The 72,089-nt window shown below is 34.7% G+C and overlaps 5 protein-coding genes and 1 long non-coding RNA gene across 7 annotated transcripts; 2 read left to right on the forward strand and 4 right to left on the reverse strand.

Annotated features, from left to right (window-relative positions):
* Positions 1-8,825: 8,825 nt before the first annotated feature.
* On the reverse strand, positions 8,826-14,018 carry LOC132154106 (protein-lysine 6-oxidase-like). The gene is made up of 7 exons (XM_059562731.1): positions 13,003-14,018; positions 12,799-12,907; positions 11,317-11,454; positions 10,489-10,645; positions 9,520-9,615; positions 9,326-9,441; positions 8,826-9,227 (listed from the first exon to the last, which is right to left on the reverse strand). Exons 1-7 carry the CDS (start codon positions 13,691-13,693, stop codon positions 9,221-9,223), a joined length of 1,314 nt encoding a protein of 437 aa, XP_059418714.1. The 5' UTR covers positions 13,694-14,018; the 3' UTR covers positions 8,826-9,220.
* Positions 14,019-21,281: 7,263 nt separating this feature from the next.
* LOC132154439 (nicotinamide riboside kinase 2-like) lies at positions 21,282-24,010 on the reverse strand. 2 transcript variants are annotated; one of them, XM_059562989.1, is made up of 8 exons: positions 23,856-24,010; positions 23,678-23,768; positions 22,857-22,905; positions 21,974-22,148; positions 21,818-21,889; positions 21,631-21,737; positions 21,473-21,558; positions 21,282-21,383 (listed from the first exon to the last, which is right to left on the reverse strand). In XM_059562989.1, exons 1-7 carry the CDS (start codon positions 23,879-23,881, stop codon positions 21,473-21,475), a joined length of 606 nt encoding a protein of 201 aa, XP_059418972.1. In that variant the 5' UTR covers positions 23,882-24,010; the 3' UTR covers positions 21,282-21,383. The 2 variants fall into 2 exon arrangements, with proteins under 2 accessions (XP_059418972.1, XP_059418973.1); XM_059562990.1 differs by lacking the exon at positions 22,857-22,905 and having other exon boundaries at positions 23,856-23,915.
* Positions 24,011-26,402: 2,392 nt separating this feature from the next.
* LOC132154107 (uncharacterized) lies at positions 26,403-27,766 on the reverse strand. Its single transcript, XR_009437065.1, has 2 exons — positions 27,705-27,766; positions 26,403-27,651 (listed from the first exon to the last, which is right to left on the reverse strand). It is a non-coding gene; the product is annotated as an uncharacterized LOC132154107 (long non-coding RNA).
* Positions 27,767-29,814: 2,048 nt separating this feature from the next.
* Positions 29,815-43,871, reverse strand: LOC132154108 (caytaxin-like). The gene is made up of 11 exons (XM_059562732.1): positions 43,779-43,871; positions 41,299-41,345; positions 39,668-39,895; positions 38,159-38,308; positions 36,829-36,931; positions 35,676-35,807; positions 35,022-35,108; positions 34,844-34,942; positions 33,747-33,773; positions 31,722-31,751; positions 29,815-29,864 (listed from the first exon to the last, which is right to left on the reverse strand). The coding sequence occupies exons 1-11, from the start codon at positions 43,853-43,855 to the stop codon at positions 29,831-29,833; spliced, it is 1,014 nt and encodes a 337-aa protein (XP_059418715.1). The 5' UTR covers positions 43,856-43,871; the 3' UTR covers positions 29,815-29,830.
* Positions 43,872-48,260: 4,389 nt separating this feature from the next.
* cplx4c (complexin 4c) lies at positions 48,261-55,527 on the forward strand. The gene is made up of 3 exons (XM_059562733.1): positions 48,261-48,620; positions 54,078-54,165; positions 55,075-55,527. Exons 1-3 carry the CDS (start codon positions 48,457-48,459, stop codon positions 55,297-55,299), a joined length of 477 nt encoding a protein of 158 aa, XP_059418716.1. The 5' UTR covers positions 48,261-48,456; the 3' UTR covers positions 55,300-55,527.
* Positions 55,528-63,556: 8,029 nt separating this feature from the next.
* Positions 63,557-67,393, forward strand: LOC132154440 (retinal homeobox protein Rx2-like). The gene is made up of 3 exons (XM_059562991.1): positions 63,557-63,968; positions 66,328-66,581; positions 66,909-67,393. The coding sequence occupies exons 1-3, from the start codon at positions 63,692-63,694 to the stop codon at positions 67,350-67,352; spliced, it is 975 nt and encodes a 324-aa protein (XP_059418974.1). The 5' UTR covers positions 63,557-63,691; the 3' UTR covers positions 67,353-67,393.
* The last annotated feature ends 4,696 nt before the right edge of the window (positions 67,394-72,089 follow it).

Consider the following 72,089-nt stretch of genomic DNA (forward strand, 5'->3'; position numbering starts at 1 on the left):
CGGTTCTGAGGGAAACCACCACTGCATTTCTGGGTTTCCTTCACACACACAAGCTTCTGACCAACTCTGCTCACACACTTCCACCTGTAGTAAAACGTATAAGAAGCTGACACAGAAAGTCACGCACGTCGTGCATGTTTTCTCTCACGTACACCATCCCTGACATATATTTGCTCATAATGAGCACCTTATGTCATTCTCACTCACCCTTCATCTTTTGGGGCCATACCTGTGTGAAGAGGAAGAGGTAAACATCCTGAAGAGCAGACAGCACAACTACTTCCTGTTTGGTCTCACTCTGGACCTGCAGCAACTGTATAGTTTGAAAGCTCTTAAACATATTAAATTCTGATAAATAAAAAATAAAAAAAAAATATATATATATAAAGAGAGAGAGAGAGAGAGAGAGTGTCACGGTTGGTAAACCGTGATCTCTGGGTTTTGCACTTTGTGGGTGAAGTCTGTGTGTTACGCGTCAGCACTGATTAGTTTGTGGGCGTCTCTGTTAATTGTCATCAGCAACAGCTGTCACTCTTTACTCATCCCTATATATTGGCTTGTCTACCGTCTTGTGTTCGTGAGAGCATTGTTTCATGTTTGTAACCTATGCCTTGCTTTCTTGTGTGTTTCTGCGTTGGATGTCCGTGTCTCCCCGGAACCCCGTCCACTCTACGGAACCCACCACCAAGCAACACCACTTACCTTCGGCTCGCTTCCCCGCAGTTCCTGTGTCACCCTCTCCTGCTGCCAACTCACCTCCTCCTTCCGGATTCGTCATTCCTCACCACCATCTTGGACTGTGCATTCCTCCCAGCATTATTTGTGTCTCAGTTTTGTATTGTCTCATTATCTTCATTAAATCTCATTAATCTCGCACTTGCTTCCTGCCACTACTTCACCCAGTCGTTACAGAACACTCTCACCAACCATGGAATCAGCGAGCACCACTTCACTGTCTGAATTCATTCACCACAGCGTCAACCTCATGGATCAGCAGCAGGAGAGCATCGTGAACACAGGACGCGTGATCCAAGCGCTGGTGACACAGGTGTCCGAGCTCACCCAGCAGATCCATCAACTCACCTCTCCCACTGCGCCCATCGCACCACCTGCACCGCCCATTCCCCGGGAGACCTCCCAGGACCACTTCCGGCCAGAGCCGCAACTTCCGGCGCCAGAGAGCTACTCCGGTGAGCCTAACTTTTGCAAGACTTTCTTTAACAAATATTCCATGCATTTTGCATTGCAGCCCCGCACCTTCGCGACAGTGGAGTCCAAGGTTGCGTTTGCTCTTACCCTACTCTCTGGCAGGGCTGTCTTATGGGGGACGGTGGTGTGGGAGAATCAACATCCGTGTTGCGCCTCGTTCCACTCCCTCTCCGAAGAGATGAAACGGGTCTTTGATCAAGCCGCGGCCGGCAGGGAGGCCGCTCACCAGCTCTCAGACCTGAAACAAGGAAAATCATCAGTGGCGGTCTATTCCATTCAGTTCCGCACCCTGGCGGCCCCGTGCCAGTGGAACGAGGCGGCGCAGTGGGATCGATTCCTGCATGGGCTGGCCGACCGTGTTCAGAAGGAGATCTACCTCCTCGAGCTGCCCCTAACGCTCAACAGCCTAATCGACCTGGCCCTTCATTCATACACGCCATTACGTCTCTCCGGAAAGGGGCCGCTAGAGTCGAGAGAACATGGTTGGTCCCGTCTACGATCACGAACCCATGCAGGTGGGTAGAGCTAGGCTTTCCCGGAGGGAGAGAGAGCGGCGGAGGTCCCAAGGACTGTGTTTATATTGCGGTGGCTCGGAGCATTCCATCCATTCATGCCCGGTAAAAGAGCCAGCCCTGTAGTAAGTTTGAGACTACTATCGGGTGGGATCTCTGCCGGGAAGTCCTCAACCACATCTTCGACTCTCCTTCCGGTGAAACTGTGGTGGGAGAACCACACTCACAACTGTCACGCCTTTCTGGACTCTGGGGCCGAAGGTAATTTCATTGACTCTCTCCTTGCACGTCACTTGAACCTTCCTGTCCTTCCTGTGTCTCATCCCATCCATGTCACCGCACTCAATGGCCAGGAACTGCCACACGTAACCCACTACACTGAACCCATCACTTTGCTCACCTCAGGCAACCACAGTGAAACCATATCCTTTTACCTCATGGACTCCACTGTAGCCCCCATTGTTTTAGGTCACCCCTGGTTAATCAAACATAATCCATGAGTGGATTGGGGTTCCAACACAGTCACCTTGTGGAGTGAAAGTTGTCATGAGTCTTGTCTGGTTTCTGTTTGTCCTGTTGTGCCTGTTTCTGTCTTTCAGAAAGAGACCATGGTGTTATCAAACGTGCCCGCAGAGTACTTGGACCTGAAGGAGGTGTTCAGTAAGTCCCGTGCTGCTTCTCTTCCTCCGCATCGTCCATATGACTGTGCTATAGATTTAGTGCCAGGTAAGTCTCCGCCTAAAGGCAAACTTTACTCTCTTTCTATTCCGGAGAGGGAGGCCATAGAGAAATACATTTCTGATTCCTTGGCATCGAGGTTCATCCGCCCTTCCTCTTCTCCAGCGGGGGCGGGATTCTTTTTTGTGGGTAAGAAGGATGGTTCTCTGCGACCTTGTATTGACTACCGAGAGCTGAACAACATCACAATAAAGAACACCTATCCGTTACCGTTAATGTCTTCGGCTTTCGAGAGGTTACAGGGAGCATCCGTATTCACAAAATTGGATTTACGTAACGCTTATCATTTGGTCCTCATCAGGAAGGGGGATGAATGGAAAACCGTCTTTAACACCCCTAGAGGGCACTTTAAATATTTGGTGATGCCGTTCGGGCTCGTCACTCACCAGGGGTTTTCCAAGCACTCGTTAATGACGTGTTGAGAGACATGGTAGATCAGTTTATATATGTTTACCTGGATGACATACTGATTTTTTTCTTCATCTCTCCAGGAACATGTTCAACACGTCAGACGAGTGCTCCAGAGATTACTCGAGAATGGGCTTTTTGTCAAGGCGGAGAAATGCGTATTCCATGCACAGTCTGTTCCCTTCCTAGGGTCTCGTCCGAGGGAATACGTATGGATCCTGACAAAGTTAAGGCTGTGATAGATTGACCATCTCCAGATTCCCGTAAGGCCCTACAGCGGTTTCTGGGGTTCGCCAATTTCTATCGACGTTTTATTCGTAATTTCAGCCAACTAGTCTCACCTCTGATGGCCTTGACCTCCCCCAGTACTCCGTTCAGGTGGTCGGATGCAACCGAAACTGCATTTACCAACCTCAAGAGCCGCTTCGTTTCGGCTCCCATCCTTGTAGCTCCTGATCCCACACGGCAGTTCGTGGTGGAGGTTGATGCATCAGAGGTGGGGGTAGGAGCAGTTCTTTCCCAACTGCTGCCTCGGACGATAAGATGCACCCCTGCGCGTTTTTCTCTCATCGGTTATCTCCTGCTAAACGCAATTATGACATTGGTAACAGAGAATAGTTGGCCGTCAATTTAGCTTTAGAGGAGTAACGTCACTGGCTGGAAGGTTCAGGGGTACCTTTCATTGTTTGGACCGATCACAAGAATTTAGAGTACATTAGAACTGCCAAAAGACTCAATTCCAGGCAGGCTCGGTGGGCACTCACCAGGGCAGGGAGCGACATTTTGATTTTACTCTGTCGTACCGCCCAGGTTCCAAAAATATTAAACCCGATTCTTTGTCACGTCTTTTTGATCCCTGCACCCGCCCGGTGACTCCCGAGTGTATTTTACCTGAGAAAATAGTCGTCTCAGCACTCGTATGGGAGGTCAAATTGAAGGTCAAGACGGCCTTAAAAGGGGTAACGCCTCCACCCGGTTGCCCACCGAATCGTTTATTTGTGCCGGAAGAGTTAAGGTCCAAAGTTATTCAGTGGGGTCACTGCTCTAACGTTGCTTGTCTTCCAGGGATAAGCCGAACCAAGGGGTTAGTTAAACAACGATTCCGGTGGCCACTTATGGCTCGTGACGTCCACAATTTAGTTTTGGCTTGCTCAGTTTGCGCCAGTGGTAAGTCGTCTAACCGGCCTCCTGATGGGCTTCTTCAACCGCTGTCTGTCCCTTCGAGACCCTGGTCACATATCGCGCTAGATTTACTACTAAGATGTTACCGCCCTCCCGCCCTCTAGTAGAATCACCTGTCAAATCCAGGGAAAATCTGCAGGTCTGGAGTGTAACAGGCAGACAGCATGTTCTCTGAGTTGTGCCGTGTCTGCATGTTTCACAGCCGAACATGTTTATGTTATGCATGTCTAGCAGATGTATATATAAACCCACACAGAATCTCTTTCTGTCTCTAGCTCATGATATTACATTTAGTCTAGGACTTTTTTCCCTGGTGTTTCAGGCTGACATTAGCTGAGGAATTTCTCCACTCAGTGTGGAAGAGACTGTGCCAATACAGGCGTGTCACAGACACACACACACACACAGACACACACAACACACACACATACACACACACACATTCTCTCTCTCTCACACACACACACACACACACACACACACACGTTTGTTTTTGTGAAAAGTGGGTTCATCCCTTAGGCGTAATGGTTTTTATACTGTACAAACTGTATATTCTATGGCCCTACACCAACCCTAACCCTCACAGGAAACTTTGTGCATTTTTACTTTCTCAAAAAAACTCATTCTGTATTATTTGTAAGCGTTTTGAAAAATGGGGACATGGGTTATGTCCTCATAATTCACCCTCTCCTTGTAATACCTGTGTCATACCCATGTCATTATACAGAGTTGTGTCCTGATATGACACAAAAACAAGAGCGCACACACACACACACACACACACACACACACACTGCTTTCAGACATCATAGGTCATCCTTTCATTCTTATGTTTTAGAGTCCTGACAAACAAAGGTGCTCAAGATGAAGAAATTTATAAATATTTTAAAAAGCAAGATTAAAACACAAATTCTTAGAAAGGAACTTTTTGTATTCATACCAGATATTTTAGAAAAAGTGCATACTTATGTGTAGACAATCATATACATGGAGACTATTTGAAATTTCATAAACTGAATTGCATTTCATAAAAAGGACAAATTATGATATTTTTAAAGGAATTGCTTTTTCTTTCTTTTCTTTTTTTCTTTATTAAACCTCCTCAAATTAGAAACAAAAAACAAAATCATTATTAAACATAAACACAATCAATCCAAGCAGCATACACAAATAAATAAATAAATAAATGAGGAAACAAACAAACAAGCAAATGATTAATTAAATAAAATTACCAAATAAACACTGAAATACATAAAAACATAAATTAAATTCAAATTAAGGAGTATTAATCAATACAGTTTAAGTAATTTAGAGAGTTTTAAGGCATTTCCTTTATCCAGCTGCTGTAAGGATCGAAATAAAATTTCCAAATCATTTTCAAATACCATATAACTTGGAGGAATGTTAGCTTGTGGACAAAACATGAAATAAATTAGAAATTTCCTAAATTTACCTTCATGATATCATCATAATATGTTTTGCATGTTGCTGTGTGGTTGATGAGATGTTCTGAGTGTAGTTTTTGTTGGTTGCTAGTGTGCATGTGTAAGACCTTTATTTATTATTTAATATAAAAATGTCTGGACATTGGTTGATTGAGGCTATAGTTCCATTAGCACTGTGGCATGCAGTGACTGGCAATGTTTTCATTAGGCTGTGTGTGTTTGTGATCCTCTGAACGCAGCTGTTCAAACGCTCTCCTCTGCACAAACATGACATGTTTGAGAGGAGCAAACTGCTCACGAAACAACAGCTTTTCCTTCATCAAGTGAACATGCGTGCTCCATATGCTCTTGAGCACACTTCCAATTAGCACCTAACAGGGGTTTACATCCTTACTGAGTTTCACCAATGTTTTAAAGAACCCATAATACGTCATTCAGAACCACATAACTTTTTATGTTATAATAAGACCAATAAAATAGAATGCAGATCCAAATTCAGCACTGAGTAATTTGTCTATGTGACATCAAGGACTTTATACATTTTATGATTAGTGATAATAGCCAAGACAAGGGTTCTTGTTATTCAGGTAACATTTTGCATCAAAAACAAAAGAAATACATATAAAATTACATTTTGAGCAAAGAAAATATTTTATATCATATATATTATTTCACAAAATAAATAAGAAATTATATTCTATAATTATATACAAACAAACGAATGAAGCAAAAGCAAAATGTTTGCATAAATTATGTTAACTTAGGGGGAACTAGCTTAATTTTCACAAACATATTTTAAAAAAATCATAATGGTACAAAAAAATTTGTTGATTTATTTATTAGCCAAAAATCTTTTCTGATTTGTTTTCATGAGATTCACCCACACCATGAAAAATGACTCTTGGTCGAAATAGTTTTATTTGCTAAAAGAACCACAGAGCAACTTTTTTGAAGTTATAAATAAAATATTATTATGTTTTACGAGAAAATACTACTTCAGTCTTTCAAAATTTCAGATTTAATTTAATGTGTTAACTTGCCATTTCTTATTAATTATTTGTGCAATTAATAGCAAATTCTGAGTGAAAAATCTTCCAACACCAAACTTGTAATCTTTTGCATTTCTCAGTAATTGGCAATAAAAAATAGCTTGCTGTAAATGAGCATCTTCAACAGCTCTCTGTTCAACAACAAACGCTCGTCTATTGACCTGAGCGAGACAGTAAATAACATGTTTAGCATGTTCACATTTAATGTCCTATAAACAGCATTGAAACACGTCAAATTCTGAATGTAACCATGAGTCAATATTAGAGCGGAGCACAACGAGAGCAGCAGAGGAAAAGGACTTCTTCCAGACACATTCAAAAACATATATATATATATATATATATATATATATATACTGTATATACGTGTGTATGTATTTCTTTATGTTAAGCCTCTCTATGAGTGTGCTGCTGTTTAAATGTTTGCTGTCATGAAAAGGCTATACAGTGACATCAAAGAAGGGTGCGGAATATAAATTATAACATGTCCATGTTTCTAATCTAAATCTGTGAGAGGGTGGGTGCTGGACAGAAGAGAGATTCATTCATTGGTTCATTCATTCAGTGCTGGTGGACACATGGCTGGAGCGTTTAATAACATCTCGGCCTTCACAGCTCTGTGTCAGTAAACAGACCAAGATCCTCCTGCAAACCGTCTGCAGAACGACAAAATCACACCGTCTTCAACAGCACACTACATGTATACAGAAGACCATTTAACGGAATGGTTCACCTAAAAATAAATTTTTTTCTGAAAATCTACAAATCTACTCATCCTCAGTCCATCCAAGATTAGGATGAGTTTGTTTCTTCATCAGGTTTGTAGAAGTGGAGCATTGCATCAGTGTCTCATCAATGGATGCTCTGCAGTGTATGGGTGCCGTCAGAATGAGAGCTGATAAAAACATCACAATACTCCACAGCACTCCAGTCCATCAGTTAATGTCTTGAGCATTAACAAAAGACAAAAGCTGTGTGTTTTAAAATTTTTAACTGTAAACCGTTGCTTCCAGATTAAATGGTCAATAATCCATAATTCCTCCAGTAAAAAAAAAAAAAACTCCTCTTGTCTCACACATCAAAATCCACTCACATATTTGTTTAGAGGTGTGCAGATTTCTCTCCTGATTCAGACAAGACCACTTTTTCACTCTAGGAAGATTATTATGGACTCATATTTTAGCTGGAAGCAATGGTTTGAAGTTAAAAATATCTTAATAATGGTTTTGTTTTGCTTTTGTCTTCTCCAGATGTTAACTGATGGACTGGAATGTTTTGGATCACTTGTGATGTTTTCATCAGCTGTTTGGACTCTCATTCTGACGGCACCCATTCACTGCAGAGCATACATTGATGAAACACTGATGCAATGCTACATTTCTCCAAATCTGATGAAGAAACAAACTCATACATCTCGGATGCCCTGAGAGTAAGGGCATTTTCAGATTATGTCAAATCACTAAAATAACTAAAAATTACTAAAAATTGTACTTAAATTGAAAGTAAAATAAATCAAGCTAATGTCAAAATGTTAATTAAAACTATAAATAATGCTAAAATAACACTGGATCCCAAAGCATTGTGGGATTTCTTTCTCCATGCACCGACTGTTTGTCTTTAGTGGAAGTTAAATATTAGGTGAACTGCATATAAATACTCAGAAAAGGGAAAGTTTATCCTATTTACGTCTGCAGTTTTCTCAGTTTCAATCTCAGAGTTTGTAAAGCTTGAAAAATGAAATAGTAGAAGTTTCGATTTCAAAGTTTTTGCTCATTATAAAATATTAAATACAAACTAGAAGTCAGAAGTCATAATCAGACAGATATCTAGTGTGAAGATTTTCATCCAGACGGTTCGACCCAGTTAAACTTTTCCTCTCCTGTGCAGTAAATACCGAAGGAGGCAGTAAAACGTCTCAGACTCTGATATCTTTGGCTCGATTTGATCTCAACTCTCATTCCTTTGGTGCTTGGGAATGTTTCGTCCCACATCTACATGTCTTTCTTGTTTAAACATCTCAACGGAGAGCTAATTTGAACGTATTCTGTATTTAATGAACTCGTGATTTAATGAAGAAAGAGTTTACAAAAAACAACCACAATCCATTTTCTCTATTACATTCTCTGCATTTACACTAACGACCTCATCCATCCCAGTCCAGCATTCATGGAAGGAGTCTTATAATCATGGCAAAGACATAGGAAGCTCGCAGCAAACATTTCAAGATGTTAAAGACAGAAACATCAGCCGAAACCATGAAAACCAACCTCTTTAATATCTGCACTGGAGTAAACCACTCCACCACTATCTAATAAAAAGCCAAAATAATCCCTCAATATTATCTCAGTTTAAAACATGTTTGTATTTTTCATAACCTATGCAATAAATACAAACACTAAAATACTGATCTATTCATTAATAGTTCTTCATTTAAAATAAATGTAAAATTACATTCTGTTATAATGCAAACATCACAAACACATGTTGATTTGACTTAAAATTGCTTGCACTAGGGCAAGAAATCAAACTCATCTAAAATAGATACAGTACATTAGTCATAAATATTACTCCAACAGCTATACAGAGTGTTTCAAGTTACTAAAAAAAGCTTTGAATTAAATTTCTATAATTAAACCTATTATATAGGCCTTTAAAAATCACCTCCGACCCAAGAGCTTTACATTCTGTGGAAACAGGAAGAAAGAAATATAGAAGGGGGTTATTGCTCTGGTCTCATGTGAAATATTAATGAGATGAAGTAAATAAAAATGCATTTCCTCACCCAGTTAAGATGCAGTTTCTGGTTTGGATGTAAATGCCGGTGTAAATGACCTCACATCGCACAACGTTGTTGGAGAAGTCAGACTCGGGCACCAGGAAGTCTGGATTGACTGTGACCTGGACAGGAAGTGACATGCACATCAACAACGGGATCCCGTTTGGAAATTGTCTCTACATCAGCTTTATATCTCATACCTTGAGAATGTAGTTTCCAGGAGGGATGTCTGTGATGTCGATCCACTGGCAGTCGATGTTGGCAGCGTATGTGTCGTGGCAGCCTGGACTCAAACCCTGAAAACACAGAAATAATATCTCTATGAAACCAAAACACTGAATATGATCAGCACAAATCTGTCTTCTTTAGATTTATTGCTGTTAAAAATAAAATTATTATTTTTTTGTTAATTGAAATTGAGCTAAAATAAAATAAAACATGAGTAGAAAAACTTAAATGGAAATTTGAAATCAGAAATGTATTACAGTTAGTTGCCTTAGCTATAATAGTCCTATTAATAAAAAATACATCAAGCACAAATTCATCTCAACCATGGTTATTACTGTCTAAACTGAAATGATTTTTTTGCTAATTGAAATAAAGCTGAAATAAAATAAAATATAAATATGAAATGAAAATGGTGCAACTAAATGTAATAATTGATGTATGCAAGAATACATCAATAATAATTCAATGATCAGCAATAATGTTTAATCCAGGGTTATTATCAATAAAACTAAAAGTGTTACTATTTATTTAATGTTAATTGACGGAATGGAAATAAAATTAAATTAATTATAAAATAAGATGTAAATATGAGATTTAAAAAAAAAACTTTAATTAACTGGAAATAAATAAAAACTAAAACTGATATAAAAATAAATCAAACCTAAATAGTAATATAAAAAACTAATGAATAAAAATGACCAAAAAATATCATAACATTAACTTAAAATTATAAAATTTAAAATATAACAACAAAAACTAATCCAAAATATAAATAAAAACTTTAATAGCATATACATACTAATAAAAAATAACACTGGTATTGTAGTGTTATTGAGATTCGATTATAATTTTCATTAATATTTTGAGTGGAAATGTTTTTAAGTGAACTATAATAATGCTGCTGTGCATTGTGGGAAACTGTGATGTGTGTGTGTTTGTACCTGTGTGTGTGCGGTGCAGGCATATCGGCGGTGAAATCCAGGATCACAGCCCGTATCTTCCAGACAGAAACTGGCCTTGTGACCCTCAGCGACCTTCAGTCCGGTGTTGATGTCCAGCAGATCATAGTGACTGAACGCATCCATGCTGTGATAATGCCTGTTAGAAATCACAAAGATCATGCACTGCCCATGTGTTATGATTAACTCCTCTATTAATACATACACATAATGATTTGAACAAATACAGTAATCCATTGAAATGCATCACATACATAAGATTTATAAAACTCATAATACTAAAAAATTTAACTTTGTAATGTATTTTATAATATTGTGCTGATTTTATAAGAAGCATGAATTGCAGTGAATGCATTGCAGTAGGGTTTTTATTATTTATAATTTTATCATAATTTATAATCACATCACCTATTTGCTGAATGAAATCCAATACTTGTTTCTTACTAATTTTGGGCTGCTGATTTTAAAAATACTTCTTGTTTTGCAGCAGCAAGTAGCACTTTCAGACAAAATATGTGCATTTCATAGCATTATTGCTTTCGACAAGTATTTGTGCAGTGAAGAAGTCTCATATCATCCCATAATCAGCAGAAAAACACCCCCCACACACAATTCCTGTCTGAATCTGAGCCAGATCACAACTATCTGTTCAATTCTAAGCCCGTTTTCACATATATTACATTATTTGGCAAAGAAATGAGCCTCATGTTTTCTGTGTTGATTTAGTAAGTTTTTTTTTGCAAATCATCTGATTTTATTTAAAGATGCATGGCTGTGTAATCACTAGAATGATAATAATCAGACTCTCACTGATGACAGCTGTGCCACTCCCACTGATGTCTGGGTTTGACGGGCAGAAAGTCAGTCGTTCCCATGTTTCTGACCTTCTGTGGGAAGCGCAGCAGAACCCTGTAGTCGATGTCTCTGACTGTGGGTCTGTATGCAGATCTGAAAGATGAAAGACAGCAGAAGATGAGCTCATGGATTATTGGGTCACGAGAGTTCATGCATCACAAAAAAAATACATTTGCATATATTTTTAGCAAAATAGACCAACATTCAAACCATGCAACATTTATTTTGTAGGGTACACTACGCCTGCTTCAACTGTCCAGTATGGCAAGAAACTGCAAACTCAACATATTGTGACCAAAAAATGTATTTGTACAATGTCTGAACATCATTGCATAAGACAAAAAACTCAAAGCAAGATCTTTTTTCTTCACTAACGTTCACTTTTTATGATTTTTGAATTCTATGTGTGTTTGAATCCGCTGGTGTTTTAGTGATTTTAGTTAATGTATAAATTTAAGTTCACACCAGGGTCATAGTAGAAGAAACCACAGGTGGTTACAATTATGAATGAAATCATATGATGCATTATAAGGTTCTTAATTAATGTGTTAAAATACTTTTATAATGCATGAAGGCTTCAAGTAAAGTGTTACACTTTTAGAGTCAAATGTTTAGCTTTGTTTGTGAAAAAAATGAAATTTCTTTGATATTTTGTATCTAGTGCAATGGTTTTCAGACATTTTTAACCCACGTTGTGTTCTGGTCTCATGTCTTAAAATTGTCTCATTATGCTATATTATGTTTTTATCAGCTTGTTTTCTTTGAATTAGCACGTTTTCTGTTTCTTTTTGCAACTGACTGGCTATCTGAGCTTATGTACCTCATTGCCCAAATTATTCACAAATAATGCCTTTTTTCACTTAGAAACTGATGCACATAAATTCAGATGATATAGTATAATATTATAATAAATCAATTCAGGGATATCTGCTCTTAACTCTCTTCAACACTGAACAAACTGATGTCTCATTATTTTTATTAAAGCAAAACGGGCAAAAGTCCATGTTCTTTGGAGAGAGTTAGACTATGTTTGATAGTTTGATCAAATGCATTTACATGAAGTGTACAACGAGTCTAGTTTCAAATACATCCAACATCCCTACAATGGGGTTCTGGGTTGAAAATCTGGAAATGTTTGAAAAAATAAAAAGTTGATTTAGGAAAAAATGCTGTCATTAAAGCAAAAGAGAGACACAAAACATACTATTAAACGTTCTTTAATTTTAAATACATGTTAAATAAAAATGCTGTCATAAATGCAAAAGACAGACTATACTATAAAATATTTACAGTTATAGGATCATACGTAAAAATAAAATAAAAAAACTCTTTATGTGATTTATGATCGGAACTAAATTAAATAGGTAATTTAGCGTGACTTAAGTGTCTAAAATGCTTGTTATGGTCGCTATAAATCCACATGTACTCATAACGCACCGCGCCAGGCAGTTCTCCTCCGCCGCGCACCGGAGCGCGTACATCTGGACGCGCTGGATGTATGAACCTGCCTGGATGGAATATGGATCTGGCACGAGATCAGGAAGACCTATAGAAGAGCACAACACAAACATAATGTTTTAAAGAAAGCACACACATCTCCCGAGATGCTGAGGCTAAAACCGTCTATTGCGCGCAGCTCACCGTTTTGGAAGTATCCGGTGCCGTAACCGGTGCCAGGCGGCGGGCGGCGCGGGATGACCGTCCTGCCTCCAGGCGGGTAGATGTTATAATAAACTGTATTCCTGTTTCGCGGATCATCTCCTGCCATACTTTCAGACGTGGTTCCCTGCTCCACATTTGGAGTTTGCGCTCTGGAAATCCCCGCTTCATTATAGCTTCCGTTAGTTAAAGTGTTTGAATTCTCTCTGGGTGCTTCCAGGTGTTGGAGATTGGCAACCGCTGGAGACCTCCGTGCGCTATTATCCCCGTGTGCCGGGGTTATTCCGCCGCCGGAGTATTCAGACGTAGCGGTGGCGGTGGATCTGGTTCCTGGAGGTGCTCTGAGCCGCTGACGCACCTTCATTTGTCTGGCGCCAGGCGCGCGGCTGTTGGCCGCGATGTATTGCATGCGGTCCCGACCCAAGAGCGCGGTGCTGCCGCTATTAGTGCTCACAGAATCGGACGCTTCCATTCGAATTTGCGTGGTTCTGTCTGTCCTGGACTGTCTTCTGGACGTCACCGGTGCTTGGTACTCCGATCCGGTGCTCATTAAACTGAACACCTGGCCGTTATTCACCCATTGGATCCGGTTCCTCCAGGGCGCGGAGTGTTGCGCGCTGATAAAGTTATTAAGTCCTTGAAGTAAATAGAAAACCAAAAGCAGGTTTGGCATCTTGAGATTAATTTTAGAGCTGGACGGTCACTGATATGGGCTCCCAGCACAGATGTTCCTCCGCCAGTGAATGATGCACTCTGAGGCGCGTAAACGGCATAGTCCGGATCTTCCTCGAGATACTGGAAACGGACCGAAGGACCGCGGACGGACATTTATCAAATTGTGGGAGCCCACGCGCGCATGCACAGGCAGGGATACGCGCGCTTAACTCTCTCCTCGCCGGACAAACTGGTGGCTCATTAGTTTCGCTAAAGCAATGCAATAATAACTAAATGAATAAATAAAAACTACATAAGTAAATAAAAAATAAAAGAAACACATTTAGTTAAAATGCTTTAATTAAAGCAAAATAAACAAACAAAATATTATGAAACGTTTTGTTTATGGGAATTATACTTTTTTATAAGTTTTTTTAGATTATACATTTTTTTTTTTGAATTCTTAAAAAAGAGAGACACACACACACAAAAAAAAAAAGAGACACAAAACAAATACTAGTTTTGTAATGTGTGGGATATGTGTGTGTGTGTATATATATATATATATATATGGGCCTATATGTTTATAAGGACTGTGCGGGATAATAATACTATAAAACCTTCCATAATTTAAATGTAAGCATATATTCAACAGGATTGTGGGGGTGTCATTAAAGCATTAAAGCAAAAGTGTGTGTGTGTGTGTGGGGGGGGGGGGTCTGTTATTAAAGCAAATGAGAGACACAACACAAACATTTAGGATTTTGAAAGAAAAGTTAAAAAGACAGATCTTTATAAATGCTAATTATGTATATACTGTATGTATGAGAATACAAAATTACAATCTAAGTGCATAAAGATGTATACGTTTTTTCAGGATTCTAAAAACTAACTACAAACCAATATTTGGTCCTACACTGGTTAGCCCTAGTTTTAGTTTAATGTAGGTTCAATCTGCAGCCCTGCTCTCCATGATGGTGTATTTCATTGGCTATTCCATTTTATTTTCTGTTGAAAACTTTTTATAACAGTTGAGTTCTATTTGCCACTGTATATTTGTAGAAAGACTCTGCACATTGGTATTCTGGTGAGATGTTTGTGAGACTGAGAGAGTCCATTAGATGGCAGCACACTAACAGAAAACACACAGACTGAAGTAGATTCATGTCATCAAAATTCAACATGTCATGTCAGCAATTCATGTCTCTGCCAGTGATTGTTTATATTGGTCTCAAACATCCATTCAACAGCAATAACAACACACTGACACACATTAAGAAGAAAATTACTGTATAAAAAGCTAGGGAAAAAGTGTTTTTCATATTTTCAAAACAATATTTTTAAATGCTATAATTATTATTATTATGTTTAATTAATTCATAATTGTCTCATAATTTAAATTAGGCTGAAAATCCCTTATAAGGTTAATAATAACAGCAGGTTCCCAACAAGGTTATTATCAATAACTAAAACTAAAACATAATCATCATTGTTATTACTTGAATTAAAATAGAAATTGAAATAAACTTAAATATAATATTTTTGTTTAGTTTAATTATAGTCTAAATAAACATAATAAAAACTATTTAGACAAATGAAAAAAGCAACACTTGAAACATAAAGAAACATAAAATTACTTAAGTTTAAAATGAAACAATAAAAGTACTAACTACAAATAAAATAAAAACCTAAACTAAAAGAGATTTAAAAAAAAAAATATATGACAAAAGCACAACAAATTGCTAAAACTAATTAAAAGTTTAATTAAATATTTAAAAAAAAATAAATAAAATAAATAATAATAATGATGAAAAACACTGGTTCCATGTGTCAACTTACCCCAGATAACATGAAAAATGGTATTTGATGCTTTGTTAACTGCAGTTACTATATTATACTTTCAGTTTAACATTTGCATTGGTTTATACAGGCTAGTTTTACACATTTTGGCGTGAGTTTTTGATGCATTTACACAGGTTTGACCAGCAGGCGTCAGTGATCAGATTTAACTGAAATAAAAAGCTTTTTTAACATTATACAATCTACCATTCAAAAGCCTGGAGTCAGTATAATTGTACTTCTTCTTTTTTTTCTTGCGGTTATAGGAATTATTACCTGTATTTAGCAATAATGATGAATGTTACAAAAGGGTTCTATTTCAGATAAATGCTGTTCTTCTGAACTTTTTTATTCATCAAAGAATCCTGAAAAAAATATTCTCAGCTGTTTTCAACATAATAATAATAATAAATGTTTTTTGAGCAGCAAATCAGCATATTAGAATGATTTCTGAAGATCATGTGACACATAAGACTGGAGTAATGATGCTGAAAATACAGCTGTGCATCACAGAAATAAATTACATTTCACCAGATATTCAAATAGAAAGTAGTTATTTTAAATAGTAAAAATATTTCACAATTTTACTGCTTTTGCTGTAAAATAAATGCAGGGCGGATGAGCAGAAAACATAAAAAATCTTACTGTTCAAAAGCTTTTTGACTCGTAGTGTATAATAACCCAAGTTAGGAAGCATATTCAGTTTCGCATTCCTTGTATGTGTCACTCAGTCAAATCTTAGTACTTGGAAAGCCAAACATGGCCAGAGCTGCTGATAGAGTAACGTGACACTGCGAGCAGGAATAGAAATGAGCTGGAAACACCCCTGACATCCTCCATAAGAGCAGAGAGCCGAGCAGACACTCACACTCCCTCCACAGAAGAGACTAAGATACAGTTTAGACTACAGTAAGTATCAAACATTACATTGAGTCTTTACTTGTGTGTCTTAAAGTGCCAAATGTGTAAAACAAACCACAAGCAGAAGCCTTGCTTTCCACCAGGTTTTGGACATTGTATGTACAGTAGCGAATAAACTCCGAGTCTTTGGCGCTCCTGGTTGTTTCTCTGTTGGGTTTGTTGAATAAAATCTTCCCCGTGTTTCCTCCCGACATCAAACTAACGCTGCTACGCTTTGAAATTATTTCATTCGTAAATCTAGGTGTCCAGAGCTGCACTGATCTTTGTGTGATTTCACCAAGATGGCCTTTAATGGTTTGAGCACAAGATTTCCCAAAAGGAATATATTTCCACACAACTGATGCAGAAACATTATTCTTCGAGGAATTGCCATCTAAATGATAGAGCCTATAATAAGGGCTGAAGGTCACCTTTAATTTACTTCTGGAAGCAGGTGAGAAAACGCATTTTTGCCATTCAAGGAGATACTGTACGCAGCATAAACGAGCTCTCGGGCTTGTGGATCATGGAATATGTGACTTGCAAGGGAGAATAGTGCAAGCGGATTGCCAGAATGGATGTATGATCTATAATCCGATGAACAAAATGTTTATTTGTCTCATTTTGAAGCATCAACCTTGTGCGTAAAGCGCGCGTCTCCAAAGGCGCGCAAGGATTATCATGTGCGCAAACGAGAAAACTATTACAGCAAAACATTAATTGAACTAGAAGAAAAAAACAGCACTTGCATTTGTAATTGGGAAAATATACTTCATGTACATATTATATACTAGTGCTTCTGTATGAGAAAAGCGCGTAAATGCATTACTATTATTTATTTACTTCTGTAATTATTATATACACCTAAATATGCCAGTCAGTTCAACAGTAAATACAGTTTTTAATTTATTTAGTTTTAGTGAATATATTTACAGATATTTAAAATGTTATTTTAATATCTAGCTATTTTGTTGCTATTTGCATTAAATATGTATCATAACTCTAACATTTTGTTTTTAGTAAACTATATAATTAAATTAATTATTTACAGATTGAAATATGAATTAATTCTGTTTTAATATGCACTGTGTTGCGATTTAAAAAAAAAAATAAAACTATAAAAATAAACTGGACAAATATGCTATGAATAAATGCTATATATTTCTATGTTATCCACGACAACAACATAAATATAAATTGTTTAAAATGTAGGACTTATTTAAAACAAACAAAAAACAACAACTAAAAGAACAAAAAATAAATAAAACTAATATAACCAAGCAAGTATTTTCGTATAATAAGACATTATTTTTTATTAATATAAAACACTTGTTCAACACTTGTTCAGGAGCCAAGTGTCAGCAGGAATGCATGCAAGTTTTTACTTGCAAACACGAAAGCGCGCGAACACGTGTGTGGATCATGCGAGATATATATATATATAAACTTGCATGCATTCCTGCTGACACTTGAAGGCCGCAATGTCCAAATTTGTCAGTGTCCATACTCCCTCATTTAAAGCGTCCCGGAGACCCATGAGTCTGTGTCACGTGGTCTGCATTAACCCGAGACACGTAATAAACTGCTTCTCATCTAGAAATAAAGGAAGATGAAGATTTACAACAAAACGAAAACCAGTTTGAATTTGTTGCTCGTGCACACTGGTCAGCAGTGACCTGGTGCCTGTCCTGTTGGTAAGCCAGACCAAGTTAATCTAGTAAAGCAGGGTTGGGTCTGATACTAAAAAACCAGTAAACCACCACCTGTCCAAAACTCGATATATGCTGGTTACTAGCACATATTTTATAAGACAATTAAATATATCTATTTTTTATGGTAATATGATAATATAAAGTATTCAACATTTGCCTATTGATAATTAGAAATATAATTTTGTAATGATAAGCATATCTCTAGTTTGTTCCATGAAGTATTTAATTTTATTGAAATTGAAATTAATAATAATAGAAAATACAAAATACTAAAACAGTAAACATATTGACAAATATATATATATATATATATGTGTGTGTGTGTGTGTGTGTGTGTGTGTTTATATATACATTTTATGAATGTTTATATTTCATATATAATACACACACACACACACACACACACAGATTACATAACTCCAGTAATTCAAGTTTATTTGTTTATAACGCTTTTTACAATACAAATTGTTACAAAGCAACTTTACAGAAAATTACATTTCTACAATATTTAGTATTATAATAATTTATACAGTAATATTGCATAAAGGTTTAATTAAAGATTAGACATTTATACTAATAATTTAAAAGATATCAGTGTCTCATGTGGTCCCTTGTATATCCACACAAACAATAATACTATATGAAATTTCTTCTGAGTATTTATATGCTCTCTAGACACTAATACTAGTAGTTCCTAATAATCCAGGACAAATAATAACAAAAATAATATACTTGAAATGTCGTTGTTCGAAAGTGTCAGGTTCTATTAATAATCCACAAAGATGCCTCACACATTTCCAATGCTGTCGCTCCTCAGCTGTCTCAGATATGAGGGTGTGTTACAACAAATTCAGCACACAAGTCCCTCACACACACATCATTTCCTGGAGGCTCACAAAGAGCAGTTGAGTCTAAATGTCTAAAACTGCGATTGAAAAGCATACGAATATCAACTCGCATTTCAACTAAAATAGGAAAAGCTGAGCTACAGCTCTGCTACTTTTTTGAGGTCTTGGTGACAAACCATGACGTTGGAGACGTTCTCACCTTTCCTCCAGCCATTCCTCGTGGTCCAGGGTCTGATGGAGTTACAGTGTGACACGGACTTGAATCTGTTAGAGATCAGAGCATGCACATCTATTTACATCTCACAGAAGCCCTTCTCTTCTGACACTGAAGGCATGTCACCTAAATATAACGGCTCACACACATAACCATGCTCTAGACTCCTGACAATGCATCAGCAGATACCCTCCAATCCAGTACAGTCATAGAAATGCTTTCCAATCTGTTGGACAACCTGCAGGACTGCAAAGAGATCAAATGGAGAGCAAACAGGGACTCGTGCTTCAGAAGTGATCTCAACAATCTGTGCTCAGATTTGCTAAGACAACACATTTGTATTCAAGCCAGAGATCTAAATATAAACGTAAACATTTCTCATTTAAATTCTACATCTGCCACAACTATTGACTTCTGTTGGGCCGTTTCTGTAGCTCAAGTGGTAGAGCATTGCGTTACCATGCGCAAAGTTTTTATTTATTTTGTAAAATATAAAATTGGGAGTTTGAATCCCTGGGAACACATGTTAGGAAAAATTGCTAGACTGAATGCAATATAAGTCGCTTTGGATAAAAGCGTCTGCTAAATGCATTCATTTAATTTCTACAATTTATAAACGTTCAAATTTGTAGCTAACACAGTAGTTTTGTCTTGTTTTCAGGTACAAATATTTAAACATTCTTAAATCAAGGTACATTTACTTATGCAAAATAATGTAAGATAGACTTGTTTTACAAAAATAAATAAATAAAGTAAAAGTTTTTTTCTTTAAAACAATATCCTATCAAAAATGTATTTACAATAAATAAATTAGCAAACTAAAATATGTTTAACGAAGTATTTATGTAAATGCATTTTCTAACAGTATTTTTTTTATTTATTTTGTAAAATATATATTTAAAATATAAATATATATATTTTTAAAGCATATAAGAACTACATTCACATTTAAAGAAAAACGTAATTTGTCATCTATAACAAATAGATGAATAGAAATCAGCGAAGGCCGCAAACATTGATACTAAAATGAGACAAAACTGAGATAACCTTGAAGCCATAAAAGCTCTCACAGCTCACAGCGAACATGTTTGTCATTCGCTCCTGGTATTAGATTCCAGTCTGCATGAACAGATGCCAGTATAGAGGCCTACTGTTACACAACACGATCACAAATGATGTCCGTTTCCATTCCTCTATTTATTATCATGCATCAAACACTATTAAAGTGCTTTCTGTTTATTGATATTACTTAATATTATGGCACAAAAAAAATAGTTCACTGTACCATAGACACAAATCCATGCATAAAATAAGGAAGGGAAGTTTCTGATTGTTTGTGTGCAATGAATGTACTTCAATAAAGTTTAGTAGCCTTTTGACATTTCAAACAAGCTATAAATACCAACACACTGACCTTGTGTCTGAGCTGTTATATGGCTTATAAAACTTTGAATAAATGCTTGAATAAATGTAAACCCAGAACCAACATTGCTATACCAAGTATTTTGCCAGAGTAGTTTTTGATGTAGTAAGTGAAGGGATATAAATATATCAGGAAATAATGAAATAAACAATGAAATGTACAGTGACATGTAAACATAAATAAACAAACTAAAATGAGAACTTGCAAAAAATGCCCTAGAATTTAATATGGGCTAAATTAAATAGCCTTCAATTAATAAATATACAACACATAAGCATAAAGGGTGTAATGTTCTTTTTATGAAGAATGAAAATGACACAAAATATGATACACTGGGAAGTAAATCAACAATAACAGCATGAAATGCATATTTACTGTATATTTATTTCAACATTTTTATTAAATGATTTGATTCAATATTTAGTTTTTCCCATTACAGTCCTCCATCAAAGTCCAGAAACTCAAATCATAAAAAGTTTGATCTTTTCTACACATGTCCCAATGTTGAGAATGAAAGCACAACACAGATTTCTGTTCTGATTGAAGATGGTAGAGCTTTGGCTCATTTATAAATGCCATAAACTGTTCGTCTCAGGGAATCCAAGAGAGTAATGCTTGTTTTTAATAAAACAAAGTTACATAGAGCAATATAAAATCACAGGCTTTTGCCATCAGTTTTAAAATAAGTTAGTATTTATTTACAAAATCCATCTAGTGGCAGAAGCTATTTACAGTTCTATACACACACCATCTTCATTCCAACTAAAGAGATGCTGCAAAGAGAATAAGGAAAATAGATATGAAAAACATCTTTCCAATGATGCACGTCATACAGTAAATAATAAAGGATGGAGGATCTTACCTATAAGACGTTCAACAGCGAGTTCTGAATGCCTTCATAAACTTGGTCATAGAGCTCGTCTTTTGTTCTCATTCCGTCCAGACATTCTGCAGATAGGAATCATGCATGTGAGTTACAGATCACAGAATGCCTTTTTAACGCTAGATTGGTTGACATACGTATATCTAGTCCGCTGTTTTCCATCTCAAGCCTGTGTTTCAAGTACATGGGCCACACGTGGCCATCGAACAGACCAGGAGGGTCAGGAACGGTGTAAGTTCTCATACTGAAATAAAGGAGACGGATTTGTTCGAAAACCAGCTAAGAATCATCCTCAAACATCTGATCTTAAAAAGCCATTCTCACCTTCTTCTTCTTTTGCACTCCCCGTATGGAATGGTGACATAGTAGCACTTGCTGTAGACGTCAAGCAAAGGCCTGGAGGTGAAAACAAGAGGAAACCATCAAGCTGAATAAAACCATTAAGCTGAATAAACCCAACAAGTCTTAGAAGACTCCTACTTGTAGTTATAAAGAAGAAATCCCTCTATAATGAGTATGTGGATCTCACGCTCAGGGTCCGAGCCGTCAGATTCGGGTGAAACGCTCACGCCGTGGGAACGTGCAAACTTCACCGGGTTCTCCATCCATCCCTTAACCGTGTTCACCATGGCATCCATGTCCAAGGCGGTCATCACTACACAAGGAGACAAAGAAGACAAAGCGTGTCTCACATGCTTGGATAACCAAAAGTAAAATAATCCATTGAAGACTTTATCTCTTCTAATTGTCCTTTCTCTTTTTAAGGGATGTTAATAATTAATATAATAGGACTGTGAGACAAATTTACACTACCAGTCTAAAGTTTGGACACGCTTATTTTTTATTACTGCTATTTTAGAGTAATAAAATGATTAAAAGAACATCTTTGTCTAGCGGCTGTTCTCACTCTAGATGCTCATCTTGGGATGCTTTTAAACACTAATGAAGGAGGAACATGTATAATGATGAAGAAAATCTAATTCATTCACACACTCTCAGAAAAAAAGGTACTAAAGACCTTTTTAAAAGACACACCTTTGTACCTAAAGAGTCGATATTGGTTCCTTAAAGGCACATAATAATAGCTAAAGTTTACATATCAGTACCTAAAAGGTACAAAAGTGTACCTTTTGAAACGGTACCACCCCAGTGCAAGCCTTTGTACCTTTTTTCTGAGATTGCAGGCTGTTTATATTCACCTACAGAGAACATTTCAATCATTAAGTGTGTCCAGACTTTTGACGTGCAATGTAAGAAAAATAGTTTTGCCGGGTTTTAGGATTATGTTACTATAATGCAGAATGTTTATGAAAAGGTGGGAATACGTTACTGTTTCTCTTCCCACAGCGAAAGCCATTCTTACCATCCCATTGTTTAAAGCCGTCCTCCCCGAGCTCTATTTGATCCTGGGGCTGCAATAACAGTGACCAATAAAACAAAAAGGTGTGGGTCGCTCAGGCAGTGCTGGTCCCACCTGGACATGTGACGCCAAGCCCTCAGGCTAGTCCTCTAAAATCATCTTCAGTTTCAACTTAATTTGGTTTCAATGCACCAAATGCGCAGTTATGCATTCACTGGACTGAATTATCTCTATCAGCATGTTCTTAGGAGAGAAAGAAGAGCCTCTAATGACAGTTAGGAATGTGTGTGTGATGCACTTAAGAGGTGTTATTAAATATATCAGTATGGGTGCTTGGAGTGAATGGTGGTATGAAGGTTGCCAGATCCTCTCACATGCCACAGAATGATAAATGCATGAGCAAGATAATCATATGGGTGGAATTAGGAGTTTAATGCTGCGAATGAATGCCTGCTAGACTCATTTATGGGTGTTTGAGGTTGGCTGTCCAGGAGAACACCAGCATATGGTTCATGAACCACAATATGGACAATGGATCCATAAATACAACAAATGACTAAGTCCTACTGTAAATGTCTTTACCTTTTCTGTTCCTTGGAAATGCGGTGGCATTAATAACATTAAGTATTTAGACACTTTAATCAAACGTAAAATGCATTAAATTGATTGCATTAGATGGTTTTGTTATCTGTAATGCAACAGCATTCACACATTCTTAAGTTTGTCTTAAATGTCTAAATACTTCTTAAAGGGGCCACACAGTATATCTCTATATAAATGAAGAAGTAAACACTTTAAGTTAAAATTGTGGGATCTGTCCATACCTTGAAAAAATCATCCTGATGTACAACACAACAGTTTGGTAAGTTCTTTATGAGTCTTCCCGTCAAAGTCGTCTTGCCTCCATTGGTCACACTGTAAAAGACGGATTACACGTGTATTAAATGATGATATCGTACAATAGAAGTGCAATATGTGGCTCTTGTGTATTAGCCTACTCACCCTCCTATTCCAATAATGAACTTCATTCTGATCCCTTTTGATCTTGGTCTTCGCAGTAGGACACTAGCAAAGGAATCGCTTCCTTTAGTTGCAGTCGGGAATGCTTTCTCTCTCCCTCTCTTTACTATTTCATTGATCGACTAGTCTTTCGCTCTCATTATATAGGCGGCCAGGCTTTGCGTCACGTAGACGTAAATCGCATGCCTATCGAGGAACCAATCAGCGTTTGAGCCGTCCTGCTCATTTGCATATTTGCACCTGTTCCACCTGTCGCTGCGCTTCAGTCGAGGGTCGCGCGCGCGGTGGGGGCAGATCGAGACGACGGCGCTGCTCTCAGGGGCAACTAAAGAGTGGAAATATACCACTAAACCATGCCAGCTAGCACACAGTTTGTGTTTAACGCGCATTTCAAACACTACCGAGATGAAGGACGTCAATAAACGCAGGTGTAATGGAATAAACACTTAAGATTCATAAATCAAAATATTCTAATCAAGATATTTTGCTTCATACATATTCAATTGTATAATCAATGCTTTGAAAAAAACAGACTAGAAAAGTAATAATTTAGCTTATATTAATACTGAAGATTGATCATTTTATTATTAATACAATTGTGTATTTTTATAAATAATTTTATAAAATATTATTATTATTATATGTAACCTGAGCTCCCTTCACCATAATTAGTACAAAAAATAAAGTTCAAATAATAATTTGCATTGCAAAAAATAATTAAGTAATAAAATAATAATAAATAAAGGAATAATTTTTATTCCAAATAAATAACGGTGATATCATTATTTTAAGAAATAAAATGTTTTTTTAATTTGTCCTCAAACTTCTAGCTGTGATATGACATACAAGTATAATATATTTGTTCCTGAATGCACAGTATGTGGTACACTTGTTTCTTCAATACCTTTGTCTCCACATTATTTCTGCCCTACATTTCATGGGTCATTTTACTGTGTGAACTCCAGTCTGGCCAGAATCCCACATGTGATTATTCATTTTCAACATCATCAAGTACTTACACAGAATATTTAAGCTTGTCGTTTAAGAAAGAGAGAGAGAGAGAGCTGACTGTAAGAACAGAGCTATGATTGATTTATGTTTTATGTTTGTTAGTATGCATTCAATTTGGATGGTTGTTAATCATTATGGAAGTGCAGATCTCAGAGCCACATGTTAAATAAAGACAAGACATGTGCGTGGTATTTCAGTATGTTTCCTCTTATGATACTTGACCATCCTGATCAAATTGTTTCCAATTACCTGACTCGTCTTGTTGGAACACTGTAAGGGAACTTTCCTCCTGGACTGAGGTGAATAGTTCCATACTTAATCAGCTCTTAGCGGACGCAGCCAAAGAGCTATATTTGGCATGATGTCTATGTAGGACACGGTACAAATGCTTCTGATGCAACTCACATAAATACCAGACTATCCGTTTAATATCAAAAGACCTGATGGCAATAGCTCTGTTCCAAAACCTTGTAAGCCTATACATAGATAAATACATAAATTGCTTTGAAAATGATCAGTTTTTCCAGCTTGACTTTACTTGACTCTTGAGATTTCAGACAGCATGAGGTGACGAAGCTCAGGTTGCATTAGTTTCTAATGTTTTGTTTCTGACATCCTGAGATCAGATGTATTAACACAAGAGTGTGTGAGTAAATGACTCATGCATGACTCACCTCATTCCTGACCCACGAACAGCTCACAACATACGCCTGCATACTGAATTATAGACACACTTTAACCTTTGGCCCTCAAGCAGTAAAAATAAAACGTAGAAACTTCCGTTACTCGTGGAGGAACATTGTTTTGGTTTTTATGTGAGTTCGGCTCCGCTATAACGTGTGGATTGATCTGGTGTTTCTGTTGGTGTGATCATGATTACAGGGGCCTGTTTCAATAACAAGGTTCAACCAACTCTGAGTTGACTTAGCCTGAGATCGAAACCCAGAGATTTTCTCATTTCAGTGTTAACATGCTGAGAGTTTTAACTTAATCTCCTTTCTGAAACGGGCCTCTGATCAACGCTTTATCAGAGCAAACACTAACAACATCAAAACTCAACCAATAACGAAACAAAGGCTGGAAAGCATCTTACTGTATTCAGTATATGCTGCTGTTGTTTTGACTTGTTCAGTTGTTTTATAGTGCTACAAAAGTTTGACCACGCTGACATTATATAACGATAGCTATTCATATCATATAATCGTGAAAATTGCATTAAGCTTTTTATATAAGCAAATAAACTAAAATATTAACTGGTTTAGAGATTGGCATTTTACCTAAGTAAACATTGTTTTGCAAATCTATTTAATGCACAACATGATTAGTGTTTTATTACAGGTTCCAACAGTTTTGCTTGCAAACACTTTTCGCTTCGAGGTTCAGACGAGGTTAAGTGAAAACTCTGAGTATGTTAACCCTGAAATGAGGAAAACTCTGAGTTTCTCATCTCAGGCTTAGTCAACTCAGGGTTGGTTGAACCTCCTTATTGAAAAGGAATCAAGAGACTATAATACATAGTTTGACAGTTAAATTGACCTTTTATTAATTATCACATCATCGATGTTAACAACTCATTCACTTATTGCATATCTTATGATACAGATGATTTACACACAGTACACTGTTATACAGTCTAATAATGTACATTATACAATAATGTGGCTTTAATTATCCCTTCAGAAAACATTATGAGCACTTGCATACTGATTGGTTAATCCAAATCACATTTCAGTATTAATATTTGTTAAAAACCACTGTTTTTTTGTTAGTTCATGTAATTCAGGTCCATTAAATAATGCTAACAGATACATTTTTTTAATTTTAACAATGTATTGACATCTATGGAGGACCTTACGCGTGAGAATAAATAAATATAAAAATACGGCTACAAATAAATTAAGAACATAATAAAATAAAGGCGATATTTAGGATAATTTTAATTGTATCATTAAAAAACTTGTTTTTGTAAGTCATTTATTCCTTTATTTATTTTTCGATTATTATATTTATTTATTTTATTTTTATTTTATTTATTTTTGCAAGCTTGTCCTCCATACAGAAATTAACAACTTTAGTGTGCTTTAATACAATGCTGTAGTTAATTTAATTATTAGTTTATTTTAACTGATGCAGTTCACAAATGATAACAAGTAGAACCTTACTGTAAATTGTTCTTGAAACATTTGTTATAAGAACTCACTGAATCCTCTCTCTGTACCCATAAGATATTATGAAGGGAAGGAAAATAAGCTCCGCCTCCTGTGACGTCACAATCGGGAAGTTTGAGTTGGAAGCACACAAGTTTGTACCGCAGAGCTGCATGAAAGAGTCTATGTACCTGGTTTACTTCCAGTGAATCCAGACGACTCTCTGAGTCCAACACTTCTGCTGTGTTTGGAGTATCATACTACAGTGCTTTTTCTACAGTATGCATATTGTGCATGGAGTTTTCTGTATGAATACTGCATTGCACAATGAAACACACTCAACTTGATCTTCAATTTCTAGTGGGATGAAAAGTAAATCATATCAGCCATAAATGTTAAAATCTTGACTCATTTGATTAGACCGACAAAGATTAAGACATTTTCAGATATAAGTGCATTAAAATGAGTTGAATAAAACATGCAATACAATGAGGTCTTGTGACAGCAATATAGCAGTAAGAAGCATTTATCATTGCATACTGTTCCAAATATGCTTAAAAAAATAAGTATGCATTGTGCATACTATGCAGTATGCCAGTATTCCATTCGGAACACAGCCCCTGACACTTAATAAGCACAAATATTACAGTTGTAAAGTTCCAGTGAACATGACCTGCTGCCAGTGACACACAGTATACAGTTCACTTTATGAGCACATGACCTCCACATACTGTCATCTCATGTGGCATACTGTTTATTTACTTGGATGAGTTTAAAAGTCAACATGAAGGTCAAGCTTTTTTTTAATAAAATCCTTATTTGCTATTATTGCTGTACACTAATATTATTATTGCTTAACATCCATTGAACTGCTGTATTAAAGGAATAGTCCACCCAAAAAATTGCTGAATATTTGCTTAATATGTCCTCACCCTCTGGTCATTCAAGATGTAGATGAGTTTGTTTCTTCGCCAGATTCGGAGAAATGTAGCATTGCATCAGTGTCTGCAGTGAATGGGTGCTGTCAGATTGGACTCTCATTCAGATGGCACCCATTCACTGCATGCACTGATGCAATGCTACATTTCTCCAAATCTGATGAAAAAACTAATTCCCCTGCATCCTGAATGGGCTAATTGAACTATCCCTTTAACCAAAATGTTCGGCAACAGCCCAAAACTATGACTAAATAATTTTTGGTGCTTGGTTGTTTTTTATGTCAAGTTGTCCAATGAAAGATTATGAAGGCAAACAGGATTTCATGTTAACTTTAAACCTGTAAACTGCTGCATTATGTAACAGGCTGAATGCGTTTCCCATCAAGTTAAAATCGTGCTGGTATTAAACATCCCAAGTTTTACATCTGTACAACAGAAATGACTGTTACACAAGATGTTTGAGTTTGCACAATGTTCCTCTTCAGTCCTCTTGTACACATTTACTCGTTGTACACGTTCCCGCTGTGGTCCAGGTCAAAGATCAGTGTGTATCGAAAAACTTCAGAAAGAGTGTCACAAACATTGTTGTGTTTTGAGATGATGATGATTGTGTTCATCTGCTGAACATGATTGTTCTTTAAAATCGAACATTTTTGGAAAATGGCATGCACAGATGAATCAATCGCCTCGAAGTGTATCTGTAAATGAGAAAAATATCATTCACAATCACTATATTTATCATTTAATTTATTTATGATTTTAGGACTATCCAATAATCCAAAGGTCATCGAAAAAGTATGTACGGTATGCATTAGTTTTGTTTAAAAAAAATGGCTAAATAGAGTAGGATTTATTGTTTTTATTTCAGTTTTAGTTAAGTGCATCAAATTAAACTGAATGAAATTATATGAATTAAATGAATTAAATGAAAATTAGAACTTCAGTTAGTTTTCCAAGTAACAAAAAACATCTTTTATGATTTTATTATTGTTATTATTATCATCTTTTTTAACTTCAATGACCCTTTTCGGGGTTACTATATTATATAATATATGTTCAATATTTAATATATACAAAATTATATTTTATATATAATCTTGCTAAGCAAAAAAATAAAAATTTTAAATACATTGAATTAATATTTTAATAGTATTAAATATATAATAAATAAATAACATTTAAATATTAAACACTTATATATATTTCAATGTCAAATATGAAATGTATTTATATTTAGGGTCTTCAGAAGCTTCCTTTTTGCTTAAGCTCTCAAATCAAATAGTCAGTCAATATAATGCATGTCACACGAAGGTGGACGTCAATGACACCGTAACTGGTTTTCGCATGTCTTATGACTTATATTTCAGTCTGTTCCTCGCACAAAGCTATCAAATAACTTCAGATGACTTGGAATAAAGCCCATGAGTCATATGGACTAACTTTATGGGAGTTTTGTCCTTGACAGCCATTGAGAAGGAAATAGTTATGAGAAGGAGCAATGAGAATGAAATAAAATAACAGAATGCAGGTTTGAGTAAATACTGACTGAATTTTCATTTTTGGGGGAACTTAAGTAACTCCCCAACACTGAAGACAGACAGACACGCATGTGATGGGATATCGTCCATGTGCCGGTCAGTAGTCTGGTCAAAAATAGCAGTGATTGGTGGCAAGGTCACTGCTGCTGCTGTTCTGACGAGAGCAGCAGATGTGTTTTATGCAACAGAGCAGATGAGATACCGCTCATCTCGCAATTCAGAGACCCCAAATATGGTGTATGGTCCAGAGGTCATTAAACCCACCCTGCTGCTGAATCTAGTGTTACAGCCAGGCATTCACTCTCTTACCCAATGAGACGGGGTCAGGGACAGGCCTCTGCAGCCACGGACGGCGGCCTGGAAATAATACACAAATCAACATTACATTCAAAACAAAGAGTGTGAATGCACATTAAACAATCACATCAGATTTCATAGCATTTAACCTGTTAAAATGATGTAGGAAATGTAATAGATTAATTTTTGGCAAGAGTGCACCTCAAAAACCTGCATCACAACAGGAGTTCTGATCTTTGTCAAAAAAAGTCACACTTTAGAAATCATCAGAAATGATATATCACTTAAAATCTCAATATTCATCCTTTGAAACCCATTTTAAAATCAAACATTGCATTACCATGAAAATGGTACATCAAAATCATGTTACAAAATGTTTTTTCTTTAGTCATGAATTATAAAATTTGGATCATGCACTTTCAAGTCTATGTTAAAAAATGTGAGTGACAGTTAACAGGTTAAAATCAACAGGCAATGGTGTTTGCAACACATTTTACTTTCATAACTGGACATATTTCCTAAGATATTCAATGAGAAATTAAGTTTTCCAAGTAAGTTTAACCATGTGGAATTAGTTCGATCTGGAGTTTTAGTGCTAGAGAAAAGGTAAAAAAAAAAAAAAAACATATATATATATATATATATAGATAGATAGATAATTTGAAGAATAATAGAGAAAAATAAATGATAAAATAAAAAGATTAATGATATACAAATAAACATATCATTATTTTAAATATAGATTAAAATAAAAATATTAAAATAAATAAGTTAATGAGTAAAAAAAAAAAAGATACATAAGTACAGCACTGTAAGCCCATTTATTGCACGGAATAAATTATTAAAAAGTTAATTGTGACTTCTCATCTCACAATTTCGAGTTATAAAGACAGAATTGCAAGATAAAAATTATATGTAATATTCTTGCAATTCTGAATAATAATTACAAATATTTTCCAAAATAATATTTTTTCTCTTTTTAACGTTAGTTTTTCTCTTCATGCAAGTTTTGTTTAGGGGTCCATGGCATCTAAAAGATTGAAAACCCTTGGGTTAGATGATGAAAAAATACTCTATTTGATAAGTGGTTGAAAGCAATGAAAAATAGAACTATTTGATGATTTGATAGCAAGCAGAACGATGATGTTTAATAAAGTGTGAAAGTGAGTCAATTTTGATTGCATGTTGACTTTAAAGCACTGAATCATATATATGTATACGTATTGTAACAAAATTTCAATGCATGATGTTTTCTCATGAAGCTTTCGCTGTCAATGCAGTAACCTTTGAAATAGAAGTCTGTTTGATACACACGACAGATTATATTATGGCTGCATCCCAGGTTGCATACTAATTGCCAAAAATAGTATGAGAGATAAGAATTATTTGACATTATAAAATGTCAAAGGTGCTCAGATGGTTTACTATTCATAAGGGATTTCTTGTGTGCATCCACCCACACTGAAGTAATATTACCCATAATTCCTTTGCACAGAAAATGAGGGTCTCTGATGGATTTCTGTTTATTTATTTTCAGTTTTAAGAAATGGCAAAGAACATTAAAACTGCCGCATCAATACTTAAGCATAAACTCTTAATAATACGTTTATAATATAAGTCATACAGTGCTTGATAATTTGGTCTGTGTATGTACATTCAAAGGTACACTACCGTTCAAAAGTTAGGAATTATTTAAATTTGTTAATGTTTTTAAAAGAAGCCTCTTCTGCTCATCTAGGCTGCATTTATTTGATCAAAAAATACTGTAATACTGTATGTATGCTTTCATAACCAGTAAAATATATGCAGTATTTTTAGTATGGAGTATGCAAACTGAAATGCAGCCTGTGATTCCAGACAGGATATATATCAAACACTGCTGGGCTTCACTGTATATATGGACGTAAAGATTTTCACCTCTCTGATGTCTTGGCCAGTTGTTCAAGCCTGTGAGGACATAATCAAAGTAACATATTAGTGCACAACTCACTGCCTGGTGTAGTCCATAAATGCAGGTATACATGTTCTTACAATTTAAGATATTGTGCAAAAAAAATCCCCTGTATGTGTTTTTGTTATAAGCGATATCAAGCAATATCACAGGAGTGCTGTTTTTGTCCCGAATAGCACAAGTGCAATTGTGATTTAATACAACAGTTCAGTAGATGAGAAGTTAATATTGTGTTATATTTGAAACATGATATTGTTTGTTTTTGCTCAATTTTGCAAACAAAAATATTAACTATAAAGCCACAGCAGAACGGTTGTGAATCAGGTGAACTAATGATACAAAGACCCATTTATAAAGAAAGCCATTTACTTCATTCCTGAATGAATCAATGACATTTACCACCACCTACTGGCAGTTTTGTTATTTTATATATACAGTATATATATATATATATATATATATATATATATATATAGTATATATATATATATATACAGTATATATATATATATATATATATATATATATTAGGGGTGTAACGGTTCGGTTCGGTTCAATACGATACACTGGTGTCACGGTGCGGTTCGGTACGGTACGGTACGTTTTAGATACAGCAAAAAGAAAAAATTGGCAGATAAATTTCCTTGATTTTTAAAAAATGTTTTATTTATTAAAACTAACAAAGTATGTGTTTTTTTTACATTGAACAATGATGGAGCTTTTCTTTACCCATCTTCTATGGTGTTTTCTTAGCAGCATACTGTATAAAACAAAAACAGCTCCTTATAAAAAAAAATGAAAATGTTATATTAGTTATGAACAAATACAAAGATGTAACTTTTTATATGGAACTCTATAACTCTTTATATTGAGTGTGTGTTTACTCAATTGGTTCTCTATAGGGCTTATGTTTTTTGGAACAAAGCAGGAATTACGGTCGGTCTGAAATGGGCTTGTGAAGGAATATTGTAACGGGGCTCAATTACATTAAGCATGTTCTTAAAACCTACGTTTTCCACTACAGAGGGCGCTCGCTCACTCAGTACGCGCTGAAGGCTCGTTGCAAAATGGCTAATGCGTTTAACAGACCAGAAATAGAAGATCCTCCAATAACCAACAGGTCTGGTGTTTGGGTGCACTTTGGATTCCCTGTAAGCTATAATGGTGATGATAGAATCAATGGTAAATAGTAAGGTCTCATATCCGTGGCCTACCAATCGCCGTGGTAATGTCTTTTGCCCTGTTTGAATCCGTTGGAAATGTCTGTCTAAATGCTGCGGGGATAGTTTGTTGCGTGTATGTTTCTGCTTTTTTCCGTCTTTTCCCAGATACTGACACACTAAGGTGATGTCGGCGTAAATGAGTTGACATGTTTCAAGTAATCCCGATGGTGTTTTTTTTTTTTTGTATTCCCGCTGGTGTCCCCTAGACGCGACATATCGTTGTTTTTTTATCCACCACTCTCTTGCCATCACCATTATAGCTTACAGGGAATCCAAAGTGCACCCAAACACCAGACCTGTTGGTTATTGGAGGATCTTCTATTTCTGGTCTGTTAAACGCATTGGCCATTTTGCACCGAGCCTTCAGCGCGTACAGAGTGAGCGAGCGCCTGACTGAGAAGCCTAACATAAACATATAAGTTGGTGTTTTTTTCTTCCTCGGGGGTGTCAGGGGCGTTGCCTGTTACGTCGTTTGGGTTATTGGGCTACCTTGTTGAACGCTTTTATTTTCCAAATATAATTAATTAGTCCAACGAACCGTTCGGTCCATAATGCGTACCGCGTACCGAACCGAAAGCCTCGTACCGAACGGTTCAATATGAATACGCGTATCGTTACACCCCTAATATATATATATATATATATATATATATATATATATATATATATATATATATATATATATATATATATATATATATATATATATATATATACACACACATATATATATATACACACACACACACACACATGCCGTGGTTTGACCTTGCTTTATTTCGCTCCTCGTCACATCTGCAGAAAGAAGAAACCACAAACTGTTATCACTGTCATACATCACAAACACTGTCTATTTCTGAAACCTCACATCTTCAACACAGAGAGAAAAACTGTGTTCAGGATTGCCCAGTATGCTACAGTATTCATTAGGTGTGCTTTGTTCAAGAAGTGCATTTATTGTAATCCTGGAATACACACAGATGACATACATTTATTCAAATGAGATACTGTTTCCTAAAATACAATGCATTTAATTTAACCTTTAATTTCCAGCTGCAATATTGAATATGATTTGAAGTAAATACCCTAAACATTTATTAAAATGACATTTTATTTCTGATATGATAACGGGGCGCCAATTGGCAAATTAAACCTATAAAACCTACCATATCATATATAATATGCACATTTCTAAAGCCTTTAAATGACCAGCGTGATGAAAATGTTGCTGAAAAACCTGTCGCACAATCTCCTCCTTGCCTTCTGTCGTCTGATTTATAGTGTAATAGTACAAACGTCCAGCTTCAGCTCGTGCTTCACGTGTTTTTTTTTTTCTGCTGTCAAATATTAACTGATTTTTAAGAATAACTTAAGTAATATTCCTTAAGATCCTGATCAAATGTGATTCTCAACTATGATCTTTAGGTTTTTAAGGAATGTTTATTTTCTCTCGATCATCACTGGATTGCATTGCATTATATGTTTTGATCTTTTAAATCTCATCTTACTAAGAGATATAAAGTGACCACTGATATTTATATCACTTTATGTAAGAATCTGATATACTGTTATAAAGATCTCATTGATTTAGTGTACAAGGAGCAGATTTCCGTCACTTTTTGTGCATATGAAAATCAGCATCTGCATCGAATTGCATATTTTTGCTCAGGTTTGCTCTCTGAATAAAAGTGTGCTTCTCACTATGTCATACTGTCTTAGATATAAAAGCCTGATGCATCAAAAATGAATTTATACTCTGCCTAATGGTTTAATAAACCCTGCCCTTGTGTGTTTTAGATTGCATCTCTGCGAGTGTAAACCAATAGACATCCATGTGTCTCCTTCTGCTGGTGAAGCTCACTTACTGCAGCACGCACTGGGGAATCTGCACATGCTCCATGGGAACGATCTGAGCCAGCTCCTCCAAACTCTGGACGTAACGGATCTTATCCATGAATTTCACACTGCAGAATGATGAAACTGCATTAAAACACATTCTACAAACTGTTGAGGGTGTTTATGTGATGTTTGGTGTTTTCTGACCTCATAAAGGGCCGCAGGATGGCCAGAACTGTCCGGATGAACCAAGAGGGATGTGCGATGATCAGACATTTGAGATTCTTTCTTAACCTGGATGTTAATGAAAAAAAAAAAACAATTATATGAAATTCCACACCAAAAATGGTCATAATAACTAACATCAGAGTCCCTCACACAGTATAAACCCAAAGTTTTTTTTTTTTTTTTTATCATAATATGTGTCCCTGAAGCACAAAAGCAATCTTAAGTCTCTGGGGTATATTTGTAGCAATAGCCAAAAATATATTTTGGGTCAAAAGTTATGATTTTTCTTTTATGCCAAAAATCATTAGCATATGAAGATCATGTTCAATGAAGATATTTTGTAAATTTCCTATCGTGAATATATCAAAACTTAATTTTTGATTAATAATATGCATTGCTAAGACCTTAATCTGAACAACTTTAAAGGTGATTTTTTGCATCCTCAGATTCCAGATTTTCAAATAGTTGTATCTCCGAATATTGTATAGATCATAACAAACCATACAGCAATGGAAAGTTTATTTATTCAGCTTTCAGATGATGAATACATCTAAATTAAAAAAAAATTGAATTCCCTTAAGACTGGTTTTGTGGTCCAGGGTCACCAGGGTTCTCATCTACGTTGACTTGTACCGTCTTTGGATCATCTGGTAGCATCTCTTGAGCCAGCTGATGCCCGGCATCCTTCTGCGCGGCGTGGCTCCATTCAGGTAGATGATCATGTAATCTTCAGCTACCAGCAGCTCCAAACTACTGATCACATACCTGCAGAGACAATACAATAAAGCATTGAGATAAGACTTCAGAAAATATCCATGATCCATGAGGAAGTGCAAACCTGTAAAATATCTGCATTTGTCTGTTGTTAAACATGGTCTTTAAAATCCATTCAAAAGGCACTTCTGTTCACAGAGGCTACATTTATTTAATAAAAAGCTGTAATACATTTTATTTTTCAAAGTTCAAACAGCATTTACCTGAAACAGAAATCTTTTATGACATTATAAATGTGTTTACTGTCACTTTTGATCAATCTAATCCATCCTTGCCGAATAAGACTATTAATTTCTTAAAACTTGCTTTGTATGCATGTAGAACAAGGTTATTATAGTTAATTAAAATTAAAAACATTAACCTACTTGAAATAAGCAACCTTTTACTAGCAACCTTTTTTCATTTATATTTAGTTTAACTTAATGCAGTAAAATAACTAACACCGAAATATAAATAATAAAAACTACATAGACATATAAAAAATAAGATTACTAAAAATGACAAAAACACAAAACAAAGAGACTAAAACTTACCAAAATGAAAATAAAAAATCTAAATATAAAAATTGATTCCAAAATATTAATAAAAACGATAATAGTAAATCAATGATACTAAAATAACAACAACATATCCGTTTAAATAAATTACTAAAACTATGTTCTGGAAATATTCGTGTGTGTGTGTATGAAAACACATTTATGGGTAATTCATAGAGAAATAAACTAAATGTAATTAACTATATAAAATACTAATAGTAATAATAACAATAATAATTTAACAAGATACTGTAAAAACTGTAAAGCAGTTATATGAATTCCTTTAACATTCCATTTGGATTCTGCTTCCTAACATTCTAATTTAAATTATGATTCTGAATCTGTTTGCTAACTTGATTTAATCTGAACTCTGTCTAGGACACAAAGTCTCTCTCTCTGTAACCCAAAGGTTCATGTTTATCTGATTTCAAATGCACACTGGTCTACTCTTTGACTAAAGTGTGTGTGTGTCTTACAGAAAGAGGTTCTCCATGATGTAACTGTAGTCTGCGCAGCCGCTGTCGGGCAGATAGCAGGCAGCAAACACGATGATGGCATTCAGTCCTTCACCGTAATAACCTGAACACAGAAACAGTAGCAGGAGATCAAGCTGAACACTTTCCATGTTCACTGATCCCACTGTTGGTGTAAAACGGCCTTGGAACACAATGAGCTGAATTTTCCCTGAAGTCAACTTACAATGTACCAGCAAACATGAAACATTTGTCTTTCAACTGTTTTTACTACTGTACTTTTAAAATATGAATGGCCTTGTTTTTGTATGTAAAGAGTGGGACGAGTTACGCAAAAAAAGCTGAATTTAGTGTTTTTTTATATAGTTAAAACAAAAACTTTAAATAAAATAAACTTTAACACTTTAAGATAAGGTTCCAGCAGGGAATGTTAGTTAATGTATTAATGAATGAATAATAAGCAATACATTTATTACAGTATTTATTAATATTTGTTAATGTTAGTTAATTAAAAAACAATGGTTCATTGTTAGTTAATTTCATTTCATAGTGCATTAACTAATGTTAGCAAGCATAACATTTGATTTTAATAATCCATTAGTTTAGATTAATAAATGCTGTAGAAGTATTGTTCATGCTTAGTTCATGGTAACTAAAGTAACTGACGAACCTTATTGTAAAGTGTTATCAAATATATATATATATATATATATATATAAACCTTTTCCAAGGCATTCATTCTCATTTTCTTTTAGTTTATCTAAAACTAAAATAACTAAATCTGAAATAAAAATGTATAAAACTATAGACATGAAAAAGAATAAAAATGACTAAAACGTTAAGTAAAAATAAAATGAAAACAGAAAATATAAAAACAAAAGCAGATTCAAATTATTAATAAAACGATAATAGTATCTTATTGATATGAAAATAACAAAGGTTTAAATCTCTTAATCTAGTAAACAGCATCAATAATCAATAAGTTGATGAACAGAAGTGTACTGTATGTAGAAGCAAATTAAGTAAAAAATTCTATGGGTTTTAAAAGTTATATTTTTAGTTAAGATTTATTTTAATAATATTTTTTACAAATATAATTATTTAAATAATTAAACATAAATTATAAAAACATTTTTATAATTAGTAATTTTTTTATGTTCAGGTGAATGAAAAGGGTATGAATGATAGTGTATGTGGAAATATATATATATATATATATATATATATATATATATATATATATATATATATATATATATATATATATATATGTGTATATTGATAAATTTAAATAAAAGTTCTGTCATTTTAAATGATGATATCATGGCCTGACCTCCATGTGTGACGACACGCAGGTATGGCCTGATGACCTGCATGTCTATCCTGTGCTCCTGATCACCGATGAGCACTGTCCTCCACAGACGAGACGCACCATCGTCTCCGTCGCCGCCTGGACCCTTCGCACTGGCCACCGGAGTGTCGTCTAAAACAACAATACGATCTGCATTTAACTGGGCAATGTTGTATGACATAAATCATGCATTTAACTGAGTATGATACGAGACGAGTGAAGCTTGATGTCTTCGTCCGAAAGTTTGGAACTTTGAAAAGCCATATCAATGATTTAGCACATTGCTAACATGATTTAATACAGTGCTAGCAATTTACTAGTATGATTTAGCACAATGCTAACATGTTTCTAGCATGATTTAGCACATTGCTAGCATGTTTCTGTTGTGATTTAACACATTACTTACATGCTTTAACATGTTTCTAGCATGATTTAGTATATTGCTAACATGTTTCTATCATGATTTATCACAGTTACCATAATTTACACATTGCTAACATGATTTAATACAGTGCTAGCAATTTACTAGTATGATTTAGCACAATGCTAACATGTTTCTAGCATGATTAAGCACTTTGCTAGCATGTTTCCAGTGTGATTCAACACATAACTAACATGTTTTAACGTTTCTAGCATGGTTTAGCACATTGCTAACGTTTATCGCACAGTTAACATAATTTTGCACATTGTTAACTTGATTTTAAAACAGTTCTAATATTTTACTAGTATGATTCAACACATTGCTAACATGTTTTAACATGTTTTTAGCATGATTTAGCACGTTGCTAGCATGTGTCTATTGTGATTTAACACATAACTAACATGTTTTAACATGTTTCTAGCATGGTTTAGCACATTGCTAACGTTTATCGCACAGTTAACAATTTTGCACATTGTTAACTTGATTTTAAAACAGTTCTAATATTTTACTAGTATGATTTAACACATTGCTAGTATATTTTAACAAGTTGTTAGCATGATTTAAGACATTGCTGACATGTTTTAGCATGTTGCTAGCATGATTTATGACTTTTCTAGCACATTTCTAACATGTTTTAACATGTTTTAGCATGATTTATTATTGTATTCACATGTTTCTAGCATAGTGTAGTAAGTATAGTGGTAGTAAGACGATTTAGCACATTACTAGCACAATTTAACATGTTGCTAGCATGATTTAGGACATTTCTAGCACATTATTTAATATTGCACTAGCACGTTTCTAACATGATTTAACACATTGCTAACTTGTTTTAGTATTATGTTTAAATGATTTAACAAGTTGTTCACATGATTTAGGGCTGTGCTAGGATGTTGCTAGCATGTTCGTAGCATGATTTAGCACATTGCAAGCATGTTTTAACATGTTGTTAACATGATTTAGCAAGTTGTTAGCATTATTAGCTTTGGCAAACCAACATAATGAGATTTGGTCTGTAATATTTTCTGGAGACAAAACCACATGACCTTTGACCTCCGAGTCTGACTGACCTTCCCATTCCAGCTCATTGGTGTTGTTGAGGGAGCCGAGCGAGTCGTCGTCAGGCGTGTCGATGTCGTCCACGTTTATGTCTAGGTCGTCTGGGGTTTCCAGGAAGTCGTCAGAAAGCAGCGAACCTTCGCTTTTATCCAGCGACAGGTTGATGGCCGGAGCGATGAGCGTGCGGCGCTTCTGTCGACCCGAATCCGTGTGATCCGCAGTCAGAGCGGCTCGGTGAGCTGGACAGAGAAGTCACAAACATTCACAAAACAGACTGCTAAAATAAATACATTTATGAAAAACACTCTTCAACCAGAAGACAGCAGTGAATTTATAATATCATTAATATACTTACCGGTATATAAGATTCATTCATTTTTCGAGTTTGCTTTTCGTTTTCAGTTTTATTTCAGTTTGTTTTAGTGATTCAGTTTTTTTTTCCATTTATTTTTATTATAAAAAATTTCAGAGTGATATTTCAGTAATTTTAATACTTTAACTTAAACTATGCACAAAAAAAAATGCTCTGACAACTAATTGAAAAAATATTTTTTTGTAATTTTGTGTTTTTCTACGTTTTACTTTTGTTGTTTTCCTTCATTTAATGTCTATTTGATTTTAGTTTTAGTAATTTTACTACTTCGACTTAAACTAATTGATAACATAAGTCACAAACATTCAGAAAAGAGGCTGCGAAAATAAAACACATTTACATAAAAAGAAACCTTTTAATTAATGAAAAACACTCTTCAACTTATAGACAGAAGTGAATTTATAGTTTCATTATTCATTCATAGTTTGAAATAGTGTTTATTTTTATGCTTTTCATTTTCATTTCAGTTTGTTTTAATGAATAATTTTTTTGTTTGTTTTCTTTTTATTTAATTTCAGAGTGATATTTCAGTACTTTTAGTACTTTAACTTAAACTATGCAAAAAAATATGAACCAGCAACTAATTGAAAAAATAATTATATATATATATATACTATAATGTTTTTTATATTTCATTTTAGTTAATGTTTATTAATGCATATATATTTTTTTAAATATATAATAATTATTTTCATAAATATAATTTTTTTATTTTGTTCGTTTTAGTAATATTGTGTTTTTGTCAATTGTTTTGTATTTTTTTTTCCTTTTTTAAATGTCTTTTTGATTTTAGTTTTAGTAATTTTACTACTTCGACTTAAACTAATTGATAACATTAATTATGTCATGATCATGAAATTTATTTTAAAATGTTATGATTATGATATGTAATGAAATTATGTTGAAAAACAATGTTGCCCAGGCAACTAATTGAAATAAAATGTTTAGTTTAAAAAAATATTCTAATATTCTGTAAATATTAAAAATAATCTATTTTAATTCAGTTAACATTTATGATACCTATTAATTACTTTTAAAAATACATATAATCTATCTATAATTTAATATAAAATCATTTTTTAATATTTTGAATTAATTAATGGCGATTCAACTCAGAACTTGAACCAGTTTCCTCTTCTTCTAATGAAATCTGTGGATTATCTTTCTCAACTCTGCTATTTTATTAGCAGTGTGTCCATAAAGACTACATAATAAAAGTCTTTTTCACAGTGAAAAACACATGGATGAGATGCACAGAGATGAACGTACCAGTGTTGTCAGTGAGTCCATCTAAATCACCGTCTTCAGGAAGAGGCCTGGAAATCAAGCCAGAGAAATTATACAGACCACAACAGCACATTCGCTGTCATTATAGAGCCACTTCTTAAATGCACAATAATGGCACAACTCGCCACACTTTCATTTAGAGACCCACAATAATAATTGTTTCTTACTAGTCAAGTGAAAAGAGTCATGCATCCTCAAGTCTTGATTATAAAGATAGCACTTTTACCACAAAACATGGACAGTTAACAAGCTTCAGCCTCGAGATTAAACAACAATTAAACACCATGGTTATTGTAAATGATGCCGTTTGCACTTCTATGTCGAGTCTGAACCACAGCGGCTTCTAAACAGTATGTTTCAGACGATAATTAACCCATCATTCTCTGGCATTACGATCAGCAGTGTTTGTGTATCTCATGCTGACTGCATGTAATTACCCAGCAGTCTGTGCGGTGTCAAGGGACATGGTTAATTAGAGAGTGCAGTGCAGTAATGAGGGTTACAGAACTCAGTTCAGACAGTTTTGGTGACAGGATGCTTATAAAGATGTCTACTGCAACCATTATCTGTTTAAACCATTATCATGAAGTAAGTTTTAATGTTTGACACTAATATAAAAGAGACCATTCTTTGCATATGCACCATTATAATATGTAGTATAAGGTATATTAATATGGTAATCTATCAGTACACTGAAAGCTAAAATAAAATCATGCAGTTGTTAAGGATCTATTTTAACCGATCTGAGCCTTAAAAAGTAACTTTTTTTTTTTATAATGAAATCAGACTTATTAAAATTAAATAAATTGCATAAAGACATATCATCAATCAATAATTTATTTAAATATAATTTATTGATATTATAAATTAAACTAAATAATATAATAATAAATATAAAATAATATAATATAAATTGCATAAAAACAGTTAACGTGTGAAGCATTATTTTAATATTACTTATTAATATTATAAATAAAAATACAAATGAAACCAGTTACTAAATGAAACATTTATTTAAATATTATTATTGTTTAATATTATAAAAAAATATATATTACCTTTCATAAGAACAGTTACCATGTGAAGCATTTATTTAAATAATACAAATAAAAAAATTAAAATTAATTTATTTTTTAATTAACAAACAAACCTATTAATAAAACCAGTAACTGCATGAAACATTTATTTAAATATTATTATTGATTAATATTATTTAATATATTAAATTCCATAACAACAGTTATCACATGAAGCATTTATTTAAATATTTAATATTATTTAAATATTTAATAAATGTTTATAGTGTACCATAGTATATGTCAAAGTATTATGATATTGCCATAGGATATAATCGCTATGCCATGGTGATTTAGGATTATTTCATAAGAAAGTGTGAGTTAAACATTTAATGCAAAATTATCAAAAGCTAAAACATAATCAGGTTCATCAGCGGGAAAGTTTCATACATTACATCATAATTAAAAACCTACTTCAGCGAGATTTTGTTTAATGTGGGTTTATGTGATAATGTGCATTAGTGCAGCATCAATTATTCAGCACTCTGTGTTTCTAACTACCCCTGTTGTCATCGCAACACTGATGACCTCATATTTGCCCAGAAATGGTCATGCATTATGATGTAAGGCTGTGCTCTTTATGTCTTCATGTATGTTGACCCACATGCTGCTTCTGGACTGTTTATGCCACGATTCACCTTCACTTCTCCCTCATGTGCAGCTAGATAACACATCCCCAGCTCCACACGCTCTGAGCTCTAATACTGATCCCACATTAATAATCAAAAATCAAAGAGGTCCACGATGTGGAGGAAAATAACTCGCCACTAACGATCCCCCATGGATGTGCATATGTTTACATGCCTGGTGTCAGAGATGGAAATCTGCTTATTAGCAAGGAAAAATCATTATTACTAAATAGTATCAATATATAGATCAATGCAGTAGTAATTAGTAATTAGTTCTTGAATGAAGTCTCTTCTGCTTACCAAGGCTGATCAATAAAATGTGAAATATTTTTACAATTTAGAATAATGTTTTCTTTTCTCTCACTGACCCCAAACTTTTGAATCACAGTTCCAAGCAAAATATGAAGCAGCTAAACTGTTTTCAACACTGATCATAATCAGAAATGTTTTAGTATTACAGTTGCAAACAGTCAAAAGTCAGATCTCAATATGAACTCAAACATTTATCATCAATTCTTCAAAGACCAAATGATCTGAGCTTCCATCCACATTCACTTTAGCTTTTATTTATATCAAAAACTATGCTTTAATGCTACAATTACAACCTCTCTGTGTTGCATTTGAAGTATCTGGAAGATATCTGGAAATGTTGTAGGTCATATTCTGTGCAAACAGAAGATTCGTATGCAAAAATAGCATGGTAGCATGTTTTTCTGAACACAGAGTCAGTGTTTATGTCTGCGTCTGAAGGTCTTACCGTGGGAAATCATCGTCTTGCCACTCATCTTTCACCTCCATGTTCTCCATGCGTAAAGTGGCTTCAGTGGTTCCCATCCTCTGCTCCAGATCAATCACAGCACATGCAGAGGATAACACTACAGATTATTCTCTCGATTACTTCTCTTAAATGAGCTAATGCATTAAGATTGTCTCTTCAGCAAGAAACATGATTTGAGCAATAACTGGAATGAGTATCACGCCTGCACTTGAGTTGATTTAACAGTAACAGTGATGTTGTGTTTCAGGCTGAAACACTCTCAAATCACTCCCTATCAGGGGTTTACAGTCAACATGACAAATAATCATATTTAGTTTATTTATTTAGTTCACTTTGATGTATTCAATAACTAAAACTAAAATGGAAATGAATAAAAAACTATATGGACAAATTTGAAAACACAATAAATATAAAGTGATGAAAACACACAACAAAATTAATACAAATTTAACTAAAATGAAAATGGAAAATACAAAAATAAAAACGAATTCAATATATATGTGTATATATATATATATATATATATATATATATATATATATATATATATAATCTAATAAAATATTACGGAGCCCCGCAAATGACATGCAGGAAAAAATAGTCTAAATGGTGTGAAATTTTATTTTATTTTTTTCTTGCATGTCACGTGCGGGGCTCCGTAAAATACAAAAATAACTTATTTTATTTTTTGAGCAAGCTACCAAAGCAACATTTCCCATGTTCATTTAGTTTAAATTGATTTACTAAAATAACTAAAATAAAAATAAAATGTATTTAGTAAATAAAAAATAAAAATGACAAAACAGAACAAAATTCAAATTTTTTAACTAAAATTAAAATGAAACTGAAAATAATAAAAATAACAAAAACACAACAAAATTACAATTTTAACTACAACTAAAATTAATCAAAAATTAAAAAAGGAAAATACAAAAGTAAAAAAAACTTAACCATTTAATTTCAGCTATAGTTGCCAAAGTAACATTTCACTAAAATTAAAATATTCTAAAAAATTATTAAAACCTACTGTATATAGACAGTATATTTTAATAATGAAACACCAAAAACACACGACAAAAAACTGAATGAATAGAAAAATACCAAAATGAAAATATTACAACAAATAAAAAAACTCAAATGTATTTATTTTAAATTTATATATATATATATATATATATATATATATATATATATATATATATATATATATATATATATCTTTCATCAAAATATAATAACTTCTTATCTAAAATATATTTTTTTTTGTTGACTCTCCTCCAAGCACCTTTCAGCATTCAATCAATTCCACACGGAAAAATCAACATTTATCTCAGTGAAGGTCCTGTTTACTCAGAAATACGTCACACTGTGGAATGAAAATGAGTTCAGACATGGCTCATCTGGTCAAACACTCACAGCAGACGCTGGTTTCTCTCTGTGTTTCACCTTCAGGTCTGTTGATCTCTCAGCTCTTGATTAAATCCACTCATGCTTCAGATCTGTCTGTCTGTCTGTCTGTGGGGTGAAGCCGGTCCCGTCTGTGCTTCTCCTCAGACAAAGGGAGGCGTCTGGACGATGTTCAGCATCTGTGCATGACCGTTATCATCCAGAAACCACAACAAACAGATTCCTTCAGAGCAGTTATAAGATGTGTTTTATAATTCTTCCCAGACTAGTGCATAATCCCGCTCCAGGTTACGTCATATCACCTGGTGTCTCCTCCCTTTTCTTCTGTCCTTCTCTCTCTTATGTGGTGCATTTATTTCCCTCCTTTATAAAAGCCAAACCTTTCTGAACCTTGCTGTATGTGGAGCAAGCTGCAAAAGATGGAGGTCTCCTCACTGTTCCCTAGCAACAGCATCCCTGCGTCTCCATCCAGGCTCAATCTCTCCTCTGTACATTCATCCCTCATTCTCTCTCTCTCTCTCTCTCTCACACACACACACACACACACACAGCTGCTTCAGACTCCTCCCTCGTTCTCCTGTGATTGGCGGAGCCATGTTTCCTGCAGTGCTCTGATTGGCTGAGGCTCTGTGTGATGATGTCATCTGTTTAGTATTTGGGAGGCTTTTGTGCTGGTTCATGTACAGTATGTGCTTAGTGCATCTAATATATCATTTAAAGTTTAGTCAAAAAATTAGTCAAATAATGCTTAAAAAAATGTTTTATTGGTAAATTAAATACAGTTATTAATAAATTAAAATCAAGAAAATGCAACTACTTGTAACCTGCAAAACACATTTTAAATGTAACATAATAGTAGTACCAATAATAATAAATATTATTATTATGGTAGTTTTTGTTGTTGTTGATATAATAATAATAATAATAATAATAAAATTAGAATAGAATATTCTAATTAAAATTATTATAAACATTTACAATAAGCAATATCAGTTATACTATTACAATTACAATAATATTAAAGCAATTGATATAATTATTATTATTATTATTATATTTTAAAATGCTACTGTAAGTAATATATTGATATCATGGTTATTATAATTTAAAATAATTTTATTTATAGAAATGTAAAAATATATATTATTGTTGTTATTAGTATAATAACAAATTATTATTTTTATTAATAACAGTTATATTATGATTAAAATCACAATTATAAAAATAAAATAACAATGTTTTGTTAATATTAATAATAAAAATAAGTAAAATAATAATAATTAAAAACATTACTTTTATAGTTTTTAATTATTATTATTTTACTTAATAATAATAATAATAATAATAAAATAATAATGCTTTCTTAATAATAATAATAATAATAATAATAATAATAAGAAGAAGAAGAAGAAGAAGAAGAAGAAAACAAAATTTTATCTTATTTTTAATTATTATTATTATTATTATAATAATTTAATAATAATAATAAATGCATAACATCAACAACATCAAAAGAACACCAACTACAACAACAAAATTCATAATAACAACAACAATAATACTTATTATTATTATTATTCCTGAATAATGCATTGGTTTGGCCATTTGTGCCATTCTGTCTTTTGAATGAATACAGCCATAAACATCATAAAATCTTTTTAAAACAGTCCTCAAAATGGTTTTGTCAATCACAAACATGACTTCATAATGGACAAGAGTGAGTTTAGAGAGATGCTGTGTGTTCAAGACGGAGCCTGAGGTTTTCTGTCAACTCACCAGATACATCAGAGCGTCCATTAAAAGCCACTCAATCATTCAGGACGGCCAGCCATGTGGAATTCAGCACTGAGTGCTTTCTGTTTGTAGTTCAACCTCGCATAGTTCACCAAATACATGCAGTGTTCTAAAATATCAAAATGATTTATTTCAATATTAGATAGTTGTATTTGATTGTACAACATATACATTTCTACCAGAAGAACAGCTGTGAATATTAAAGCCAATATGGTTCACAAAGTTATAAAATATTCTAAATTAATTTTTCAGAGTGATAAATATTAATATTCAACTGTTGAAATGTCAAGTTCAGAGCTGTACTTCACTATATTCACCACAAGATAGAGCTAGAGTTCAATCAAACCTCCATGAGGCTCCTGTCCACAGCAGCAGAGCAGAACTTGATCTGATTGAAGAGAAAATAAAAACATTCAGTATTTAAACCTTATATGTGCAGGCACACTTAACAAAGAGAACAGTGGGGTAAGGTGTGCCAAATTTACTTTTACACTAATCAAAGTAAAATGAGGTTAAATTTAAACATCTAATTGCCTTTCAGAATTTGATTTAAAAATAATAATAATAAAAAAGAATCACTATAACACAGTGCCATAATAACATAAGTAAAAAGTTAATAAAAAAATAATAAAGATTAATGCTGCATACTTAATTTGCAGTGCTAATATATATATATATATATATATATATAAAGGGTTATTTTAGTATCCTTGAGAAACGGTTATATTTGTATTAATATTTTGAATAATATGATAATATTTTTATTTTTTATTAACTTTTTGTTGAGGTTTTCATCTAATATTTATATCAGATTTGTATTTGAGTCTTATTTTATAGTTGCACAATAAATAATTATTTTCACCTAATATTTATATTTCATTTCAGCCTTATTGTAATTATCAAACACATGTTTTAATAGTTTTTATTTAAAAATTGTATAACAGTAAAAATTATTTACTAATTAGGTCTAATTATTAATTTAGGTACACAGCTTCATGTTCAAGGTTTTTATTAACAGTATTAACAGTATTTGTAATAAAAACGTTTATTATATTAAAAAAGCATGCAAACCACATTTTCACTAGTTGTCTCAGAATGTCGGACAACATTGCATATGATGTATTTTAATATAAAGAAAAAAAACTCCTTGATATATGTATTTCAGTTCAGCAGAATTATGCATGAAGATAACAGCCGTTCGTCCTTGGCTCAAGGTGAAGCATTTATAATGAGTTAAGCTCTTGAGCCGTTTTCATCACCCTCATCTTCATCACAGGTGTCAAATCTGTAACTCGCACACCTCTGTAGTCTTCATATTGTTATTGTTGCTCCAAGACAAGCTCAAGTAGCTTGAACTTCTGAACCGGAAAGCTTGTTCTGCAGAGCCGTGGGTCAAACTCTTGAACTAGTGGAGACTGGATAGTTCATCTGTTCTTCAGGCCTAAAAGCAGAGAAGATGTCCTTCCTCCTGCAGCAGATGTTGGGGGACAAACTGAAGAACATGACAGGAGGAGGAAAAACCGATGAAGGGGAGAACGAGGGCGGGAAAGAGTCGGCGGCGTCTAAAGGAATGAGCAGAGAAGAGTTCGAGGAGTATCAGAAACAACTGATCGAGGAGAAGTGAGTGACACTGCCGTGTCATGCATGCACGAAATGTGAAATGCATGAAGGGTGTTGCTGTCGGCGTTACATTTAATGTTAATTTGCCCGCGGTGCATCAAATTTCGTTTTATTCCTCGTGGTTCGAACCGTTGTGCGTTTTAACCAATCACGCGCGTTTCTGTTGAGTTTAAGAACGCAGTGGCCAATCAGAAGCGGTTTGATTCGTCAGCGCGGAGAACTCTGGAATCATTCAAGCGACTGAGAACAGAATCAACATTCTCGAATTTCATCATCATCATCATAAACAGCAAAGAAATGCAGAAAACATGTAAGAGATTAATTTTGAGACAGCAGTGTTAAGTTAGTAAATTAGACTACTTAAAAAAAGTAATCCGCTACAAATTCCTAATTAGGCTTCTCCTTTAAAATCTCAGTTTGCTAATTAGCTACTGCATTTAAAAAGTAATATTGACTGTTAAATAATGTAACAGCTACTTGAAGGATCACTTGCATTTTTTCTCCAGATAACAGCGAAAAGAGCTTTAAATGTTCCATCAATTTTGATCGTACAGATAAGAGTATTACATCATTAATTAATACATACATTTAGTAGCATAATTTTATTGAGATCAGAAACTGTAATCAAATCACATACATTTCAAATGTAATGCATTGCATTACTGTGTTATCAGGAAAAGTAATTAGAATACAGAAACACATTAAACTTAACTCCGGCAGACAGCTTCACTGATTATACAACGTGATCTCATGAGAATACGTGTGTATTTTTACGTTTAATGTGGTTCTACCACACGTACATTACTTACGTTTTCATGCACATAAAAACGTACAACTTAGACGTATTTATAGCAGTAAAACGTACAAATACTTACGTGTTAGCAGCTAAAAAAACGTAAATAATCCAACGTAAAGTGTGAATTTATATGAATTCCCATGTATTAATATTAAAATCGTGGCTTTAATGATTTAAATCTGTTGTATTTAATTGTCATATCAATAAATGTTTTTATTGAATTTATTGAAAGCAGTTTACTCATCTACTTCTTAGGAAATAACATTTATGTGCATGCTGCAACACATAGATACACAAAAGCATAGCATACAATTACAAATCACATCCATTTTATTTGTTTGCTGTACTCCATATCTTTAGAATCCAGATGTTTGCAAGGAACATATCCATATCAATCGATCTTCATCTTCATTCTCAGCAACAGCGTCCGTCACAGTCAAAGTCCGCGCTCGTTATAATTCGAATTTGAAAATAGCGCCAGTGCGCCACAGGAACGTTACGGCATGGTTTACGGCACTGATATCGAACTCTCATTGGTTCTCACATAATTCGTCACAGATTGCGACATGTCGTGTTTCAGTTGATAGACATTTGAAATCAGTACTGCTACTGCGCCAGTGCGCCTTCACGGAGAGAAGACAGATTCATAATTTCACGGATTAATAAATTAAATTCTGCTCTGTACACTATAACAACTATTACTTCCAGAGAGGACTGCGACTGGAACTCATTATTATTTGAACTACTTTTGGTACCACTTTTGATATTTTTTCGCAAAAAATAAATGATTAACATTATGTTTGTTTGTCTGTTATTTGTTTATTTATAACAGTAACGTTATGTAGTTTTAAGAAATGGTTATGGGTAGGTTTAGGGGTAGGTGTAAGATTAACGTTAGTGGCTCAAAATAACGTTTTTTTTTATGTTTTATTCTTTTAACATTCTGTATAAAATGGGTAGGTGTAGGTTCGGGTGAGGTATAGGGATCTTAAATTTATCACAAAAAAATTATAAAAAGGGAAAATATACATAATTATGTAAAAAAATAATCCGATACGCATTGAAAAGCAGCTTCATGAGCAAATTTCTATGGATAACTGACTGTTCAGAGAACACGTTCTATCTGTACGTATTTGAGGTTGTTTTTACGTAAATTTCGATACGTATCGAACCTGTAATTACGTCCAGATAATACGTAAATGACACTGTAAATACGTAAAGGCACATACGTATTGGACAGTTTTAATTTACGTCTAAATATGTACGTTTTGATTGTGAGATCAGGCTGGATTATAACAGTAACTTTTGCGAAAGTGAACTCACATCAGACTGAAGACAGTTCTGTGCTCGCTTTAATTTAATCCCAGTTTGAATAACCCTTTTATTTTTCATGCTACGGAAATAACCAAAGTAAAGTCAAAAATAAAAAGCAATGGACAAGTACAAAAAAGCTTAGCGTTTAAAATTAATAAACAGTTCTTGACAAACAACAAGAACACTTTCTATTAATTGCCATTATACGATATCAAGAGCAATGATTGATAATTTATCATCATGATATTGCAGCTTTACTATCTAATGAGTTCCTGTTTGTTTAATTAATAATAGGCTTTTACATTATGAAATTCTTGCATTAAACAGTCTGTAAATAAACACAAATGCAGTGCAAAGATGGCTTTTGTTGATGCTGGGAAAAAAAAGTCTGGTGACAGTCCATAATATTGTGACAGGTTTGTGACGATTTAGCAAATCGAGGGAACGAATTAGTAAATCGTGTTCACAATTTATAAATCAAGTGAACGAAATAGTAAATCGAGGGAATGCTATAGTAATCGTATGCACGTTTTAGTACATTGAGGGAACGAATTAGTAAATCATGCACAAGATTTAGCCTACAATTTTTCCCTGCATGTCATGTGCGGGGCTCTGTGGTTTTTATTAATGCCCTTACAAAGGTTAAAAAAACAACAGCCTTGGAAATCAGCTAATAAAAAACTTTAACCACAACATGTCCTGATCAAATTAAGCAGCAGACACAGACCTATTTTTGATTGCTCTCAGTGAATCTTATTGGCAGTTACACATCATTATTAAGCATCATAATGTTCTGATTAGCTGATTTTGTTTTTGAGTTTTTTCTTTCAGAGAGCATTAATACTGATGGCAATTTAAGCAGCGATAAACTATAATTCAGTTTCATCCGAGTTAAAACTGAATAAATGCATAAAACTTCATGCAAATAAGTATTGATGGAGAGATGACAATGAGAGGGCAGAAAGAGGATGTCATGTGACCACGTGTGTAGTACATCTACTAACAACAACACAATGCCAGAGATTTATGACTGTCATTAATGAGCAGATGTTATGAAGACAGGTTCATGACACATTTTATTGTGGTCTCAAACTATTTTTTTTTTCATGTATTACTGTATTTATTTATTTTTTTATTTAACACTTTATTTTATTTACCAAAACTAAATTTTTTGTTATTAATACATTTTATAATTGTAAAAAGAATTAATTTAATATTTTTTTAATCTAATATTAGATTTTATTTCCGATTTATTTCAATTAACAAAAGCATTTTTTTTTAGTTTACAGTAATTTTATAATTGTAAAAAATAATTAACTAAACAATACTTATTTTTCATCCAATATATACACACACAGTTACCATAGAAATAATTTGTATAACTAGGTGGGAGCTTATTTTAGCAAAGTTAGCATAGTATGTATATATATATATATATATATATATATATATATATATAAGAATATATATATAAGAATAATTAACTAAATAATTAGTTAAATAATAAATAATAATTTATAATTATTTATATTATAATTATAATTATTATAATTTATAACAATATAATTGTAAGCATAATTACTAATAACTTTGGATGTCTATGAGTTCTACTATATTATATACAGTACCAAAGTAAATAAATAAATACAATTTATAAAAGCCTGATTGTTACATAAAAATATTACATTCTAATATTTCTTCCAAACTGCATTATTTACTGACAGCTTCATTGGCTTTTATTGAGATCCTTTGAGTTCCACACAGTGCACGGTGATGTTTATAAACATGATGAGATCGTCTTATTCTGTAATTATTGTCTTATCCTAATTCCCATTTCCTGTGGCATCCTGCCGGCCAATACAGCAGGATCAGTCTGTTACAGATGTCAGAGACTCCTGACACTATATTACAATGATTGTTTGTCATGATTTAAAACATAAACAAACAGTCTTGTGTGCATTCATTTAATTGTGGGATATAAGGACCCTAAACTCTCCAGCTGGACATCTGAAGATCAGGAGTGAGATGAGAAAACTCTCAGTGTGAAAGCTTGTCACTGTGACATCTTGGAAAAATAGCATGAAGCCCAGAACTGGGTCACGAGAGTCCTTACTGGGTCAAAGGTCACGTCCTGTAGTGTGATCCAAACACAACAACTAGTTACATCAGAAAATCATCAGATTTACACACAGGTGCAGGTTGGCAGTGTTATTTATTTTATATTTTTATTCATTATTTCGTTATCTAATTATTTATTATAAATAAAACCTAAAAAAGCATTGCCAAAGCTACTAAAGTTATTTTTTATTATTATATTTTTTATTATAATTAATTCATTGTTTAGTTAATTATGTGCTTTTGTAATTTTTATATTTATTTTCCAAAAGTATTTTTTAATTGTGTAATTCTAAAAATATTAACTAAATAATTATACAAAATAATGAAATAATTATAATTAAACAATATATATATATTTTGTTAATATTTATGCATTTAAAAGTTTTTATGAATACAACAAATTAGCTTTCTTTTCATTTTAATTTTAGTTCAGTTTTTGTGCTTTGGTAATTTTGTTAACTTTTTTATTATTTCCTCAGTTATTTTTTAACACATTTTTATTTACAACACCAACAAAAGAACATAAATATATAATCAGCAATATAATAAAGTCGTTTTAGGGATTGCGAAGGTTGCATTTGTATGTTGTTTGATAGCTGGGCTGGGTTTGGTTAGTAAGTATTACAGCGTCGTCCCTGTTTGACTGGAGATATAATCCACCTGCTCCATATTTTAGCTCTAAACCCTTCTAACCTTCTTAGGCTCTGTCCTGCTGCAGGTCAGCTAGTGTAAGTGCTGGACGATTGCTTATTTCTGTGAGCAACAGTCTGTAGATCCGTATGAACGATGGCTAATCTCCGTGGTTCAGAGTAATACGATTGTGAGGACTTGTTGGGAAGATGCTCAGATTGATTGGTTTCAGGTAAAACCACTGAACAGCACTTAATTTCTGCCCTTGTAAATTAGGCTAATTATGTCACTTCAGCAATACGGTCAATCTTAGAGCTCAACATTAGAGAACAACCTACAATTTCCTAAATTTCGAGGTCAACACTTAGTCCTATTTTGAAGTTATCCTAACAGGAGCCGAAGAGCAGTTTTTTTTAAGCATATTTCATAAATTAATTGCAATCTGAAGCACAGTGTAAAAAACTAAAATGATATATTTGAAACAACACAGATAACACTCAAAGTTATTGGTGTTAATTTGGCACCTGGTGCTAATTTCTTAATTATATGACAAACCCTTTTGAAACAGTGCATTAACATGTTGCATGCTTTGTTGACAGAATCGCCAGGGACAAGGAGTTTGCAACAAAAAAAGCAGAGCGAGCAAACTTACGAGTGCTGATGCGTGACAAATACAGAATACCACAGGTAACACATCACAGGTTCATCATGATAACCAACCGGAAATATTTCCATTAATAATAGAACATGCTGGGATAATCTCACAAATAACATGCTCAGATTACACTGCTTTGATTTTGGGGGGACATTTGTTAATCTATTGAAATGTTTATGAAATCCAATTAACCCTATCTATACTGTAAATAAAAAAAGGCCTCTAAATGATGAAAACTTAGTTGCACACCATCTGTGCCTTTGATTGATAGTTTAGAGTTTATTTATTTATCAAGTAAGAGCTCTTGTAGTGTAATTGTACAAACGTCCAGCTTCAGCTCGTGCTTCTCGTGTCTTTTTGCTGTGAAATCTTCGCTGATTTTTATAAAGTAAATGTGAGAATAACTTTTTTATTAAACATTGTTAATATTTCCAGATGAAACCTACTGGACTGACGCAACGTACATGATTATCTATAAAATCCTGTTCTATATTCCTGCTATATAAAATCATCATTGCATTGCATTATATGTTTTGATAATCAAACGAAGCATCTAAATATCATCTTACAAGACACGTATTGATTTGAATATAATTTTATGTAAGAATCTGCTATACTGTTATAAAAATCTCGTTGATTTACATTATAAGCATCAGAATTTCATCGGCTTTTGATCACATAAATACATCAGCATCTGCACCAAATTGCTATGCTGAAAATATTTTTAAAAATATTTTTTGCTCTAAATAAAACAGAGCTGTTTTTCCTCCATATTCTCAATATATCAAACTATATGAGCCTTAAAATCCTGATGGATCGAATAGAATGCAAAATGCATATGCAAGTTTGTGTTTTTATATATTGTCTAAATTGGTCCATTTCAAACAGACTTTACAGGGTTAAAACCGTTTTGTTATGTCTGTTTTTGAACCCGTAAACAGAGTGCTCAAGATGAAGCCACCGTGCAGATGGCCGGAGACGACCTGGACATTCCCGAGGAGCTGGCGAAGATGGTGGATGAAGACGAGGAACAGGAAGAGATAAACGATTCTTTTCTGGGAAAACTCCAGAACATGGACGTGGACTTTGATTCGATCAAAGCCAAAGCTCAGAGCACGATGACGGAGGTGAAACAGGTGGCGGAAGAAAAATGTGTCATGATGTGATTTGGTTATGTGGTGGCATGATGTGGTTAAACAAACCAACAAGTGTGGATTAAAAAAAATATATATATATTTTTAATAATAAAGGAATATTTTACTCAAATGGAAATTCCGTCCACATTTCATCACCTTTTACCTCTAGTATGACTTATTCATATTATTCTGAACAACATATACTGTATGCAATGACACTAAGGTGACTGAAAAATGACAGAATTTTCATTTTCGAGTGTACTGTCCCTTTAAGAGGGTTATAGTGCAACTTGGGGGTCACTTGCTTACATGCATGAAGAAGATGCACACTTTTAAAGCATGATTTAACCCTTGACGAGCTGGACTTTTCTGCACTTTTTAAAACTAAACATTTATTTTCTGAACCCTCAGACCAAAATGGCACATGATTCCTTAAACCTTACGTTTAGGTATGGTTAACCATTGTTTCAAGACTTAACATTTACCTAATTCCAAGCCTGACCCTAAAAATGAACTTTATAATGAATAAACCATCAGAGCCTGAAGACATGATGGCTTGCCACAAAGAACCAGTTAAATTAATAATTATGAATGTGTCTAAATTAGCAAGGAGACATTTAATTGTTTAGTAATAAACTGTTTTCTGTGTCGTTGCTCAGATGAAGTTGACGATGCAGACTCAACATGAACGCCAGAGAGAAATGCACATTTCATATGGATTGCATAATCAGAGAATAGCTTATTTATTTTGGTTTGAATATTTTCGTTTAAAAGTAGACATTTCAGGCTTTCTGTAATATATTGCCTATATTTCTTTTTAAACCCACCGACTAAAAGATTAAGACACCACCTGACCCAAAATATCACCCAAAGTTTCTACAGCTTTTTTCTTAGCTGTTTCAGAATCTGGAAAAAAAAATGTTTCACGCGCCAGTTATTCAGCCAATAAAGTGTAGGCCAATGTATTTAAATATTGTGTCTAGTACTATATAAATTACAAAGGTTTAATTGGCATCTTTATCTCTAGATTTTTAGGCTCTACTGTCAATGTTGCACCGGGGGTCTGAGAGTAACGCAATTTCGATTCTCTGTATGTATGTACTGTACATGTGGAAGAATTGACAATAAAGCAGACTTGCCTCAAAAATAAAAACCTTAATTGTCTCCCTCAACCGTCAAAAATCAATCTCAAAACCATGCAGTCACTGTTTGTTTAAAAGGGTTCAAATATGAGGAAGATGCACACAGTATTAATAATCATGCCCATATAAATGTTTGAACTGATTTTGTGTTTGTATATGTGTAAATTCAAGTATTATTTTCTTTTGTGGACTATATGCATCAGTAGCTCAGCATTAATACAACAATAACAACAGGGCAGTTAAAAAACAGCATGCAATTTTTTGTGATCACTCCTTTTCCAATGGTCAACATTTTATAGATTATGCAAGTTGCATGTAAATGCATGAACCTTTGAATGTCCCATTTACTAGAAACTTATATTGTATGGAAAAAAGTGTTGATTAAATTAATAAATGTAAAACTTTTATGCTTGAGTCTGAAAAAACAATGACAGAATGTGTATTTTTGTTTTAACATTTCTTTAAGATCTATACAGTTGAAAATAGAATACAGGAGAGTTGAATGTTAAATAGCATTGCAATGGTTTACTTCATGAATCCCTTGTCTTTTCCTCCACCCATACATGTTAGCATGATGAACCGAGTCTCTTCTTCACAATGGACAGCAGATTAACTCTTCTATCTCCTTTCTGCCCATCATCACAGCACAGACTAAGAATAGATAACCACCGACACCGGCATTAGTTCATAAAACTTCCTATAGATCAAGACATTAATTCTTTGGATAGACATGAGATGCTTAGTTAGCAGTGTGTTTGTTAAATCTTTCTACAGATAAAGACTTGTATTGGTAACAAATACCATCTACATGCCAAATACCTTCTCCAAATCATTCATGTGACGAGCTCATTAACCTTCCAGAGAAAGACAAAAAATATTCATACAGAAACAATAAGGTATAACCAAGGTTTTATTGTTATACTTTGAAGTTTTTATCAGCTGTTTGGACTCTCGTTCTGACGGCACCCATTCACTGCAAAGCATCTATTGATGAGACACTGATGCAATGCTACATTTCTCCAAATCTGATGAAGAAACAAACTCATCTACATCTTGGATGGCATGAGGGTGAGCAAATTTAGAGCAGATTAAAATGTTTTTTTGCGTGAACTATTGCTTTTAATATGAGCACCCTGCAAATGATATGGTAGTAAACATAACACATTCACAACCATATACTTCCATAATGAGGAAAATGCAAATGCAAAAACTATTGTAGACTCACTTTCATTCATTAAATGAACAAACGTAATCTCTGTGAGCAATGGAAGGATGGAGGTGGAGGAAATTAGCGCATAAAGACTAGCAGTATTAATCCTGCTGGAACACCGAAGCATGTCAGTGTCTCACCGGGATTTGACGTCATCATCAGCAACCTAAAATTACACACAAAATCCAGTTGTCCGGCATTAACAGAGCTGCTTGACAGGAAAAACCAACAAAAATCATTAAAAGCATGTGAGTGGTTTACATTGATACATGGAAGGCTGAAGGCATGAGTGTAATGCTCTTGGTTTAATTTGATTTTCAGCCATAACAGGATTAATTACCTGCTTTCATTCTTGTCCTTGTTGTCTTTCTGTCTATCTATCTATCTATCTATCTATCTATCTATCTATATATCTATCTATCTATCTATCTATCTATCTATCTATCTATCTATCTATCTATCTATCTATCTATCTATCTATCTATCTATCTATCTATCTATCTATCTATCTATCTATCTATCTATCTATCTATCTATCTATCCATCTATCTATCTCTGTCTCTCTCTCTTTCTCTGTCTCTCTCTCTCTCTCTGTTTCTCTCTCTATGTGTCTCTCTCTCTCTGTCTCTCTCTCTCTCTCTCTCTCTCTCTGTCTCTCTCTCTCTGTCTCTCTGTCTCTGTCTCTCTCTCTCTCTGTGTGTGTGTCTCTCTCTCTCTCTGTCTCTCTCTCTCTCTCTCTCTGTCTCTCTCTCTCTGTCCTGTGGTGGTAAGCTGACGCAGCTCCTTCAAGCGTTATCTGTTTTGTCACTAATAGGATCTGCGAGGCTTAAATTGTCTTCTGCTAAAACTAAGGAGCTTGATAGCTACAATGCACCTCTTAGCTAATTTGCTCTCAATTAGGATAATGAGGAAACAAGCAAAGAAGGGCAGCCTTAATATTTTAACGTGATAACATGATTATTAGCCTCTTCTCTCAGTTAGCGAAGCCAACTATCGATCACGTTTGTCACAGTGATTTTTGACGTTAATGATAACGAATAATTAGATTTTGGAGAAGAGAGCATAAAGTCGATGATGCATATGATGATGCATTCACTTTTAATTTTTCTCAGTGACATAAAAATTTATTAATTAAAATTAATTTTAAATATACCAGTCACATGCACAGAAATGAACTAAGCTTCAATCTAAGAAAGTTAATAATATATGAGATTACGTACTCTATTTCAATAACAGGCTTTGTATTTAATTAACAGCAACAGGTTGAGTGCAAATGTGCACCAATAAAATGCACTTAAAATAAACTGATTGTGTTTCAGTTCCACCAGTTACAAAAATGCAACACAAATTGCAAAACATTACTTACTTAGCCTCCTGTGATCTTCCTTGATCCTCATTGTATAGCATCTCTGTATTTAATAAATAACAGAATTATTGTATCTTTGATGGATTTTATTAAAAACACCATTCTGGTCACTTACTGTAAAATACAGGGCAGGGTGGGGTGCTTTGCAACCCTTTTTATGATATTTCATACTACAGTGATTAAAATAAAATGCATGTTTTATCATTTACAGCACATGTAAAAAAAAACATAAACATATTATATTTATCTTGCGTCTAGTTCATGCAGTCAAACAGTAAGCTTGTGATATCCTTTCAAATGGTCAATGGTTCAGAAGAAACCAGTGTTTAATTTAGGGTTTGTGGGTGTGATTGGATTATCTACAGGGTAAATATAACAGGCCAGTCTTGTGCGTCACGTCCAGACACCTGAATGCACGGCAGTTCTTCATTAACACACACCAGTTCATTGAATTTGTGTGTGAGAAGCCTAGATATACTATCGAGATACATGTAGTTACAAATGTAGTGCAATTACAGGAAATCAACATGCAAAATCTAAACAAACAAACACAAAACAACAACAAAACAAATGTAGAATTGTCTTTGACTAGATTTGATTTCCTGGAGGAAAAACAGTTTTGCAAGAAAACAAATGAAGCGACTGAGAAAAAAAAGCATGCAAGAATTGTAAAAAAATTAAACAAAGAAAGATTATTGATGTATGTTATACAAGACAATACAATTCCAGGCTTTCTACTTCATACATTTTTCATGTTTAATTTCAACATTTTACTTTTACTTTTTAAATTTTTTTGTGTAATGCAAAAGAATTAATAAATGTAATTCAGTGTATTATTTCTGTATTACAATATTAAAATTGCAATGATTATATAAACAATAAAAAAATCGTATTATGTATCACATTTATGTTTTTACAAATATTATTTTTAGGCTATTCTTTTTGCACCTATATTGTAAAAATAATTAAATTTTTAAATATACTTTTTTTTTCAACTTAAAAATGCCACGTTTAATTCAATGTAATATTTACAATTTTTTTATGAATTGTTTAAGTAGAAACTTCTGAGTGAAAATGGTTTCTTTATTTTATAATACTTTTTTTTTTATAATTCACCTATAGAGTAAAATATTTTCCTCTAGTTAACATCGGAGCAACCTGAAATGCTCAGAAATATAAACAACACAAAATAATAATGAATAACTCAATTAGTTATTAGCAGAACTGCTCTGGCTTCCTGCTCTGGTTTGGCCTTTCACTGATGCCCAGATGGTCTAAAAGCCTCTTTTATCAAAAAAAAATCCCACTCCAAGAGACTCCTTGGGGTTTGTTAAGAAATCCCCGAGTCTGTAATTGGCTCGTCTATAAAGTGATTTGGCCCTTGAATCACTTCTGTCCATGTGTAGATACACAGATGCAATCACCTGAAGTCAGACTGTTTTCTGTTTAGACTTGAGCACTGGAATGGAAATGAATCGCTCTTGTCTTTTGCCTGCGGTGTTTTAAGCGGAGGTCAAACTGACAGCAGGCTCAGGGTCCATTAGGAGGGCAGTAAACATGGCTGCTGTCATTAGCACTGAACATCCTGAACACATGCAACAAAACCTGTGCAGTCACAAACTATATGTATTTGCAATGCACTTAAAATAAGTTCATTTTTAAAAAAAGGTAGGTCATTTTTAATTACAATTTCTGTACATATTCGCACATTAAAGTCTTGTCTACAAAAAAAAAGAAAAAAAAGAAAAGGTGGTGCACAATAGTTGTCACAACAGAGCCAGCCATTAAAGAGTAATTATGAGCAGGTAAAGCCAATCTTATTTAATAATATTACACAGTCAGCTAATAAACACAAATAGTGAATTCATCAGTGATGAATCTTTTCATATTTAGAGCTTTGTAAATTAATAGAAAGTCAATAGAAAATGGAAATGCTGAATGGAGTGTAAGCAATGTCCAGTTTGTACATGGCTTCATATAATTAAATGTGCTAAGAAAAAAAAGGGAACCACTTTATATTAAGTGGCCTTAACTACTATGTACTTACATTTTAATTAATAATTTAGTACAATGTACTTATTGTGTACATACATGTTTTTACATTGTACTTATATTTAAAAAAAAACTACATGTAATTACATCTGTATTTAATTTCTGTAATTACATTTATAATTACACTGTTGACCCATACCTTACACCTTAACCCACCCTTAAACTTACCCATACCTCCAACCCTCTCCCTAACCTTACCCCTATCCCACCTCAATAGCAGCAAAAGTGTTTTACAATACAATATGAACACAATAAGTACATTGTACTTATTTTTTTATGTAAGTACATAGTAGTTAAGGCCACCTAATATAAAGTGGGACCAAAAAAAGTATATATATATATATATATATATATATATATATATATATATATATACATACTTAAATATAATTAAATATATAAAATAATAAAAACACATACAGACACACACATATAAAGAGAAAATAATTACTCAAATTTTACATTTAAAATATAGTATATTATATATATATATATATATATATATATATGTATATATATGTGTGTGTGTGTGTGTGTGTGTATTCAAATAGAAAACAGCTATTTTAAATTGTAACATTACAGTTTTTACTGTGTTTTGATCAAAATATGACCATTTAAACTTTTAAACAGTAGCATATATACAGTATATATACATCTATATGTGTGTGTGTGTGTGTGTGTACATATATATACACACACACACACACACACACAAATATGCTACTAAAAATGACTAAAACACAACAGATTTACTAACATTTTAAGTGTACATTTTTCCAATGAAAATAATGAAAAGTATAAAAAAAATAAAAGCTTATTCAAAATATTCTAAAAACAAATTCATAGTTTTCACAAAAACTAAAAATATTTTAAAATGTAATATTTTCAAAAGACACTTGTGTGGACGCTGCACTGAATCAGATGATTTATGCTGAGACATGTAGCAGGTCATTAAGTTATGCACATGGCAAACAAATTACCAATAACCAAACTCCTTTAAAACGACAATGCCTTTCACTGTTATCAGCAATACAACACTTTATCTCTATGTACGTCTGTTTATGCTGATCATCTTTGTGAAGCACTGAAGACAGTTGGATGCACAGGAAACACACAGTGTTTTAAGGACACTTTCAGTAGGTCACCATTATCATTTAGACAAAAGAGTGTTGAAAGGACGTTCTGTCGGTGCTTCATTAGCGCAGGCCTCCCTCTGTGGCCAAACCACGGCCAGCGTTTAGTGCAATTACCCCAGCAGAGAACAACTGTCAATCATCCTTAAAGGGGAAGGATTCCAATTATTAAACCTCTTAAGTCTTTTCCTCTCTCTACCGGCTCTCAGCACGTCAGGCCAGTTTTCATGGCTTCATCCTAAAGATCAAGACCTACATATGCTGCAGGAATGGGACGGCTTCGGAATATCCACTCACTTTTGGGATCCGCAAAACATTAGTTAATGGTCATTACACATCCTGGAGCAGGTGCACTGTGGGTAAAAAGTTGCGGAGTGTCATTTACACCGATGTTTGGAAGTGGCGACTACCCTGTGTGATTCTGAGAAAAAGGTGCGTGAAGTTTAGTTTTTCTGATTTAAAGATTGCAGATTCATTTAGATTTAAATTGCATTTAAATTAGCTTTAAAATAGGTGAAACTAGACAAATAAAACTTAGTACTTACTTCTATTTGTGTATTTAAAGCATATTCATTTTATCATGCAACAAACAGTACTTTTGGTTGATTGAGTTAATTATCTATTGGCTGAAAGTATATATAACATGTAAAATAATCAATAGCATAATTGCCCTAAAAAAATTTATAGAATTTATAGAATTTATAACTTTATGAACGTGTCAATGCATGTCTGATTCTGATAAAAAAAAAAGTGTGCAAAGTTTTGTCTTTTATTTTATTAAATGACTTTTAATTTGTAAACTAGAGCTAGATTGTTTGATGCAATGTTGAGATTTTATATATATTTATATATTATTATTTATATTATAATTCATTATATATAACAATATATGGTATTATATATTAAATTATAACAATTTTAATAAAAGAATAATAAAAAAAAAAATATTATATTTAAAGAGAAACTAAAAGTAACATCACTACTACACAGAAGCTATCACAAACAGTTGATAATATCCATTAAAAATATATAGCAATAAAATGAATGTGGAGCAGCTCAAAACATTTGATGAGATTTAAAAGAGATCTAATGTTTTATGTTTTATGATATGATTCTTTTTATTGCAATTTCCAAATCATTAAAACAAAATAAACCATAACAAACATACAACCAATGAATACTTTCAACACTGCTACTAAATATTGCAAATATACAATTATTTTTACATTATGAAAAATCACCAATATATACAGTATCACATAGCTGGGAAACCAAACTTTGGACTGTATATATAATAAGACTGTGCTTTATCTGATTTTGTCAAATACTGTTGCACTGACCATAACTAAAATGTATAAATATTAACCCCTTTTTTGGACATCTTTAAAGTCTTATTAACCCCTGCTCTTCTTGTACAGATCTTTGTAAGGGAATCTCTGCCACAAACTGGAACCAGATTCTCTTTTGGACATAACTTGCACACATTTCCCCGAGGAGACTTACCGTAAGGGCAGATTGGATGCATTTGTCACCGGATATGATGAACTCGGTGGAAGATGGCTGCCTCTCAACGGACAACTACCACGACCTCGGGAAAGGTTGTGCGTCAGGGATGGGAGGCCGTGTCCACAGCATCGACGTGATTCTGGGCTTCAGTAAGGACCAGGATTCTCTGCTCAACCCGGTGGGGCCTGTCGGCACACACAAAGTGGACGAAGAGGAGAAACAAGTGACATCTGACCCCTACGGTCACCTGCAAAGTCTTCCGAATAGTTCACAGCAGTCAGCGTTTCATGGTGAGAATCGACCGCTTTAATAAATCTCATCTCACTTTCTGGAAAGTGAAAAGAACATCACACATAAAGACACAGTACTTGCACAGAAATATCTTGAATGGCTCGATGCAAAAAGTGCTTTAAAATCCATACATTAATGAATGATGCATTATCCTGTGCAAAACCCAATGCCACAGCGTTATAGAGATTCCTACTGTCTTGCACGATCTTCCGGTTTCTAGATTTGGCTCCTGAATCACCTTCAGTGTAAGACTGAGGGTTTTTCCACCTGTTTAAGTCTGATGACTGATAACAGCATAATGTTCCACAAACAAGACACTTGATTTAAAGAGTCACTCACAAGTATATAACATAATGTAATGCTTAGGTTAGATTTGTTCAGATTTCTAATCCTAAGAACACGTTATAGTTAAAATAGTGATGCATGACTTGAAAAGTCAGTGTTTTTGAAGGTATAAGAGATGTCAAATGCATGTTTATATATATATTTGTGTGTGTGTGTGTGTGTGTGTGTGTACTCTTGTTTTTGTGACATATCAGGACACAACTCTGTATAATGTCATGGGTATGACACAGGTATTACAAGGAGAGGGTGAATTATGAGGACATAACCCATTTCCCAAATTTTCAAAACGCTTATAAATCATACAGAATGAGTTTACAGAATGACTGTATATATATATATATATATACACACACACACACACACACACACACACACATATTTGCATATATGCCAAGTCTGATAAAAATGAATCACTGTAAATAGTTATCACAATGACAATGTATTATTGTTATAGTTTTCAATGCCTCGTCAAAAGAGAGCTGTGTTTTATTTTCCAGTTTTTCATATATCTATTTATCACTCAGATATTGTGTTTAAGTTTCACAAGCTTAATAAATCATCAAACAAGTTTACAAAGTGACCCTAATTAAACCTGTAGACATTAATGTCACTGCAGGTGTATCTAGTCTGTGTATGAAAGTTGTGTACTGCACGACGTTTAACATTTAAACTAGTGAACTGATTCTAATCCTGCCTAACTTAATTAGACTCAACCAGGATCTGCCCCAGCTCAACGTGGCGTGGTTTGCTCTCAGCTGTTTCTGTGAAATGACAATCTCTGCTGTTGTCGGGCTGGGTGTCCACTCTTGGTGGAAACGCTGCTGTACTGAGTGAACCTCTTAAAGGCTGGATTAGCAGTCTTGACTTGGCCACATGAGGTCTACAGGGTTAACCGGTGACATCTGCGTGCTTGGATTAGAGGGAGGACTTACTTACCATAGCAGAAGTGATGGAACGCACAAATCCCTTATTTTCTAGGAATACATAAAATCGAAAGGTTAACATCTGACTCCATCACTGTATGATTTGGTAAAGGCACAAGAAACATATAAGCAATCTTATTAATGGTGTTTGTGCAAGGGCTAGTTTATCCAAACTAAACAAACAAGTTGTTCCAAAACTGTGAGATTTTATTTCTGTTGAGCAGAATAGAAGATAGTTTGAAGAATGTTGGTAACCAAACAATTGACGGTAGCCATTCACTTGTACACTTATTCACTTAACACTTATTCACTTTTTTTTTCTCAACATTTATCAAAATACCTTCTTTGTGTTCAACAGAACAGATAAATAAAGGATGAACAAATTTTCATTTTTGGGTAAACTTTACTATTTAAAAGTTATATTCACTTAAGATTGCTAGAGAAACATGCATGGGTGAGAAAATAGAGATTGGGACATTCTAGATGTTAAATATTAAACAGAGCTCTCGCTGACTGAAACCTTTTGAACTCTTTCACACTGAATGGTCAAATACATGCAAAGTTATATCTGAATGCCCTATTGTGTGGAGTATTCATGTTAACACAGTCGGTTATGTGTTAAAAAGTTTAAATTGGCTGAAAACCAGATATGTTTTAGTATATTGGGTCTATGCAGTCGGTCTTAAAGTGACAGCAGTCTTATTTACCTGCTTCTGTCCATCATTAGTGTTAAAAAATATATATATTTAATTAGTATTTCTGTTAAATTGTGTTTGTAATTTGCTTCTTTGTTCTTATTTTTAATAATAAAAAAATTAGAATAGCTATATCGAGATATATCAATATCCTGAATTAAAATTTCTCATAATGTGGAATACGATTTTGGTCATATATCGCCCACACCTAATAGCAACCACCCCAAAAAAGAAAAAACTCAAGAAATTTCTTAGCAAGGCCCTAGAAACCCCCCAGAACACCCTGGCAACTACATAAAAACAGGTTAAACCTCATTAGCAACCCACTAATGCTTTAATTAACTTTACAAGAGTGCCTGGCAAATAAAGAAACCTCTGTTTATCCTGTGCTGTAGATACTGAACTTTTCTCCACGGAGAAGTGCGAGGCAGATTTGGGAGATCCTCAGAGCAATGTGGAGAGCGACAGCCGCTCCCCGGACCCTCCTGATGAGGATCAACCTAAAAAGAAACACAGACGCAACAGAACAACCTTCACCACCTATCAGCTACACGAGCTGGAGCGCGCCTTTGAGAAATCCCACTACCCGGATGTCTACAGTCGTGAGGAGCTGGCAATGAAAATCAACCTCCCAGAAGTTCGCGTTCAGGTATGCTTTGCATGATACAAGCCTGGAGACTTGATGGTATTAGACATAGTGATCAACATCTTTTTATTTATTACAACCTTGACATTGGGGTTATTTAATGGACTAATGTTGCTGTTTAACAATGGGGTATTGATTCAGTAAAGAGAATCTGGTTCGATACAAGAGACAGAGCTTTGTTAAACTGATAAAGCTCAAGTTCACTCATTCATAACTCTCCAGCACTCACCTCATTGACTTCTGTGAACAGGCGAGTTGAAATGAGTTTCTGTGCCACTTGACATTATAAGGTTGAGACTAAATGGTTCTCAACTTTTTCCCGTCATGCAGGTTTGGTTCCAGAATCGGCGTGCTAAATGGCGGCGGCAAGAAAAAATGGACACTGGGAGCATGAAGCTCCACGATTCGCCCATGCTGACCTTTAACCGACCGACCATGGCGCCCAACGTGGGGCCAATGACCAATTCTCTGCCTCTGGACCCTTGGTTGTCCTCGCCGCTCTCCAGTGCCACTCCTATGCACAGCATCACGGGCTTCATGGGACCAGGCCAAAGTCTCCAGCCCAACTATACGGGTCATCCCGGCTTTCTGAACTCCTCTCCAGGCATGGTGCAGGGAATGCAACCCATGCCACCACCTCCTTACCAGTGTCCCCCTGCATTTAATGACAAATACCCTCTGGAAGACGTGGACCACAGCTCTAGTATTGCAGCTTTGAGGATGAAGGCCAAGGAGCACATTCAGTCCATGGACAAAACCTGGCAACCCATGTAACAGGAAAACGGGGAGCGGTATAATTTATTTGGATCTCATAGACACATGGATACATTTTTAGAAATGACCAGCAGCATTAAGGGAATCTACACAGCACAACATGCTTGGATTTACACCCGTTGGTCAAACCTGCTCGAGGAATTGGTTTTGTTTTGGCACCAAACAGGGTTGCCAAGTCTGTGGTTTTACATTTAGAATTGAACTACTTACAGTACACTTGCTAGGTTTTTTGTTTTAGTCTGCGGGTTAAAGCTATCTCTCACCCACAAAAGGCGGTTTTGATGGAGTGGACCCTCGACAAACTATGGAAAAAAACATGTATTGTCTATTTCTGGGCTAGTTTTCAATAGCACTTGAGCTGTTTTTTTGTCCAGGTCTGACAACCATAGCAACAAAGCACTAACAGTTTGTGATCATGGCATCTACAGTAAGGTGTTTCTTACTTATTCCCCGCAAATGTTGAACTCCTTAGGATTCTGGATTTTAGTCTGTGCCAAGCTTCTCTGCTCCTCCAGGTTGAAGACTCGCAATAGCAAGTTTAGCATATTTGCAATTTAACAGGACAGCACAGCTCAGGACAACTGATACCTCAATGCCTATTCAGAGGTTAATTTCACGTTCTACCATCTAGACATGAGGAACGATTATAGGAAGAAACCACTTGACTTTGATTTAAAAGAAAATGACTCTCTATGGTCAAATAAACTGAACTCTAGAAACAGAATGTTTTTTATTGAGTTGTTATTTTACATGAGTAGCTGCCTCATCAAGCTATAGAGTGAAGTTGTTTCTAAATCATTAGCACATATTTCAATCTTGCCACAATCCTGTTCTTGCAATTCGACGTGTTCATAAAACAATTTAAAATGAGTCTGAGGTTCAGCGTTTCACTGTCTGTGGTGTCTGTTTCATGCAATGTTGGACGAACCTCTCAAAAAGGTGAATTTTCTGAGGAAAGTCAGTTATATTTTACCCCGGAAAGGGTTAAAAATGTGTGTGTGTTTGAGGACGCGGAATGAGTGGCTCCCTGCCGGGTCTCTTCATTGTTTAGGATTATCGATTGCCCCTCTGCTCTGAACTAATGGGCGTCCATGCAGCCAGGTGTCAGTCATTTAAATGTGCAAACTCTATTCTTCGAAAAGATTTGAGGAACAAGTGCTGTCTTATCATATTGCTTTTCAATTCTAACCAATGGTATCATGATCATTTGAATACTTTGTGGACACTGTAACTATATGCAAACAGGAAATATACATATAATTCAGGATCCATTATACACTTTTTTATGCACTGTGATGATGCAAATGGTACAAAACCAAAGCTTGAAGTTGAATGCAAAAAAATATATAATTCATTCTACAGTATGTTTGACATATTCTTTATTTAGTAGGTGTGTATTCAAGAATATTATTAATAAAAAGAGTTATTTTTAAAGCATTATCTATGAAATGCGATGAAGCCAAAGAAGATTGAGTTTTCTTTAAAGATGTGTACACTTACATCATAGGAGTGGATTCTGACACAATCATTGCAGCTTTATCGCTGTATGACGTGCACATTATGCTTGTTATGAAGTTTCTGGGGAGAGGAAATTAGAATGTTATTGAATACGTCTTTAGATTAATTTTTTTGGAACAATTGGAATAAAGATGAATGATAAAAATGGATGATTTGGTTACCTTTTATAATAAATATAAAGTTACGACAATAAACTAGAATTAAAAGAATATGAAATATCAATCATTTATGAGATTTTTTACATCAATCCAATGCAACACTGTCAAATACATTTCAATACCCAAATCATAAACTATATTCCTGACATAATTTGAGCAGTGTTTAAGGACATCCGATTTATTATTTGAGCTTTTTAAATCAATAATTTAGAGTGTAGGTGTTGTCTGGTCTTAAAGGGACAGTTCACCCCAAAAATGAAATTTTCCTAAAAATGTAATCACGCTCATCAAGATGTAGATGAGTTTGTTACTTCATCAGATTTGGAGAAACATTGCATCAGTGTCTCATCAATGGATGCTCTGCAGTGAATGGGTGCCGTCAGAATGAGAGCTGATAAAAACATCAAAGTAATCAACAAATAAATAATTAAGACTTTTTTCACTTCAAACTGTTGTTTTGGCTGAAATGCATGTCTGCTATCCATAATATTGTTTTCCTAATTTACTTACCTAGTAATTTAAATCTTTTAATTACTTTAAGTAATTTAATGCAGAAGTGATAGATTTGTTTCTTACAAACACACAGATTCTATCTTCTCAAGACATTAACTGATGGACTGGAGTGCTGTAGGTTACTTGTGGATTATTGTGATGTTTTTATCAGCTTTTTGGACTCTCATTCTGACGGCACCCATTCACTGCAGAGCAACCATTGCTGAGACACTGATGCAATGTTTCTCCAAATCTCCAAGAAACAAACTCAACTACATCTTGGACGACCTGAGGATGAGATTTAGATTTTTGGATGAACTGTTCCTTTAAATATCAAACATAAACTAAGGCACTGAGCTCAACTAGTGACTGAAAGAGTTTTCCCCCTCATTAGTGAGCGTGTTCAGTTGTGGGTGTAGTGACCTGTCCAAGCCTTCCCTTGCAAGTTAATGGCACCAAGCCAGCCTGTTAAGATGATGAGCCGGCCGTCCATCAGCTCTCTGCAGGGGACAGAGCGAGGGGGGCAGCTATTCGCCCCTAGGATCCGGCCTAATTGCCCTATGTTCTGTTGCTGGCTTCCATGCTTCAGTGACACAAAACACACACACTAACACACGGTCCTCCTAAATCAAATTACATAAATGACAGAATTTAACACAGTAATGGCCATGTAGAAAAATATATTTACATAATCTATTTCCTCTCAAACATCCTATTTTGCAAGACAGAATATTATATAATGGAAGTATGGGAATTATGTAGCGACTACATTCAAATTATAGTTTTATTTGAGTTGTAGTGTAAAACAAATCTTTTGTGATGTTGTGACGTGGTTAAACTTGCTGTCAAGGTGTCCTGTTACATGACTTGTGACGAGCGTCGACTGACGAATGTGAAGTTTAGACCAGAGCAGAGGTCAGAGGTTAAGAGGCTGACCGCTGCTCATTTTGACAGATGACATTAGTTCAGGGATTTCTACATGGATGCTGACTGGTTTAATTAAAGGAATTTAGCTTTAGTTAACAATACGTGACAGGTGACTAAAATGAAACTCACATTATTTATCTGACCTGCATCTCCAGAATGAATAGAAATGCTAAAATAAAGAGAACTAGAGTTACACTTTTACAAAGGAACATATGGTGCTCATCCATGCAAAACTTCCCGCCTTGATGTTAGAGTGTTGCTAGACATTTTTGTCACGATCGGGGTTACTGGAAACACGAAGAGAACCAATTGCAGGTAAGTCATTTATTGAAGGGTTATCCAAAGGGGTAAACAGTCCAGGCAGGGGTCAAAACCAAACATAATCCAAACATGAAAACAAGACAAGAAGACAAGGCAAGGGCAAGACTGATTTGACGGACATGAATAATCATAAGACATTAAACAAGGACTCCGTAACACAGACTCAGACAGACCGGGTATAAATACACAGAAGGATAAAGGGGAAACAGGAGACAGGTGGGGAACAATCAATTAACTAAACAAGGAGGAAGGTGACCAAATAAGGGAACAGGAAGTGATAAGGTGACAGACACCGTGAGAAAGGAGGACATCTAGTGGAAACCCAGGGACACAACCCAGACACTGTGACAGAACCCCCCCTCTACGGAGCGGCTCCCAGACGCTCCACGACAGACACAAAACAGACCAGGAGGGAGGCGGACAGGTGGAGGGACGGAGGGCCAGAAAAGAAAAACATGGGGAATAGGCACCAGAATGTAACACAACACAGAAAGACCAGGAGGGAGGAGGACCGGAGGAGGTTCAGGGGGAGGGACGGAGGGCCAGACTTTGTGGTCAAGGCCAGAGTCCTCCAGGGCGGAGCGGAAGACCACCACAACCGTGTAGTCAGGGCAAGCGCCCCCCAGGGCGGAGCAGAAGTCCACCACGTCCGTGTGGTCAGAGCGGAAGCCCCCCAGGGCAGAGCAGAGGACCACCACGTCCTCGTGGTCGACGCCAGAGTCCCCCAGGGCGGAGCGGAAGACCACCACAACCTTGTAGTCAGGGCAAGCGCCCCCCAGGGCGGAGCGGAAGACCACCACGTCCGTGTGGTCAGAGCGGAAGCCCCCCAGGGCGGAGCGGATGACCACCACGTCCTCGTGGTCGACATCGGAGTCCCCCAGGGTGGAGCAGATGACCACCACGCCCCTGTGGTCGATGCCGGAGTCCAACAGGGCGGAGCAGAAGAACACCCAGTGACTTGACCTGACTCTGAAAGGTCCACGATGACTAGCCTTGTCTCTGGAAAGTCCATGGTACCTAACCCTGGCTCTGGAAGGTTATCGGTGACTGACTCTGGAGGGTCATCGGTGACTAGCCCTGAATCTGGAGGGTCCACAAGCACCTGACTAGCCTCTGGAAGGTCAACCGGAACCTCACTCAACTCTGAAAATTCAACAGTCACCTGACTCGACTCTGGAAGGTCAACAGGAACTTGACTCGACTCTAGAGAGTCAATGGGCACCTGACTTGGCTTAGTACTGCCTGTGGAGACGTGAGACGCCTCGGCTTCAGGCACTGCCTCGGTAACGGCCTCGGGAGCGGCCTCGGGCACCGCATCGGG

The sequence above is a fragment of the Carassius carassius genome, chromosome 12, assembly GCF_963082965.1.
Source record: "Carassius carassius chromosome 12, fCarCar2.1, whole genome shotgun sequence".
Lineage (NCBI taxonomy): Eukaryota > Metazoa > Chordata > Actinopteri > Cypriniformes > Cyprinidae > Carassius > Carassius carassius.

Excerpts from the sequence above, each read along its gene's own strand:
- LOC132154439 (XM_059562989.1), bottom strand. The coding sequence starts at position 23,881 with ATGAAGTTCATTATTGGAATAGGAGG. Across the intron at positions 23,769-23,855 it reads TTCATTATTGGAATAGGAGG|TGTGACCAATGGAGGCAAGA; the intron begins GTGAGTAGGCTA and ends CGTCTTTTACAG. Across the intron at positions 22,149-22,856 it reads CGGCTTTAAACAATGGGATG|TGATGACCGCCTTGGACATG; the intron begins GTAAGAATGGCT and ends CTCCTTGTGTAG.
- LOC132154106 (XM_059562731.1), bottom strand. The coding sequence starts at position 13,693 with ATGCCAAACCTGCTTTTGGTTTTCTATTTACTTCAAGGACTTAATAAC. Across the intron at positions 12,908-13,002 it reads CACCGGATACTTCCAAAACG|GTCTTCCTGATCTCGTGCCA; the intron begins GTGAGCTGCGCG and ends GCTCTTCTATAG. Across the intron at positions 9,442-9,519 it reads CTGGAAACTACATTCTCAAG|GTCACAGTCAATCCAGACTT; the intron begins GTATGAGATATA and ends CTTCCTGTCCAG.
- cplx4c (XM_059562733.1), top strand. The coding sequence starts at position 48,457 with ATGTCCTTCCTCCTGCAGCAGATGTTGGGGGACAAACTGAAGAACATG. Across the intron at positions 48,621-54,077 it reads AAACAACTGATCGAGGAGAA|AATCGCCAGGGACAAGGAGT; the intron begins GTGAGTGACACT and ends CTTTGTTGACAG. Across the intron at positions 54,166-55,074 it reads ACAAATACAGAATACCACAG|AGTGCTCAAGATGAAGCCAC; the intron begins GTAACACATCAC and ends ACCCGTAAACAG.
- LOC132154440 (XM_059562991.1), top strand. The coding sequence starts at position 63,692 with ATGCATTTGTCACCGGATATGATGAACTCGGTGGAAGATGGCTGCCTC. Across the intron at positions 63,969-66,327 it reads ACAGCAGTCAGCGTTTCATG|ATACTGAACTTTTCTCCACG; the intron begins GTGAGAATCGAC and ends CCTGTGCTGTAG. Across the intron at positions 66,582-66,908 it reads TCCCAGAAGTTCGCGTTCAG|GTTTGGTTCCAGAATCGGCG; the intron begins GTATGCTTTGCA and ends CCCGTCATGCAG.
- LOC132154108 (XM_059562732.1), bottom strand. The coding sequence starts at position 43,855 with ATGGGAACCACTGAAGCCACTTTACGCATGGAGAACATGGAGGTGAAA. Across the intron at positions 41,346-43,778 it reads CAAGACGATGATTTCCCACG|GCCTCTTCCTGAAGACGGTG; the intron begins GTAAGACCTTCA and ends CTTGATTTCCAG. Across the intron at positions 36,932-38,158 it reads GCGTGTCGTCACACATGGAG|GTTATTACGGTGAAGGACTG; the intron begins GTCAGGCCATGA and ends TTCTGTGTTCAG.